General features: G+C 38.7%; 2 protein-coding genes across 2 annotated transcripts; one reads left to right on the top strand and one right to left on the bottom strand.

Moving 5' to 3' along the window:
• Nucleotides 1–4,871: 4,871 nt before the first annotated feature.
• On the top strand, nt 4,872–13,534 carry LOC143440677 (vomeronasal type-2 receptor 116-like). The gene is made up of 6 exons (XM_076927459.1): nt 4,872–5,074; nt 7,685–7,967; nt 8,328–9,134; nt 10,008–10,232; nt 11,386–11,509; nt 12,666–13,534. The coding sequence occupies exons 1-6, from the start codon at nt 4,872–4,874 to the stop codon at nt 13,532–13,534; spliced, it is 2,511 nt and encodes an 836-aa protein (XP_076783574.1).
• Nucleotides 13,535–36,691: 23,157 nt separating this feature from the next.
• LOC143440927 (uncharacterized) lies at nt 36,692–64,816 on the bottom strand. The gene is made up of 6 exons (XM_076927851.1): nt 64,682–64,816; nt 62,479–63,367; nt 47,071–47,133; nt 45,356–45,477; nt 44,435–44,561; nt 36,692–39,704 (listed from the first exon to the last, which is right to left on the bottom strand). The coding sequence occupies exons 2-6, from the start codon at nt 62,513–62,515 to the stop codon at nt 37,807–37,809; spliced, it is 2,247 nt and encodes a 748-aa protein (XP_076783966.1). The 5' UTR covers nt 62,516–63,367; nt 64,682–64,816; the 3' UTR covers nt 36,692–37,806.
• Between the last annotated feature and the right edge of the window lie 7,273 nt (nt 64,817–72,089).

The following is a 72,089-nucleotide window of genomic DNA, read 5'->3' as shown; positions in this document are numbered from 1 at the left end:
TCCCCTTACCATATTTCCCCCACCACCCAGGAACCCCTTATCCCATCCCCCCTCCTCCTGCCTCTATGAAGGTGTTTACCCACCTACTCCCAGCCCCCCTCCCCTACATATACCTCTGGAGTCTTGGGTCCCTCCCTATGTGTTCCCAGGCTGGTGGTTTAGACCCTGGGGGGCTCTGGTTGTTTGGTATTGTTGCTTTCCACCTGGGGTCAATAACCCTTTCTGCTCCTTCAGTCCTCTCACTAAGTTCTCCATTGGGAAACCCCTGATCATATCAGTGGTTAATTGTGAACATCGTCCTCTGAGTGTGTTAGTCTTTGGCTGACCTCTAAGGAGACAGTCATATCATGTTCCTCACATTATGCACTTCCAGCCATCCACAACAGTGTTTAGATTAGGTGGCTGTACATGGGGTGAATACCCAGGTGGAATGGTCTCTTGATGGCCCCTCCTTCAGTTTTTGTTCCATGTTTTGTTTCCCTATTTGCTTCCTTGAGCATTTTTGTTTCTCGTTCTTAAGTAGAACCGAGGCATCCCCTCTTTGTCTTCCTTCTTCATGAGCTTCATATGGTCTGTGGGTTGAGTCTTTGCTAATCCAAGCTTTTGGGCTAACATCCGTGGAGATATGTTTGTGTAACTATCTTCTTTTGGGGTTTTTGGAAGATTACTTTCTTGCTTTTTCTAGGTTGTAGTTTCCCTCCTTGTGTTGGAGTTTTCCACCAATTATTCTTTGAAGTGCTGGATTTGTGTTGAGATACTGTGTAAATTTGGATTTGTCATGGAATATTTTGGTTTCTCCATCAATAATGATAGACAGTTTTGCTGGGTATAGTAGTCTGGGCTGGCATTTGTGTTCTCTTAGGGTCTGTATGATATCGGTCCAGGATCTTCTGGCTTTTATGGTCTCTGGTGAGAAGTCTGGTGTAATTCTTATAGGTCTGCCTTTATATGTTATTTTGCCTTTTTCCCTTACTGCTTTTAGTATTTTTTCTTTGTTTTGTACATTTGATGTTTTGACTATTACATGGCGGGAAGTATTTCTTTTCTGGTCTAAACTATTTGGAGTTCTGTAAGCTTCTTGTATATTTATGGACATCTCTTTCTATAGGTTAGGGAAGTTTTCCTCTATAATTTTGTTGAGGATATTTACTGGTCCTTTTAGTTGGGAGTCTTCCCCCTCATCTATACCTATTATCCTTAGGTTTGGCCTTCTCATTCATTGTGTCCTGGATTTCCTGGATGTTTTGGGTTAGGAGCTTTTTATATTTTGCATTTTCTTTGACAGTTGTGTCAATGTTTTCCATGGTATCTTCTGCACATGAGATTCTCTCTTCCATCTCTTGTATTCTGTTGGTGATACTTGTGTTTATGACTCCTGATCTTTTTTTTTATGTTTTCTATCTCCAGGGTATTGTCCCTTTGTGATTTCTTTATTGTTTCTACTTCCATTTTTAGATCCTGCATGGTTCTGTTTAATTCCTTTTCCCGTTTGGTTGAATTTTCTTGCAATTCCTTAAGGGATTTTTGTGTTTCCTCTTTAAGGGTTTCTATCTGTCTACCAGTGCTCTCCTTGAGTTCTTTGAGAGTGTTATTTATGTCTTTCTTAAAGCCCTCTATCATCATCATGAGAAGTGATTTTAATTCTGATTCCTGCTTTTCTGGTGTGATGGGGTGTTCAGGGCTTGCTCTGATAGGGGAGCAATAGGGGTTCTGATGATGCCATGTAACTTTGGTTTCTGTTTTTGCTTACGTTCTTGCTCTTGCCTTTTGCCATCTGGTTAACTCTAGTGCTGCCTGTACTTGCTGTCTCTGACTGAAGCCTGTCTTTCCAGTTATCTAGCTTGTGTCTGATCTCCTAGGGGTCCAGATGTCTCTATGATCTTTTCTAGCTGCACTGATTACAGTGGTCCCTCTAGGATGCCTCAGGATATGGTGCCTCCAAGGTAGTAGTCCAGCTAGGTGTCTGCTGTTCTGGGTGCAGTGTCTCCTCTAGAATATCTCAGGATATGTTGTCTGAAGCTCTGAGTTCATTTGTTCCTCTGTGGCTCTGGATTGAGTGGACCTTCCAGTATGTCTCAGGTGGAATCCAGCTTCCACACAACAGCACACCTGGCAGAGGTCTGATCCAGGCCTCAGATCTGAGAACTAGTTTCTAAGACACTGTCCAAGTTAGAGCGCCTGGGATCCCTGCTTCTTCTGGGTTCTTGGAGGTTGGGGACAGAGCTGCCACCCAAGATCTGCTCAGTGCTCTGTCCCAGACCGGAAGGGACCAGTGTTCAGGGCCGAGAGTGACTTCCTGGGTCCTTTTGGTTCCCAGTTACTCCCTGTTTAGGGCGGGCCCTGCTGTCTGCTTACCTAAGATACTGTCTGAGTTTGAGAGCCTGGGATCCCTGCTTCTTCTGGGTTCTTGGAGGTTGGGGACAGAGCTGCCACCCAAGATCTGCTCAGTGCTCTGTCCCAGACCGGAAGGGACCAGTGTTCAGGGCCGGGAGTGACTTCCTGGGTCCTTTTAGTTCCCAGTTACTCCCTGTTTAGGGCGGGCCCTGCTGTCTGCTTACCTAAGATACTGTCTGAGTTTGAGAGCCTGGGATCCCTGCTTCTTCTGGTTCTTGGATGTTGGGGGCAGAGCTGCCACCCAAGATCTGCTCAGTGCTCTGGCCCAGACGGGAAGGAACCGCTTTCAATGCTTTGAATATATCTTGCCTTTCTGCTGTATCAAACTAAGTTTCAGGTGATTGAAGAAACAATAAACAGCATCCACCTAAGGTGAAACAAGCAAGGCAAGTTTTCCCTAATGAATGTTATCTAACATTTAATGAAAATATAACACCAATTCTTCTAATATTGTTCTTTGAACTACGAAGGGAACAGAAACTATCACATGTTCCACATAGCCCAATATTGTATCAGATATCTGATACCAACAAGAAATAAAGAAATAAGGAATCATAGGGAATCTCTAGAATAATATTTGCTAAACATCGAAGCAAATTTTTATTTTAAATATTCTTCAAGTGTTACAGTGAGTGCCTTGAAATTGCCAGCCAACAGAATAACCTATGAAGAAAAAAACCCAAAGATTTTCTTCGATACATCAGTAAGGACATTGTAGTGAGTGGTATATATTATATTCACTATGTCAAGTGAATAAGATGAGCTTTAGGCAAAGAGAGAAACAAAGTGCAAGTAACACTACTAGTGTCTGAAGGAACATGATGTATGTCCCTGTAGAAAACAACATGGAAGCTCACCTCTCAGTCTAGGCAAAAGCAAATTCAATATTATTGAAAGATGTGAATGTTTGACATATAGGCTTCTTGGATCCTAGTCCAATGTTTATGTACATCAAATGACTTCCCAAAATACTGCCTTAGCTCAGGATGTTATTTTAATAGCTGCTATAAGAGATGATGCTGTCACAATGGAGTGAAGAGTCAGCTGTCTTGGAGAGGATGCACATTCCCAATTCATTCACATGGCATTACCTTCCAGAATACAAAAAGGATAGAAAATCACAAGCATCAAGACAATTAACTCATCCTACCAGTAAGTACACAAAAGTACTAAAAAATTAAACTAACAAAGGCATAATTCAACCAATGTAAAAAACAAATTCTAATTTATAGTTCTAAGAAAATTCAATGAACTCCATAGCAGTATTCTCCTATAATCCAATGAAGTACCAACCATCCTAAGAATGTATCCAGTGATGATGGTAGATTGGGTTAAAGACTCCACTTGATTTCTAGTAGAACTATAACTTAGTGTGGCCATTATACACATCAGTAGAATGTAGTTCAAAAATTACAAATCAAATTCAATGCCCCGTATGTGTCACACATTGTATTCTAACCTACTTACATAAATTAGTATATCAGACATACATTTGTAATGTTGCAAAGTTCTATGAGTCAGTACTATATTAAAACAAATAAGAACTAGTTTTGAATGAAAAATATATGTATATATACTATCAGGAATGAAATACTCTCATTTCATTTGAGTACAATATATGAAATTATTCTCAGTCACCTTAGTGAGGTGTGAATAAACCTCAACCAAAGAAATCTTTCGTCAAAAGGCAGTCACCAACAGGGACTGAAGATTGGGCAAGAGAACAGTATTATAATGCAGATTGATAGTGAATGCATACCACATATTGATAGTGGACAGGATGAGTGTTGGACCTGTATAATTCCAGGTGCTATTGAATTTTTACATAATGACAGGTTGTCCAGATAACAAGAATCTTAGTAAGTTTGAGGAGATTTCGCAAACATGACTAGCATACAATAGTATATGAAGAACAAAACGCATTCTCAACTCCTGCCTCAATGTTGCATATGAGACTGCCCTTCCTGACACTACACAATGGAAGTCATAAAGTCCCATGATTCAAATCAAAGTCTGACTGACATGGAACCTTTATGACCTTCTCAACTCTTGTCTTACTACGAAAGTTCTGATAAAACTCATTATCATGATTGCCAATTGTGTTTACACTTACAGCGGTTCACACATGGTCTAGCCCAAGTGGCTGAGGAAAATATTGTCATTGGAACTTTTGCCGTAGATATGAATGAAGTCATGGCACCTGAGTACGGAAAACATGATCTTCACAACATGTTTTCAAAATGTGTTGATCAAGATTTTCAGACCTCAGATGCAGAGCCTGAGGCCCTAATTTTCCAGATGTATCCAGGGAGCAAGTCACAGGATGAGTGGATAGGAAATATACAGAGAATATAATTAAATGGATCTCTAGACTGTAACAGTATTAAATCAGATGCATAGGTGTATGTGTGTGTGTGTGATGTTTGTCTTCATGAGAGATACATTTCACAACTGCTCCATCTAATATCCTAGCAGACATGAAGAAGCTGTTTGCTTTCACTATTTCCTTCTTGATCCTGAAGTTTTCTCTCATCTTTTGCAGTTTGACCGAACCTGGTTGCTTTTGGCGGATAAAGAATAATGAAGACGATGATGGAGATTTGCGAAATGACTGTGGATTTGTTCTTCTAGTAGATGACCTACCCACAGAAAAATCACATTATAATAACACCATTTTTGAGTAAGTCATCAACTTAATTACCATGTTCAATGTCATGAATTAGCAATATGTAGCTGTGCATGCAAACTGTGATTTTTCTGTCCTGTTCTTCCCACAGTATCATTACTAACTACTGAAAATTAACTCTCATGTTACTTAGTGTGCTACTTTCAAATGTGTCACAGTTTAGTTTGGATTTAGTACAGTGAGCTCCAATTCACAAAGCTGGACAGTGAGAAAATATAAATTCTATAATTTGCCTTCTTGTGGATTTCATATGTTGAAAGGTGCCATTGCACAAGGTGTCTTAATCTGCTTTGAATTCACAATTGACACCACCATCATGAGCTCAATGTGAAGAGGCTGTATCACTGCCTATTTTCAATTGTCTGCCAAGGATTCCTATATCAGCATGCATTCTAAAGGCCTTCATAAAAAATATTGAATATTGGTCTCTATCATTTGGGCATACATTCATACATTGAAATATGTATGTGTGTAGTAAACATGATTAAATGTATCATATTACAAATATAATTGTGAATATACATATGGAAATCCTGCCATGTTTGAGATTCTGCTACTAGAGTATTATTTTGGTCCACTTGTGCATATGTACAATCACAGACTAGTTTATGATCAGTGTTGGATAGCTGGTCAATATTGCTATTAATTAGTAAATAAATACAACATTAGAGAAGGTCTAGAAGGAGTATTGTACTTCCTGTGGATAAGAATCTGTTCTCAATGTTTACTTAGTTCTCAGATTCCAAGCATGAGATGATATCAGTGCTGGCTGCAGATCAGAGTTATGAAGGAAGAAGTGTTGAAATAGCTCACCTAGTCACTGCGTCTAAGACTTCTTTCTTTTATGGACTGAAGCTTCCTGTGCTTTACTGTCTCTGATGCTCACTCCATCTCTTATTAATTTCCACATCTTTTGGATTTTAAGAATACATTTTCCAATTGTTAGCCACAACACACTGTGCACACTTTAATACTGATTGTTGCATCATATTACAACTATTCTTGGATGTTATTTCAGTATGAACTGTATTTCTGTCTTATCCTATGTTATCCCACACCTCATTGGTAAAATAATAGAAATCGTCATTAATGACTTTTTATAAGCAGTAATGAGGATTATAATTGAAAAATATTAACTATGTCAATCCACCTTTGTGGTTTAACATGAAAACAGGTCTAAAGACAATTGAAATATGCAAATCTGAGCAAAAGAGCCTGTTTAGTGTTCTTACTCCCCATGAGAGGAAATTGCCAATAGTAATAGATGTACTAGGAGGCTGTGATGGAACATATGAACACATTTCAAGTGGAGAAAAGATCTCAGTGCACAGACATCATGTAAAGGATGGCAGAATATTAGTAAAACTGAGGTGTTAAGAGAAATCTGATACATTTTTTAGCACATTGACATAGTAACATTGACACTAAAAGGCCACATCAAATTGATGTGTAAACAACCCCCAAAGAATAATAACATTGTTATGTGGTATTTTTTTTATCATTTTACATATTTCCAAATGGATATATAAATTTAAGTGACATGTATCATAAAGGAATTGATGAAATGAGCATTTTCTTAATATTAAACTTGAAAGAGTATTTCATATTTTCTTATTTGTAAACTTTTATTACTGATTAAACAAATTCATAGAAACACAAATTAATTGTTTAAGTAATCTGATTGTTAGACAATTTATGTAAATATAAATAAATTTTGAATACTCTATGTGAGGTAGTAATGTATTATGGCTCTTGAATATATTTCTTAATGATAAGTTAAGTACTTTATGTTCTTTTACTATGCTTCAATTCCAAAAAATATGTTGTATGCTTTGAAACATAATTTAGTACTCAGGTGTTAGAAATAGAATTCTGAGGACTACAGAGATGGCTCAGTGATTAAGAGCACTAACTGTTCTTCCCATGGTCTTGAAGTCAATCCCCCACAACCACATAGTGGCTCACAATTATCTGTAATTGGCTTTGATGCCTTTCTCTGGTATGTCAGAAAATAGTGACAGTATACACAAATATATAAAATGAATAAATCTTTAGGAAATAAATGGGATTCTGAGTTGTTGATATTGTTAAATACATGTTAATGATATTTTAGAGTAGTAAAACAATTGAAAGTTGAATCAAATATCTTAAAGTATTATTTGATTCTTGAAATACTTGTTATGATTAAGATATGCGATACTTAAAAATTTTAAATTATAAAAAATTAAGGAGAATGTGTTATAAATTAGATATATGGTTCAAGTCATAAGGTTTTGTTTCTGTGGATATAGAACTCTAAGACTATTGTATAGTATGGAGTATTACTCTATAGGAGTGTAATCTAGCTCATGGGTGATGTTCAAAGATAAAGCAAGCTCTTTATGAATTTTCATAAATATAAAAAATATCATGTCAGACAGATGTATGTTAATGAATTATTAAGTTGTTTTCAACGCCAATGATGTTTAATTTCCCAGGCATACTTCAGAAAAAGCAGAATTTAGACAGAAATTTTTATCATGTCTTGTAGTACATTTACTGCAATTGAACAGAAAATCTCATGTTTTGTACTCTCTCCTTAATCATTCCTGTGACTTCCTTTAGAATACCACCAAGAAAATATGAGTTTTTCTTGGTATTGCTTTTTGCTACCGATGAGATCAACAAAAATCCTGATCTTTTACCCAACCTGACTTTCAAATTTTCCATCATTATGGGCATGTGTGAACATACATTCAGACTTCTGGATGAAAAATATTCACCAAAAATAAAGGGATTTGAGTTTGCTAACTATGATTGTCAAGGAGGGTCTAGATGTGATATACGACTTACAGGACCATCATGGATGACAGCCTTAAAACTGGCAGTTAATAATAGGAAACCAAAGGTGAGAATGTCTGACACTGGATGAGTTAACACCTTTTTTATTCCATTCACAGGTATTTAGGGAGAAAACTTGGGCAGCATGCATTTGTGAGTGTGCTGTTATAAATATATTTCAAAGGATCAGATACTCAGATCATAGCTGTACAATGGTAAGAGGTAAAACTGTTTCCTAGAATATTTAGACTTTTCAGGAATATTATGGAATCTAATAGGAATGATAAATATTTATAAGAGAATCTTACTATGCTTAATAGAAATTCTGAAGGTATTCTGAAAGTAACATTACTCATATATAAGACCAAACTTCCTAAAAATCATATTCCTCTTGTGCATGTTTCGTTCTTTTTTCCATATCCTTTAGGTTTTTTTTGGACCATTTAATCCAAACTTGAATGACCCTGATCAATTTCCCTATGTCTCTCAGATAGCAACCAAGGACACATGTTTGTCCCCTGCCATGGTCTCCTTAATGTTTCATTTTAAATGGACTTGGATAGGAGTAGTCATCCCAAGTGATGACCAGGGTATACAGTTTCTCTCAGACTTGAGAGAAGAAATGCAAAGACATGGGATCTGTTTAGCCTTTGTGAATGTGATACCAGAAACCATGCAGCTATACTTGGCAAGGGCTACGATATATGATAAACAAATTATGACATCATCAGCAAAGGTTGTTGTCATTTATGGTCAAATGAACTCTACTCTAGAAGTCAGCTTTAGAAGGTGGGAAGATTTAGGATTATGGAGAATCTGGATCACAACTTCACAATGGGATGTCATCACATATAAAAGAGATTTCAGCCTTGATTTCTTCCATGGGACTGTTACTTTTGCACACCACCATGGTGAGATGTCTAAATTTTGGAAATTTATACAAACAATGGACACCTCCATATACCCAATAGACCGTTTTAAAACTAAACTGGAGTGGAATTATTTTAATTGTTCAACCTCCAAAAACAACAATAGCACAATTGATCATTTTAAATTTAACAACACATGGGAATGGTTAGCACAGCAGAGATTTCATATGGACCTGAGTGAAGAAGGTTACAATTTGTATAATGCTGTGTATGCTGTGGCCCACACCTACCATGAACTCATTTTTCAACAAGTAGAATCTCAGGAAAAGACAAAAATCATAGGATTATTCCTTGACTGTCCAAAGGTAAAGTTTCTTACATTTCATTATGCTTAGATTTATTAATGTGATATTTTAAATGGCCCCTGACCAATTCACATTCATTTTTTAGAGATTATTCTCTCAATAAAAATATTTCTATGCTACAAGTTCCTTAATGAATATTTCACAAGAATAACATCTAATAGGACAGAATATTTATTGTATGAAAATCAGCGACTTTTGTGAAAATTTGTCTCAACATTTTAGCAAAAAAAAAAAAAAAAAAAAAAAAAACCAAAAAACCCTCATTTTAGCAGTTGGGTTCAATACTTAAAATAGGAGCCAAGAGTTTTATCATAAAAACCTTAAATGATGACTAGACGAGAATAATTTTCTCAAGAATTGATATATGAACTCTGATTAATAGTTATCTATTTAAATATATATCTGTAGTTATAACATTTAGAGAAACATAATTGATGAGAACAGCACATTTTATTTTGTTTATGTTTATTTCACGTATGTATGCTATATGTACATTATTGATGAACCACCATTATTTTTTCCACAACTTCCAGACTTATTCTCGCATACATGATTTCAGTTTGTTAATACTTTTTGCTACACATGTGCGTGTGTGCATGCGTGCATGCTCATGTGCACATGTACACAGGCACACACACACACCATGTTCATTCTTATTTGGTAAGCATTTGTTCTATCACTTTTTACCTTGGAATATTAATATGAAGTATATTAATTTTCAATTACCAATGAGATATATTACATTTTACTACATGGACTAACTTTAGTATGTCTATCCTGTCTGTAAGTTGTTAAAAATCAGGTGACATTCTCAATTTCACATTGCCTTAATTGATATGGATATGTAATCATATAATGATGCATCTCATTTAGGTGGCTTCTGTTCTGAAGACCAGAGTATTTACGAACCCTCTTGGAGAACTGGTGAAGATGAATCATAGAGAAAGTCCATGTGCCATATATGACATTTTTGACATTTGGAATTCTCCACAAGGTTTTGGATTAAAAGTGAAAATAGGAAGCTATTTTCCATATTTCCCACAGAGCCAAAAACTTCATATTTCTGAAGATTTGGAGTGGGCCACAGGGATAACATCGGTGTGTATGTCACAATTTTCATTCTTTTCAGTATACCTAAAATTTAAATATGTGGCAATGTAGTATTAGCTCTGTGGTTAAGATCAATTGCTGCTCTTGCAGAAGGCCCATCCTCAGTCACCAGCATCAAAATTTGGTAACATACAACTTTCTATAAATCAAGGTCACAGGGATAAAAGGCCTCTGGATTACACATTCTTATTCACCCCACACCATGTAAACACATTTATGATATATATATATATATATATATATATATATATATCATAAAATTTTGTGATTTGATGTAAATATCTTGATAGCCTAATGAAGAACAGCATATACCATTTAACAGAAGTATTTCTCTACATTTAAGCTTATAAAAACCTCTGTAAGAGTTGTTTGTTTGTTTTTGTTTTGTTTTTCAAGACAAAGTTTTTCCATGTAGCCCTGGGTGTCTGTAGACCAGGCTAGCCTCGAACCCAGAAATCCAACTGCCTCTGCTTCCCAAGTGCTGGGATTAAAGGCGTGCACCACTACTGCCCGGCACTGTAAGAGTCTTATACAACATACTTTGCTCATATTCATCAAGTAAGTTTTTCCTGATCTACCCTGTTGTCTCCCCCACCAAACTCAGTATCTTTATTTTTTTATTTATAAATCATGTGAAAGAAACTGGTGCTACATAAAAATTCTTTTGTACTTAATCGGCTTTGAAAGGAATTTTTAATCTCTACAAAACAAACATTGTACATATAATATCAGATAATGTAGTAAATATTTTGTAACATTCAGAACATGACACAAATTAATAAAGAACCTGAAATTGATGTGATGTTGGATGGCAGCAGAATATGTATAGCCATATCTGTTAGTGACCATGAATATGTATATGCATATATATGTTTGTGTATATGTACTTGATGTATGTGCATATGTGTACATTGTATGTGTATATGTGTATATGCATATGATGCATAGTATATGTGATTTTTATATATATATAAAGAATATATAATTATATATACATGTATATGTATGTGTGTATATATGATATATGCACATACATGTGTATGTGTATATGTATATAATATATATATGTTTATATATATATATATATATATATATATATATATATATATATATATATATATATGTATATATACTGCCTCAGGTTCCAACCTCCACTTGTAGTGTGACGTGCACAGTTGGATTCAGAAAAATTCATCAGGAACAAACACCAGACTGCTGCTTTGAGTGTGCTCAGTGCCCAGAAAATGAGATTTCCAATGAGACAGGTAAATGTTTGCATGCAGGAAAAAAATTTCTGATTTTGAGTATCTTCTCTTTCCAAACTAGCAATGTGAAATGGCCTAGATGGAAACTTAAGGCCTTAAATCTCTGTTTAAGCATTTAATCCTTTGAATGGTTTCAACAGTTTTGGACCATGCAAATAACCTGAAATATCTTCTACAAACAACTCATTTAGCTCACAGTATCATAGTTAATGATTTTATATTTTGCAAATGACATTTAGGGAGACAGAAATCTGTAACCATTTATAAACAAAAAGGCACAGTCTATGCATATGTTCAGTCTTCCTTGACTCTATGTTCAAAGCAACTTGACTACATGATTGATTCCACGATCTTTCTCTCCTATCAGCCAGTTTGATTCCTGACAAACACCAGATGATGAGGGTAACAGCTGTTATTTAAAGAAACAGACTTTAGGAGATTAGATGGCTTAAAAGACGGAGCATTTGCTTTCAAAGAACTAGAAGAACAGTGAAGATATCAAGAATGCACACAGATGTGATAGTGCTCACCAGTAATCACAGCCTAGCTAAGGAAACAGAGATGAATGTGAATGTTTGTAAACTTCATGCCATCCAGCTTGGAAAGTGTGGTTGGGAAAAAAGAGACCTTACCACAAGAAGGGGACATAGATAGGACTCTGACTGATAGAACTTCAATAAAGAAAGTACGGCTTTATGCAAACAGCATTTGCATAAAGAATTGTATGCTCTTGTGCATATGTGAATATATAAAAGGTATAACCCATAAACCCAACAAAGTGCACAATGCATTTCATCAGTTGGCAGTGAGAACTATGTCAGCAAATCACACATATCTGTGACTGGTCAGTTCAAGTTTAGTGAAGACTATGCACACAATCATTCAGAATGCACTGAAAAAAACAAAGTGTTTTCTTTCTTTTTTAGAAAATAGGTATGTTTTTCTGCTCCATCCGCATGTAGGTCGAGTTTTCCATGACAAAACATAGGTTAATAATAGAGAGCAACCTTAAGTCAGTGTCTCTAAAGCAATAAGGAATGGAACAGATAGACGCTCAACAACAAATAATTTATCCAGTTATCCTCTGAATAACACAACACTACATTATCAAGTACATGATTATGATATCTCATGAAGGTCTGTTGTTGTTTACCAGCAGATATGGAGCAATGTGTGAGATGTCCAGATGATAAGTATGCCAATTTTGAACAAACCCATTGTCACCAAAGGACTGTGTCATTTCTGGCTTATGAAGATCCATTGGGGATGGCTCTAGGCTGCACAGCTCTGTCCTTCTCTGCCCTCACAGTTCTAGTACTAGTCACTTTTGTGAAGTACAAGACTACTCCTATTGTGAAAGCCAATAACTGCATTCTCAGCTACATCCTGCTCCTCTCTCTCATTTTATGTTTTCTCTGCTCATTGCTTTTCATTGGACATCCCAACAAGGCCACCTGCATCCTGCAGCAGACCACATTTGGAGTATTTTTCACAGTGGCTGTTTCTACTGTGTTGGCCAAAACAATAACTGTGGTCATGGCTTTCAAGCTTACTACACCAGGAATAAAGATGAGAGGGATGCTGATATCAGGGATACCTAATTTGGTCATTCCCATTTGTACCCTAATTCAACTTGTTCTCTGTGGAGCCTGGCTTCTAACATCTCCTCCCTTTATTGACAGAGATACACAGTCTGAGCATGGGAAGACCATCATTGTTTGCAATAAAGGCTCAGCCATTGCATTCCACTTTGTCCTGGGCTACTTGGGCTCCTTGGCTCTGGCGAGCTTCACTGTGGCTTTCATGGCCAGGAACCTTCCTGACAGATTCAATGAAGCCAAGTTCCTAACATTCAGCATGCTGGTGTTCTGCAGTGTCTGGATTACATTTCTTCCTGTCTACCACAGCACCAGGGGGAAGGTCATGGTGGCTGTGGAGGTCTTTTCCATCTTAGCTTCTAGTGCAGGGGTACTAGGGTGTATCTTTGTCCCAAAGTGTTACGTTATTTTAGTTAGACCAGATTAGAATTCTCTTGAAAAGTACAAAGATAAATTATTGAAACTTTAACAATTTCAAGTGTTAGATGATACTCAATACATCTTTTTGATGATACTAAAGGAGTCCTAGTAACTCATACAACAACTTTAAATAATGTCCAAAGTCAGTACTTACAACACAGGACAATACTGCCTAACATAATACCAACTACTAAGTGGGAGTTTCATTCTTGAGTACACAATCCAAAACATATTGAGATTAGAAATCCTCAACTGAGGAATGGCTTCCATTATTCTGACCCTTTTCTCCACTTGATGTCTTTCTGCTGGAAGTGGACTCTACTAGCTCCCTCTCCCTACTTGTGGACATTTCATCTAAGGCCCCTTCCTTTGAGTTCTGAGAGTCTCTTACCTCCCAGGTCTCTGTTACTTTCTAAAAGGTACCTCCAACCCCCACCCTCAAACGTGGCATATTTTCATTTATTCTCCTGGCCCTCAGGGCTTCTCTCCTGCCTTCACTTCTGTACCTGAACTTATCCCATTATCCCCTCTCCCTTCCCTCTTGAACCCAGTTCACTTCCTCCCTCTGCCTCCCATGATTGTTTTTCTCCATCCTAATTAGGACTGAAGCATCCTTCCTCACTTGGGCCCTTCTCCTTGTTAACAGTCTTTAGTTCTGTGGATTGTATCCTAGGTTTTCTGTATTTTTTTGACTAATATTCTGTGGGGCAGTTGGCTGTGAGAGGCAGCTGTGTACCTGATCGAAAACAGGCTTTAAACATGGGTGACCCCCAGGGACTGTAGGCATTTTGTTATGCTTCTGGGTCCCAGGCTCTCCTCACATAGCTACAACCCCCCCCTCACAGCTTCCTTTAGAGAGGTCCGTGGCCATCAGTCACATATTAACAGCACCTCAAGCCTTTCCACATGTACATAAGGTCTCCCCAAGCTCTCAGGCCAAGCCAATAGAAAGTATCTACTGGCAGACCCTGACCCACCCCAAAACTGTATATAAGAATCCTATCCAGAAGGAATAAAGGTGTGCAAGAATTACTCTGTCATCTGAGAGCTTTTGTCATAAGAGCTATAACTCTACTACTTTGGAAGAGGTCTGTTCTCCCAACATTCCATTAGGAGCTCCTACGCACTCCTTGCTTGCTAGTAGGCTTCTTGCTGGCTCAACTCAGCACAGAGTGAGGGGTGCAGTGTCTTGGAACAACTGAGGTGGTGACAGTGGAGAGGAAGATGGAGATGGATATAGCTGCAGCACCAGAAGAAGCAGAGGTGCTTGACTCGCCCGGCTGGCACTCTCTCCCTTTGCCTGAACCTTTGCATGGCAAGGCCAGAGATCTTTATGGAAAGCCTCCAGCACACAGGCCCACAATATCCACTTAGTGAGTACATGCCATGCATGTCCATTTGGATCTAAGTTACCTCACTCAGGATGATATTTTCTAGTTCCATGCATTTGCCTACAAAATTCAGGATGTCATTGGTCTTAATAGCTGAACAGTGTTCCACCGTTTAAATGAACCACATTTTCTGTATCCATTCTTCCATTGCGGGACATCTTGGTTGTTTCTAGTTTTTGGCTATCACAGATAAGGCCACTAGCACAGAGTGGAACATGTGCTCCTGTGGCGTGTTGGGGCATCTTTTGGGTATGTGCACAAGACTGGTAGAGCTGGGTCTTCAACTGGAGCTCTTTCCCATTTCCTGAGGAACCTCCAGAATGATTTACAGAAAGGTTTTTACCAGTTTGCAATCCCACCAACAATGGAGGAGCATTTCTCTTTTTCCACATCATCACCAACATGTGCTGTCACCTGAAGTTTCAATCTTATCCATTCTGATTGGTGGAACGTGGAATCTCAGAGTGGTTTTCATTTGCATTTCCCAGATGACTACAAACTTTCAACCTTTCTGTAAGTGGTTCTCAGACATTCAAGATTCCTATGTTGTGAATTCTGTTTAGCTTTATGCCCCATTTTTTGATTGGGTTGTTTTGTTTTTTGGAAGTTAGCTTCTTGAGTTCTTTATATATATTGTATATTAGCCCTCTATCAAAAGTGGGGTTAGTGAAGATTATTTCCCAGTCTGTAGGTTGCCAATTTCTTCTATTGACAACACCCTTTGTCTTACAGAATCTTTTCAGTTTCATGAAGTCCTATTTATTAATTCTTTGATCTTAGAGCCTGAGCCATTGGTGTTCTATTTAGAAAATTTCCACCCCCAAGCTCCACCCTGTGCCAATGAGTTCAAGGCTCTATCCCACTTTCTCTTCTATTAGATGCAGTGTATCTGGTTTTATGTTAAGGTCCTTGATTTTTTTGGACTTAAGCTTTGTGCAAGGTGGCAAATATGGATCTATTTTCATTTTTCTACAAACTGAGTGCCAGTTAGACCAGCATAATTTATTGAAGATGTTTTTGTTTTCCATTGTAAATTTTTGGCTTCTTTGTCAAAAAACAAGAGTCCTTAACTGTGAAGCTTTATTTCTGTGGCTTCACTTTTATTACATTGATCAACCTGTCTGTGTCTGTACCAATATCATTCCGTTTTTATCACTATTACTTGGTAGTACATCTTGAAGTCAGGGATGATGATTATCCCAGATGTTATTTTAGTATAAAGAGTTATTTTCAATATCCTGTTTGGTTTTTTTATGAATTTGAAAATTGCTCATTCTGTGTCTGTGAAGAATTGTGTGTGAATTTTGATGGTATTGCATTGAATCTCTAGTTTGCTTTTGGTAGAATCGCCATTTTTACTATGTTATTCTTACCAATCCATGAGCATGGGAGATCTCTGAATTTTCTGAGGTCTTCTTTCTTTACTTTCTTGAAATACTTGAGGTTCTTGTCATACAGATTTTTCACTTGTTCATTAAACTTACCTCAAGATACTTTACTTGTGGCTATTGTAAAGAATATTGATTCCCTAATGTCTTCTCAGCCTCTTTATGATTTGTATAAAGGAAAGCTATAGATTTATTTGAGTGAATTTTAAATGTCTGGCCACGTTGCTCAAGTTTTTATCAGCTGTAGAAGTTCTCCGGTATAATTTTTGGGGTCACTTTTGTATACTATCATATCATCTGCAAATAGTGATACCTTAATTTCTTTGTCAATTTGTACCTCCTTGATCTCCTTTTGTTGTCTTATGCTTTAGCAAGAAGTTTGTGTATTATATTGAATACATATGGAGAGAGTGGGCAGCCTTTTCCTATCCCTGAGTTTCATGGGAATGTTTCAAGTATCTCTTCATTTAATTTGATAATGGCTGTTGGTTTGCTGTATATTGCTTTTATTATATTTAGGTATGTACCTTGAATTCCTGATACCAACTGATGGTGGAGCAGTTTATGATTGACTAGCTGAGGCCAGAAGTTTTTTCCAGTAATTGACTTGACTGGAATTTTCCAGGTCTGGGAAATAGAAACTTAGGCCATGTTTCCTGACCTGCCAGTTTGAAGCCTGTCATAGAGTCTGCCTGTCTCAGTCATTTTGAGCTGTGTCAAGTAGAGAGCTAGTGGTCTCAACCACAAAGTTTTTAAAATAACAAGAGAAAGCTGTCTAGGGCAGAACAGAACACACAGAGAAAGAAGAATCTGGAAAGGTGTCACAGCAAAACCTAGGCCAAAACCTTGGACCCAAAATTTGACAGGCTCCCAAATACCCCTATCTCAGGAACTCCTCTCCAAGCTGAGTCTGGTCCTTGGCACACACCAAAAGTCTTACCCAAATGGGAAAGATCAGAACTTCAAAGATGAAAAGCATGCATGTTAATCCATAGGTACAATAGTGGCATGATTATTATGGGAGCAAGAACACTATGATTACATTGAAAGTACATTATTCAGGAGGAAAAACATTCCTGGTACTGCAAATGTGTATAGAAACCATAAGTGGGGAGCTCAGCGGTTTCAAGGGTGAACCTATTACTATTCTGGAGAAATGAATACCTTGTGACATTATCTTTTATTTACATGTCTCTCTACCCATAGGTTTGGGCAGCTCATAGACATTAGAAAAGGACTCTGTGCAGTCATTCCATGACAATCACAAGAGACAAAGTAGAGTGAATACTAGACTAAGGAATAATCAACCACAAGTGGAGCATCTCCATTACATCCTTCCCAGTGTGTGTGTGTGTCATCACTGAAAAGGGGATGGATGGAGAGACTACAAAAGTCAAAGGTCAGCGAAAACAATTCAAGAGACAGAACCAAAGAGAAACAGTGTCTTCTGAATATGAGAGGACCATTCTCCACATACCCTAAGAGCAGCTCTCACTGTGTACACAATGTCCAGACAAAAACCATGCTAACCTGATGTGGGAATGGCTATATGAGCCCTCACTGCATCTGAAGAACTGTGAAGACCTGATTGTTTCTGGGGAAGAGAGTTTGTTTTCTTTAAAGGTGTGGAGCCTAGGCGGCTCACCATGTTCCAGCATAAGGACAAATAGTCAAAAGTATGTGGATAACCGGACTGAACTTGAAGTCAATTTAAGTTTTCAAATGGGAAAGAAACAGATTTGGGAGGGTGTTAAAAAGGTAAGGTTAGATCTAGGCAGCGTTGAATGTCAATAGTTTAAAAATGTTTTGAGTAAAATTCTAAATAAGTTATTATTTTAAATGACATAGAAGTTAGAGGCTATAATGCTATTTTAAAAATGTGTATTATCCACGCTGGTCGGGCAAGCCTTAAATTCCAGAACTCTAAAAACAGAGAGAGCTGTTTCTTTGTGTGTTTAAAGCCAGCCTGGAATACCTAAAATGCTCCAGGCTAAAAGGGTAAAGAGTCACACCCTATCTGGAAAACAAAGAAAGTACATAGTATCTACTGATGTGATTTTGGGTGAGTAACATATCAAGTATCACAGAGTTCTATTTATTGTTACATACACATGAGAACATACATATGCCTTGATGTTAACACTTGACATTGTCATCTATATGACTAATACACAAATGCTACTATCTGCTGGCCCATAACTGTATATGTAATGGCACCTAAGCTTTCTAATTCCTGCTTCTTCATGACTCAAGGTACATAGCATTTTCTTTTGTATCTGACTCATATGCAGTTAAATATAACCCTACGTCTCGTAATTTTCCCAAGAGTTCAATGCCCATGCTGTCTTAGCTTAAATCAAAAAACACAGTTTATTTTAAGACTGAGCACAGTCCTGTGTCATATGATTATATATCCTGTTAGATGGTGCTCCATTAACCTATTTCATTTTCTTCAGTGTCAATATAAACATCAGGTGCATTGTACTTACCTGACCCAGAGTTTGTCAACAGTCACAAACACACAGTTTTCATCAGTAACAGGATAAAATGCTGCCATGGATTTACAATACTTAGAGTTACAAGCACAGGAGAGTCATGGTCAACATCAGAGGTATAAAAAATGGGCACAGCTATGCTCCCTCTTTTTTTTTTTACTTTTTAATGACTCTGTGAGCTTCCCAGCATGCAACACAACCCCACTAACCTCCCCATCCCTTTACACTAAGGCCTTGGAATTCCCCAGAAGAAGAAACAAAAACAAAACAAAAACCCATCCTGTCTTGAAAACTGTCACAGTGTGTCACAGTGTATACCATTTTGTCCACACAATTTTACTTGCAAATGTTCATTGCAATGAGCCATTGGTGTGGTTTGAGGCCTCTGGCTTCTGCTATTCTATCAATACTAGATCCTCACTGGGACTGTCCTTACATACCCTGTTGTTGCCTTATGTCATAAAGATCCTGCAGCTTTGGCTCTCCAGGAGCAGGTCCTTCACATGGTCCAGGAGTTCATAGATGAGGTAGATGTTGTGGTGGGCCAACTCAGAGGCCTGGATCTGGGCCTGGGTTTTAGTTGTGTTGGTCAGCTCACCTGCTCTCTCACACCTACACAACCAGCAATGCCCCTGCTAGCTCATTCAATGTTGCTGCCAGAAAGGGTGAAATCCAGGAAGGTACAAGGAGAAAAGGAGGCCAGACAAGTGCCTGGATGAGGTTGCAATCTCCCCAAAGCTCTTGCCCTCAGGGTGGTCTCACCAGAGAGGAGGTGGGGAGAACCATCAGTGTCAGTGCTACTGTGCTGCCCAGTATGCCTGAATTTAAAAAAAAGAAAACCAGGGCACTTTCACCTGGCACATAACTTCATGGTCCTTGCCTGTAACTATATTTAGGTGAAGTACCGTTGTTACCACTATCTGTAACATAAAAAACTCCCACTCTAGTGACAGACGTTGTAGTTCAAATTTACCAACACTAAATTTCTGAACAGAAAAAAAAGAAAAAAAAACTAAAAAAAAATTCTAAACAGAATATATCCTGTGACCTATGATGGTCCATGTCTTCAACTTAAAAGAGGCTAGCAAAAGATGATATTGATGTGATGAATAATCCGTGTTTACCTGCTTCTACCTTCTGCCCTTTACACAAAGTTGCCTGTCACGGATTTCTAGTTTAAAATCTGGAAGGGAGCTGTCATCAAAAATATGTATGGTTTTTCTCAGACCTGTTAATAGGACTGGCATGTTAGTCTGCCTTTCTTTGTCACCCAATCAGAGGCCCATGATCACAGGACCTAAGCAGTCAGTCGGACTGGGTGGAGTAGGGAAGACCTGAGCATCCATCAGTCATAGTCACTATCACTTGCTTGAATACAAACTGTGTACAGTATACAGCACCTGATATGTATCAAACTAGCTATGCTTAATGTTCAGAGTGTTGAACTCTGGATTCAAATCCCATGCCAAGGTGAGTATCACCTTCTCTGCATGCAGGATCAGGACATAAAGGTCTCAGCTATGCCTCCAGCATCATGCCTGTTTGTATGCTGCCTCAATTACTGGAAAGACAATCATGGACTATTCCTCTGAAACTGAAAGCAAGACCCCAATTAGGTGCTCTCTTTTATAAGAATATTCTTGGTCATTGTATTTCTACACTGTAATAGAAGAGGAACTAAGACACTACCCTGACACCTATGGTGAATTCATTTATGTCTTTTGGTCAATCTTTTGTTATACTGTTATATACTCCTGTATACTGACTTGCACCTAAAATTTACCCATAATTTAATACAGACATTTCTTCATAGAAAGAAAATCTAAATCTGGGTGTTCAGTTAGATCACACAGGTAGTACAAATAGAAACATAGTCAAAAAATGTTTGACTAAAGCTATATAATTGAAGTTATCTCAATTATCAAATGATCAAGAAAATGTACCATATAATTTCTGCTATATTTTCATTGCTTGAGATGCCAGCAAAAACAGTGAATAAAATCATGCAAAGGGGTTGTGGGATAGGGGTTTTCTAGGGAGGGGAAATCGGGAAAGGGATTTTCATCTGAAATGTAAATAAAATATTCAATAAAAAAGAAGCAAAACGAGGTACTTGAGGTTGAAAAAATAGAATGTTTTAATAAAGTATATTGTACACTGTCAAATTTTAAAAATTTTTTTCAATGTAAACTCTTGATGTTTTCTAAGATTTGAAGATTACTCACAGGATTTGAGAAATTTCTCGTTTTCATAATGATTTTCTAGTATGCAGCATTCGATGGTTTTTAAGAGCATAATTTGGGACTCCACTTCTGCTCCAGGGCTTTGTCCTTGTGGCTGGGGCAGACTCCTAGCTGGTCTGCTCCTGTGAAGATACCATCTCCTGAGACATCTCAGAGGAGTCACTGTACTCAGAGCAATGGGTAAGAACACTCTCCCACTAACCTACACCCTAGAGCTATAACTGGGAGCAGGGGGAGCTCAGGACACAACAGCACCCAAATCCTGCCCCTGGAGAATACCACTTCCCTTCTCCCCTTGCTTGGTCCTTGTGGCTGGGGCAGACACATAGCTGGTCTCCTCCCATGAAGACACCATATTCTGAGACTTCCTAGAGGAGTCAATGCACTTAGAGCAGAGGAGCTCCAGCTGGGAACAGGGGCCGCTCAGGACCCACTAGGCACCCAAACTCTGCTGCTGTGGAATACCACTCCCCTTACACCCCCCATGGTCCTTGTGGCTGGGGCAGACACTTAACTGATCTGCTTTCATGTAGACACAATATCCTGAGACATCCAAGAGAAGCCACTAAACTCAGAGCAGCAGACACCTAGCTGATCTGCTCCTGTGAAGACACCAGATCCTGAGACATCCTAGAGGAGACACTGCACCCAGAGCAGTGAACACTTAGCTGGTCTGCTCTTGTAGAGACACCATATCATGAGACATCCTAGAGGAGCCACTGCACTCAGAGCAGCTGGAGCTCAGAATCACAGGATCATAGAGATATCTGGACCCTGAGGAGTGCTGACACAAGCAAGATAACTGGAAAGGCAGGCTCCAGTCAGAGATAGTGAGTGCAGGTAGCACTAGAGTTAACCAGATAGCCAAAGGCAAGCCCAAGAACATAAGCAACAGAAACCAAAGTTACTTGGCATCATCAGTTCTCCCACCATAGGAAGCCCTAGACACCCCATCACACTGGAAAAGCAGGATTCAGAATAAAAATCACTTCTCATGATGATGATAGAAGACTTTAAGAAGGACATAATTAACATTCTCAAAGAAACTGAAGAGAACACAGGTAAACAGGTAGAAGCCCTTAAAGAGGAAACACAAAAATCCTTTAAAGAATTGCAAGAAAACACAAATAAACAGGTGAAGAGATTAAAAAAAACCATCCAGGGTCTAAAAATGGAAGTAGAAACAATAAAGAAATCTCAAAGGGAGACTACCCTGGAGATAGAAGACCTAGGAAAGAGATCAGGAGTCATAGGCGAAAGCATCACCAACAGAATACAAGAGATAGAAGAGAGAATCTCATGTGCAGAAGATACCATGGAAAACGTTGACACAACTGTCAAAGAAAATGCAAAATGCAAAAAGCTCCTAACCTCAAATATCCAGGAAATCCAGGACACAATGAGAAGTCCAAACCTAAAGATAATAGGTATAGATGAGAGTGAAGATTCCCAACTTAAAGGGCCAGTAAATATCTTCAACAAAATTATAGAGGAAAACTTCCCTAGCCTAAAGAAAGAGATGTCCATAAATATACAAGAAGCCTACAAAACTCCAAATAGACTAGACCAGAAAAGAAATACCTCCTGTCACATAATAATTAAAACATCAAAATCACAAAACAAAGAAAAAATACTGTAAGCAGTAAAGGGAAAAAGGTAAAGTAACATAAAAAGCAGACCTATAAGAATTACACCAGATGTGTCACCAGAGACTATAAAAGCCAGAAGATCCTTTACTGATATCATACAGACCCTAAGAGATCACAAATGTCAGCCCAGACTACTATGCCCAGCAAAATGCTCAATCACTGTTGATGGAAAAACCACAATATTCAACTACAAAACCAAATTTACACAATATCGTCCCACAAATCCAGCACTTCAAAGGATAATTGATGGAAAACTCCAACACAAGGATGGAAACTACAACCTAAAAAAAGCAAGGAAATAATCTTCCACAAATCCCAAAAGAAGATAGTTACACAAACACAATTCCACCTCTAGTAGCAAAAATAACAGGAAGCAACAATCATTTTTCCTTAATATCTCAATGTCAATGGACTCAATTCTCCAATACAAAGAAGTAGACTATCAGACTGGATAGACAAACAGGACCCAGAATACCTCACTGCATTTAGATACCCAGGATTTTCCCTTGGTTGTGTGAGACTTAAAGGTGTGTGACTTTTTATTTTTTTTTCATTTTTTATTTTATATTTTACTTACATTTCAGATGCCATTCCCTTTCCCCATTTACCCTCCCTAGAAAACCCCTATCCCATGCCCCCTTTTCCCTTTTGCTTTTATAAAAAAATTTTTAAAGGTGTTAGTCAAAGTCTTTATACATTTGGTAATGCTCAATCAGAAGTGTAACCCAATACCCAACCTAGATATATAAACTGTCTTTGACTAGTGGAAACACGTGGACATCTGCCTTCATGCCCCTCCTTTTTCTCTCTATTTCTCTCACTTTCTCTCTCTTTCTCTCTTATTACCTTGCTTCTCCTATCCTTCATCTTCTCCTCTCCTTACTCCATCTCTTCCTCTCGGTATTCCTCCCTCCTTAGCTTTTCCTACATATCACCCTTCTTGTTAAAATAACACTTTTCTCTCAAAATACAATTAGAGCATAATTATTCCTATTTGTACCAGTGAGGTACAAGATAGTCCCAATACCCAGTCCATCATTTTATTGACTAAGCAGAACCTCTGTCATCTCTCCTAACTAAAACACTTAGTTTTGAACCTGGCTTTTTTCTTGGCTTAGAATAAATGTCAGCTGAAAACCTTCCACTCAGATCTTTGCTCTCAAAGTAAATCCTTCCAGCAAGGATTGGCTATGAGACTATAGGTCTTCAACCCCGTCAGAAATCTAGAATGACTGAGTTAACTGAAATTATGGGAAGCACAAATCATAGCTTCTAAAACTTAGCCAATTAATAGAGACCGCTGAACACCTGGATATCCCCTACACTACAAAACGTTGGAGCATCGAATCTTCAGCCTTCTGGCCCAGAATCATCTGACAGACCTTAGTGATGCAGAATTATTAAGGGCTGATTACTCTGTCTAGGCAGATATAATCAGTCGACTATTCTGAAAGTGTGTCCTTTTCTGGACAGTAATTTGTAGATGGAAAGAGGCAATTCTTGCCTTGTGGCTGTCTCTGCACAACTGGAGTAACTCCAAGGATGCTCAATTTCTTCTTAGAATCCAAGACAGGAAGCTGTCAGGAGCAGACAGGTCTCTGATCAAAATGAATATTAATACAGGAATGTTTGTAACATCAATTCTGTGGACTTCTGATGTTTTGAAAACCAACTATCCATGTAAGGTAACCTGGACTGTTGTCTGTTAACTCCTCTCACCTATTTCTAAATAAAACATAGAGAACACCCTAACAATAAACTCCAGCCATGAATTTGCTATAGTCCCTTAACTTACAGGCTAACCATCTCAAATCTGTTTAAAAAGTTAAAGAAGGACTGGATCTAAGCCTTGTATTCCTAAATGTGTTATACAGACACAATGCCTATGCAAGTACCAATATTCATCTCATTTTTATATCAATAAGAAACTCGTACCAATGAAAACCTTAAATTGGAAATCAAAGTAAATTTTGTACCATTTAAGAAACTATAACTTCATCTTGATAGTAATTATACATATTTCTATCAATAGATTGTGGCTATGCAATAAATCCTAGCTAATCCTCCCTGTTCCAACAAAACGTCTACTTTTCCCTAGAAAGACAGTCCAATATTAACCACCTTAGTCCCCAAGCCCAGGGAATAGGGGCAATGACTCTCCATTAACTTCTTCAAGCTGATTATGGGCATTGAGATGTTAGAAGAGGGGTTGGGGAAAGAATAAATTGATAAGCCTCTGACACTGTGTCTTCACTGCATTCAGGTGGAATTCCAGGACATTGGAGGTTTGAGCAGATCTGCTCAGTTTGGTTAATGAGTAGATACACCGAGGCTGTGTATTCTGCAATATACAATTTTCAGAACAAGTTTTAGTATCAAGAAAAAATTTTTTTGTCCTAGAGGGCTGACATTTTTAAAAAAGATGTTGGTTCTAACAACTTTTCTTTTTTCCCTTTTTCATTGGTTATAATATATGTGTTTCAAATTCTATCCCTTTATCCAGTTCCCCCCACCACCCAGGAGCCCCTTATCCCATCCCCCCTCCCTGTGTTTCTATGAGGGTGTGATTTTCCAGCTTCTATGATGATGTTTTCATTAACAAAAACTGCCTCCTAAATTTCTAAATCCTTCCATTTGTGTTATTAAATCTCCTATTTTTCTTTTTACTTTCTTTTTTATCTTTTTTCCTTTTTCCTCATTTTTTCCTTTTTTCATCTCTTTTTAAAAAATTGGGTATTATATTTACCTTTCAGATTTTATCCCCTTACCCCACTTCCTCCCACCACCCAGAAACCTCCTATCCCATCCCCCCTCCTCATGCTTCTATGAGGCAGTGCCTACACCTACCACCCCACTACCATCTCCCCAAACTCACTTGTCCCCCCATTCTGTGTTCATTTTTTATGGCATCAAAAAATTCCTCTCCCACCTATGCCCAACAAGGCCGTCCTCCCCTACATATACCGATGGAATCCTGGGTCCCTCCCTATGTGCTCCCAGGCTGGTGGTTTAGACCCTGGGGGGCTCTGGTTGTTTGGTATTGTTGCTTTCCTCCTGGGGTCACAAACCCTTTCTGCTCCTTCAGTCTTCTCTCTAAATTCTCCATTGGGAAACCATTGATCATATCAGTGGTTAACTGTGAGCATCCTCCTCTGAATGTGTTAGTCTTTGGCAGACCTCTAAGGAGACAGCTATATCATGTTCTTGACAGCATACACTTCCAGCCATACACATCAGTTTCTACCTTAGGTGACTGTACATGGGATGAACACCCAGGTGGAATGGTCTCCTAATGGCTCCTCCTTCAGTTTCTGTCCCATGTTTTGTTTTCATATTTGCTCCCTTGAGTATTTTTGTTACTTGTTCTAAATAGAACTGAGCCATCCCCTCTTGGTCTTCTTTCGTCATGTGTTTCATTGTGTCTGTGGGTTGAGGCTCCGCTATTCCAAGCTTTTGGGCTAACATCCACTTAACAGTGAGGAAATACCATGTGTGTACTTTTGTGATTGGGTTAACTCACTCAGGATGATAATTTCCAGATCCATCCATTTGCCTATAAATTTTTCGAATTCATTATTTTTAATAGCTAAGTAATACTTCATTGTGTAGATGTACCACATTTTTTGTATCCATTCCTCTGTTGAGGGACATCTTGGTTCATCCAGCTTCTGGCTATTATAAATAAGGCTGCTATGAACATAGTGGAGCATATGTCCTTGTTATATGTTGGAGCATCTACTGGGTATATGCCCAGGAGTGGTATAGATGGGTCCTCAGGTAATACTATGTCCAGTTTTCTGAGGAACCACCAGACTGATTTCCAGAGTGGTTGTACCAGCTTGTAATCCCACCAACAATGGAGGAGTGTTCCTCTTTCTCCACATCCTCGCCAGCATCTACCATTACCTGAGTTTTTGATCTTAGCCATTCTGATTGGTGTGAGGTGGTATCTCAAGGTTGTTTTGATTTGCATTTCCCTGATGACTAAGAATGTTGACCATATCTTAAGGTGCTTCTCAGCCATTCTGGTTTCCTCTGTTGAGAATTCTTTGTTTATCTCTGTACCCCATTTTTTAATAGGGTCAGATGGTTGTCTAGAGTATAGTTTCTTGAGTTCTTTGTATATCTTGGATATTAGCCCTCTATCAGATGTAGGATTGGTTAAGATCTTTTCCCAATCTGTTGGTTGCTGTTTTGTCTTATTGAAAATGTTCTTTGCCTTACAGAAGCTTTGCAGTTGTATTAGGTCCCTTTTGTCAATTCTTGATCTTAGAGCATAAGGCATTGGTGTTCTGTTCAGGAACTTTTCCCCTGTGCCTAGGTATTCGAGGGTCTTCCCCACCTTCTCTTCTATTAGTTTCAGTGTATCTGGTTTTGTGTGAAGGTCTTTTATCCACTTGGATTTGAGCTTTGTACAAGGAGATATGAATGGATTGATTTTCATCCTTCTACATGTTGACCTCCAGTTGAACCAGCTCCATTTGTTGAAAATGATGTGTTGTTTTTCCACTGGATGGTTTTAGCTCTTTTGTCAAATATCAAGTGACCATAGGTATGTGGGCTCATTTCTGGATCTTCAATTCTATTCCATTGATCTTCTTGCCTGTCTCTGTACCAGTACCATGCAATTTTTATTACTATTGCCCTGTAGTATAGTTTGAGATCAAGGACAGTGATTCCCCCAGAAGTTCTTTTGTTGTTGAGAATAGTTCTCACTAGCCTGGGTTTTTTGTTGTTCCAAATAAATTTGCAAATTGTTCTTTCTATCTCTATGAAGAATTGATTTGGAATTTTGATGGGGATTGCATTGAATCTATAGATTGCTTTTGGCAAGATGGCCATTTTACTAAATTAATCCTGCCAATCCAGGAGCATGGGAGATATTTTCATCTTCTGAGATCCTCTTCTATTTCTTTCTTCAGAGACTTGAAGTTTTTGTCATACAGATCTTTTACTTGCTTGGTTAGATTCACTCCAAGATATTTTATATTATTTGTAACTATTGTGAAGTGTGTCATTTCCCTAATTTCTTTCTCAACCTGTTTATCTTTTGAGTATAGGAAGGCTACTGATTTGTTTGAGTTGATTTTATATCTAGCCACTTTATTGAAGTTGTTTATCAGGTTTAGGAATTCTCTGGTGGAAGTTTTAGTGTCTCTTAAGTATACTATCATATCATCTGCAAATAGTGAAATTTTGACTTCTTCCTTTCCTATTTGTATCCCTTTGACTTCCTTTTGTTGTCTAATCACTCTAGCTAGGACTTCCAGCACTATATTGAATAGGTAGGGTGAGAGAGGGCAGCCTTGTCTAGTCCCTGATCTTACTGGGATTGCTTCAAGTTTCTCTCCATTTAGTTTGATGTTGGATACTGGCTTGCTGTATATTGCTTTTACTATGTTTAGGTATGGTGTTGCAAGCAGCCCAGCTCTACCTGGCTTGAGACAAAAGACTCAAGAAGCCTGAATAGTTACTATGTTGCGGCCTGCTCTCCTCTGCCTGGTTTCAAACAGCCACTCTGGTCTTCGTGTCAGGGTCTAGAGGGAGAGAGAATGAGGATAAGGAGAAAAGACACAAGGAATGGAGACAAGGCAGAGGTTCTAATCAAGTTTCTGATCAAGTTTCTTTATTTGAAAGGAAATCTAGGGAATTTATACACTTTTGCCTTGCCCCTTGTCGGCATGTGGATATGACATAAGCCTTAGAAGCATGGCTAACATGTGGATAGCTGCTTTCTAGCCGCTTTTTGGTAAAAGTCGGCTCCCAACAGGTCCTCCTTTTACATTATTTTTTTTCAAAAGGGAAGACTGGGAACACTTATGGAAAACGTGCCTGTCGTAGGTTGGAACAAAGGACCCCAGCCTCCCTTTCCCATCCTTGGATACTCAACAGCCATTGGTTGAGCTCCTGTCTTAGGATGGTGAGTCCTCCCCTTTTAGGGGCAAGGGTCTTGATATGTTCTCTTACCCGTCATTGACTATCCAGCTTAGCATGTAAGTTAGGGGTTAATCCTCATCAGTCTTGATGACAGAGGTTTCAGAGTCCTCTACTTCCAGCTTATAATAATGGACCTGTATGGGTTTCATTTGAATAGCATCTATCTGTTGCCGTACAAAAGCCATCAGTCTGTTGAACAGCATAAACCTGAGAGACAAGAGACTTAATGCCTAAATAGTTGGTATAAAGCAACACTCTTTTTAAAGGGCAACACTCAGAAATACAGAACTGATCATAGCTTTGGTCTTAACAAAACAAGTAAGGAAATTCCCTGTCCCTGCTCAGTCAATCTCAAACCCCCAAAACAACTATAAGAACTGTGGTAATGGGTTTAAACAATGTACCCCAATATATCATAAGTCAGAGAATCAAGAGTCCAATAGAGCCACTCTGCAGATCCAGGTGGTGATGTCTCCTTCAGCATTGAGAACTTCCCAAGTCAGTTTCCTCATTGATCTGTTCCAGTTTGAAGGCAATTGTGAAGCATCTTCATGTTTCCTTCATATTTCTTGCAAAGAAAAAATATGCTTCTCAGGGGGGTTCTCCTCCCTGGATTTGTTATTGTTGTCTATTTGTTTAATCAGTCTCTCTAGCAGCCAACGTGCAGCATCTGCAGCTTGGGAATATATGCAAACAGAACCTCTTCCCCAGATAAGCACTGGATCTGGCCCATTCCAGATTCCAGCTAATGGGTCTTTTCAGAAGACTGTTGCAAAATTCTTTTTGGTATCAGGATGCCAGAATCCTCTTTTAGGATTTTTATATTTGTGATCAGTAGGGTACAATGGAAGTAACAATAGTTGAGCTATCCTCTTTCCTGTAGGAATAGTGACTATCTTCTGAATTGCCTGTGCCATTACCTTAATCTCACCTTGATAATCATTGTCTATAACTCCAGGAAAAATTTGTAGTCCCTGCATAGTAGCACTGCTTCTTCCCACTATCAGGCCAAACACATTTGGATAGAGCAGTCCAAACACTCCAGTGGGTAATGCCTGAGGTCCCATTTCTGGGGTTAATACTGTGTGGGTGACAGAACTGAGGTCCAGTCCTGCGCTTCCTGGTGTTGCTCAACTAAGTTCAAAAAGGGATTTGTGTTTGCTGGTATGACACTGACTGCTCCATAAGCCTATTTTGGCTTGCATTGGTTTGGGTCCTGGAGCTGGCCCCTGTTCCCGTTTCCCTGATTATGGGAAAGGGCGTTTCCTTGTGCATCTCTTTTGGACCTACATTCACTAGCCCAATGCCTTCCATGTTTGCAAAGTGGGCAGAGCCCAGGCTGTTTGCTGGGCTGTCTCTGGGTTAACTCATTTTCTGCCTTGCAATCTCTTGCAAAATGTCTAGGCTTGCCACATTTTAAACATGCCTTTCTGTCTCTACTTGCTAAAAAATTTGTTACTGATTGTCCTTGCATAGCAGCCTCCATAGCTAAGCCCTGTTGGTAGAAGGGACCTATGTCAGAACAGAGTTTGATATACCCTGTAAGGTCTTTCTTTTTCCTCTAGGGTCTAATGGTCACTTGGCAGGCAGAATTGGCATTTTCATATGCAAGTTGTTTCACATAATCTACACCTGCCTCTGCATTACCAAAAATCCTCCCTGCTGTTGTCATTGATGAACAAAGTCAGAAAATCGTTCATCAGGCCCTTGCCTGACTGTTGTTAAAGATGCACCAGGGTCTCCTTTTACCTTCATGGCTGCATTTTGAATTTGAGCATATAAACCTGGATCATATTGCATCTGGTTATCACTAGAAGCAAATTGCCCTTCTACTAAGGCATCAAAGGCCTGCCTGAATGTTTCTACTAGCTGTCTCTTCACAATTTTCATGATACTCTGATTTCCAAATAACATAGTCTCCACCACTAAGAACTGCTCTCACTAACATATTCCAATCACTAGGAGTCAGCCACTCCTCTGCCAGAGACTCTAAAATTACAAGAGTAGAGGGAGTGGTGGCACCATATTGAGATACACCATTTTTTTAAATTCTTTAATAATTTGAAAATTTAAACCCTGTGTGATGTCTCCAAGCAACCCCTTGAGCATCTCTGGTCTCTGATACAGGAAATGCCTTAGCATCTCCCTCCTCTGGCTGATCTGTAGCTGAACTTAAGCTAGAAGATAGGGACTGCCTTTGGACACTGGGTTGAGGAACGTGAAAATCTGGGGAATTTTCACAGTTGGCATCTTGAGACCTCTTCCCTGTCCTTAATTTTTGTAGCTGATTAATTAAGTCCTGATACTCTTTTTCTAACTCTATTAGTTGTTTCAGAATAGAAATTTTATCCTGTAACTCCTTTCTGGGATCTACAACCACTGTCTCCACAATGGGAGACTCTGGAAATGGAGGTGCACTGGGAGAGGGCCTTTCAGAGTCATAATATTTAACTGCCAATTCCTCCAGGTGGGCACAGTCTGGCTCTGACAAATTGTCATCAACCTTTGGTTGTTTTTTAGATTCTAATTTCGGATATAAATATATACTTTTCTTTTTATTTTGAACCTGAAAGACAGCATTTAAACAGTGAAACAAAAGCACACAATTAACACACGTGAGCGGCAGACAACAAAACAAAAACAGAGAGTTAAGTTCAGGCTGACTTATTTCTTGCCCCATTTTCATTATACCTTTCTTGAGGCAGCAGATTCCTGTGGCAATCAGCAGATCCTTCTAACATCCTAACAGGGTCGCTAGTTCCTAATGTCCTAACGTTCTCCTAATGTCCTTCACTAGGTCTCTGGTTCCCTCTGCCTCTTCTTGAGCACCAAAAATGTTGCAACCGGCTCCCCCTACCTGGCTTGAGACAAAAGACTTAACAAGCCTGAATAGTAACTATGTTGCAGCCTTCTCCTCTCTGCCTGGCTTCAAACTGCCACTTGGGTCTTCAGGTCAGGGTCTAGAGGGAGAGAGAGTGAGGATAAGGAGAAAAGACACAAGGAATGGAGACAAGACAGAGGTTCTGATCAAGTCTCTGATCAAGTCTCTTTATTTGAAGGGAAATCTGGGGTATTTATACACTTTTGCCTCACCCCTTGTAGGCGCATAGATATGACATAAGCCTTGGAGGCATGGCTAGCATGTGGACAGCTGCTTTCTAGCCGCTTTCTGCTAAAGGTCGGCTCCCAAAGGTATGGACCTTGAATTCCTGATCTTTCCAAGAATTTTAACATGAAGGGATGTTGAATTTTGTCAAATGCTTTCTCAGTATCTAGTGAGATGATCATGTGATTTTTTTCTTTGACTTTATATAGTGGATTACATTGATGGATTTCTGAATATTGAACCATCTCTGCATTCCTGGGATAAAGCCTACTTGACCATGATGGATGATTGCTTTGATGTGTTGTTGGATTCGGTTTGCAAGCATTTTATTAAGTATTTTTGCATCAATATTCATAAGAGAGATTGGTCTGTAGTTCTCTTTCTTTGTTGGGTCTTTGTGAGGCTTAGGTATGAGCGTAACTGTAGCTTCATAGAATGAATTGGGTATTGTTCCTTCTGTTTCTATTCTGTGGAATAGTTTGAAGAGAATTGGTATTAGCTCTTCCTGGAAGGTCTGATAGAATTCTGCACTAAAACCATCTGGCCTTGTACTTTTTTTGGTGGGGAGATTTTTAATGAATGTTTCTATTTCTTTAGGGGTTATGCGACTGTTTAGATGGTTTATCTGCTCCTCGTTTAACTTTGGTACCTGGTATCTATCTAGAAAATTGCCCATTTCATCCAGATTTGCCAATTTTGTTGAGTATAGGCCTTTGTAGTAGGATCTGACGATTTTTTAAAATTTCCTCTGTTCTTCTTGTAATCTCTCCCTTTTCAGTTCTGATTTTATTAATTTGAGTACTGTCTCTGCACCCTTTGGTTAGTCTGGCTAAGGGTTTGTCTATCTTGTTGATTTTCTCAAAGAACCAGCTCCTGGTTTTGTTGATATTTTGTATAGTTCTTTTTGTTTCAACTTGGTTGATTTCAGCCCTGAGTTTGATTATTTCCTGCCGTCTACTCCTCTTGGGTATATTAGCTTCTTTTTGTTCTAACACTTTCAGGTATTCTGTCAAGTTATTAATGTATGCTCTTTCCATTTTCTTTTTGTGGGCACTTAGAGCTATGATTTTTCCTCTTAGTACTGCTTTCAATGAGTCCCACATGTTTTGATATGATGTGTCCTCATTTTCATTTAAATCAAAACATCTTTGATTTCTTTCTTTATTTCTTCCTTGATCAAGTTATTATTGAGTAGAGTATTGTTCAGTTTCCACGTGTATGTGGGCTTTCCGTTGTTTTTGTCCATGTCAAAGATTAGTCTTAGTCCATGGTGGTCTGATAGGGTACAAAAGATTATTTCAATATTTTTGTATCTGTTGAGGCCTGTTTTGTGACCAATTATATGGTCTATTTTGGAGAAGGTACCATGAGGTGCTGAGAAAAAGGTATATTCTTTTGTTTTAGGATGAAATGTGCTATAAGTGTCAGTTAAGTCCAATTGGTTCATAACTTCTGTTAGTTTCATTGTGTCTCGGTTTAGTTTCTGTTTCCATGATCTGTCCATAGCTGAGAGTGGGGAGTTGAAATCTCCCACTATTATTGTATGAGGTGAAATGCATGCTTTAAGCTTTAATAAAGATTCTTTTATGTATGTGGGTGCCCTTGCATTTGGGGCATAGATGTTCAGAATTACAAGTTCTTCTTGGTACATTTTTTCCTTTGATGAATATGAAGTGTCCTTCTTTATCTTTTTTGAATACTTTTGGTTGAAAAACAATTTTATTTGATATTAAAATTGCTACTCCAGCTTGTTTCTTGGGGCCATTTGCTTGGAAGATTGTTTTCCAACCTTTTACTCTGAGGTAGTGTCTGTCTTTTTCACAGAGGTGCGTTTCTTGTATGCAGCAAAATGTTGGGTCCTGTTTATGTATCCAATCTGATAGTCTATGTCTTTTTATTGGAGAATTGAGTTCAATGATATTAAGAGATATTAAGGAAAAATGAATGTTGTTTCCTGTTATTTTTGTTATTGGCAGTGGAGTTTGTATAGCTACCTTCTTTTAGGGTTTTTGGAAGATTACTTTCTTGCTTTTTCTAGGTTGTAGTTTCCATCCTTGTGTTGGAGTTTTCCACCAATTATCCTTTGAAGTGCTGGGTTTGTGTTGAGATACTGTGTAAATTTGGATTTGTCATGGAATATTTTGGTTTCTCCATCAATATTGATTCAGAGTTTTGCTGGGTATAGTAGTCTGGGCTGGCATTTGTGTTCTTTTAGGGTCTCTATGATATCAGTCTAGGATCTTCTGGCTTTTATAGTCTGTGGTGAGAAGTCTGGTGTAATTCTTATAGGTCTGCCTTTATATGTTACTTTACCTTTTTCCTTTACTGCTCTTAGTATTTTTTTTTGTTTTGTTTTGTAAAATTGATGTTTTGATTATTCTGTGATGGGAGGTATTTCTTTTCTGGTCTAGTCTATTTGGGGTTCTATAGGCTTCTTGTATATTCATGGACATCTCTTTTTTTAAGGTTAGGGAAGTTTTCCTCTATAATTTTGTTGAAGATATTTACTGGCCCTTTAAGTTGGGTGTCTTCCCCCTCATCTCTACCTATTATCCTTAGGTTTGGTCTTCTCATTTTGTCTTGGATTTCCTGGATGTTTTGGGTTAGGAGGTTTTTGCATTTTGCATTTTCTTTGACAGTTGTGTCAATGTTTTCCATGGTATCTTCTGCACATGAGATTCTCTCTTCTATCTCTTGTATTCTGTTGGTAATGCTTGCATCTATGGCCTCTGGCCTTTTTCTTAGGTTTTCTATCTCCAGGGTAGTCTCCCTTTGAGATTTCTTTATTGCTTCTACTTCCATTTTTAGATCCTGGACAGTTTTGTTTAATTCCTTCACCTGTTTGGTTGTGTTTTCTTGCATTTCTTTACGGGCTTCTACCTCTTTACCTGTGTTTTCCTCAAATTCTTTGAGGGTGTTATTTATGACCTTCTTAAAGTCCTCTAACATCATCATGAGAAGTGATTTTAATTCTGTGTCCTGCTTTTCCTGTGTGATGTGGTGTTCAGGGCTTGCTATGGTTGGAGAACTGGGTTCTGGTGATGCCAAGTAACTTTGGTTTCTGTTGTTTACATTCCTGCGCTTGCCTTTTGCCATTTGGTTAACTCTAGTGTTACCCTCTGTCACTGGTTCTGACTGGGGACTGTCTTTCCAGTTATCTTGCTTGTGTCAGAACTCTTCAGGGTCCAGATGTCTCTGTGATCCTTTGATCCTGAGCTCCAGCTGCTCTGAGTGCAGTGTCTCTTCTAGGATGTCTCGGGGTAAGGTGTCTTCTTGAGAGCAGACCAACTAGGTGTTCACTGCTCTGAGTGCAGAAGTTCCTCTAGAATATCTCAGGATAAGGGGACTGCTGCTCTGGGTTCTGTGGCTCCTCTAGGATGACTCTGGGTATGGTGTCACCTGCTTTGAGGTCAGTGGCCTCTTTAGGATGTCTTAGGATACAGTTTCCACAAGAGTGCAGGCCCACTTAGTGTCTACCTCTCTGAGGACACTGACCTCTCTGGGCTGACTCCAGATGCAGTTTCCACAAGGGTATAGACCCACTGGAAGCCTGTTCCTGCCCCTGGGATCCAGAGAGGAGCAGAGGGGGAGTGGAATTTCACAAGGGCAGGGTTTGGGTACCTGGGGGGGCGTGTCCTGAGAGCTTCCTACTCCCAGCTGTGGCTCTGGTGCATAGAGTGGTGCACAACTAGCCCTACCTGACTCCCTGAGGACACTGGCCTCTCAGGGATGTCTCAGGATACAGTTTCCACAAGGGTGCAGACCCTCTGGTTGTCTGCCTCCCTGGGGACACTGGCCTCCTAGGGATGTCTCAGGATAAAGTCTCTACAAGGGTGCAGACCCTGCTGGGTGTCTGCCTAAGCTACTGGGATGGATTCAAAGAGTGGCGGAAGAGGAGTGCTAAAGGTGTGTGACTTAAGGGCATGACTTAGAGATCAGATTTAGAGACAAGACCTAAGGCCATGACTTAAAGGTGTGGCTTAGAAGTGAGACATATAAAAGGCGAGAGGCAGACAGAAGAAATTATTACTAAGTATTAGGTACTTGGAGTGGGCACTTGAGACTTGAGACAGGCATTAGTTATTAGGCACTTAGCACTTGGACAAAGGACTTGGAACTGGGAAAGAGATTAGCAAGTGGAACTAGGATTAGGTGCTAGGAACTACCGACTTGGAACTAGGGAGTTGGAGAGAAGAGAGACTGAAGAATAAACGGGATTGAATCACACTCTGTCTGGTCTCCATTTCTCGAATCCGTCCTCACTCTCTGTCTTGCAAAACCCTGACCCTCGGACCAGAGCAGCCTGGAGCAGTATGGGTTCTAATAATTTAGCCCCCAAAGCTTTTGGCAGTGCCGGTTCCAACACTGACAGAGCAGTCCAGAACATTTTTGGCTCCCAAATGTGGGGCAGAATGGTCCTCAACATTTTGGCCCTCAAGCATGGGGCAGCTTGGGCCTCTACAATTTGGCAGGCTGGAGTTGTTTTGTTGGGGGAGATGGGTTCTGAGTCCACAGAGCTCCCTGTGCCTATGGGCCTTTCAGAGAGCCCCTTAGCAGTTGCCATGTGTTCAGTAGAACTCATGGGATGCCTTCAGGCTGTGGTGTCCTCAGGGCAGCAGATCTGCAGGGTAGAACACGCCTGCTGGAAGAGCTCTACATCATTTTCATATAATTCAAAGTACTTGTTATAAAGGCAGAGTCACGAGGAGATTAATGGTATCTCTGTCCTAAGACCACTGAAAATATTTGTTCTCTTATGGTTTTAAGAAACACCTGTGATATTAGAGCAATGTTGAAAACATTGCTCTAATATTCATTTTATGTTACAAGTGTGCAGAAAATACTAATGGGTTTGGTACTTTTTTTGTGTGTATGGGAGACATTTTTCTGGGAAGATGCAACATATATATTCATCTACCCATCCCAAGTGGGAATTAAAAACAACCAAATCCAACTTGTTGAACCAATGATCTTTATTGGAGTTTCATACAGGACTCAGGAGAAAGAGTTAGTAAATGAGAGCCCAAGGGACTAATGACAATTGCTATTCTGAAATTTGAAACCATGATATGATACAGATTATAAATACTGGACTCTGGAAGCTAACTGCATATTTCTAGGAATATCTACAGGATAAAGAACATCCTATGTTTGTGGCTTAGTTTGTCAAATTCTCTTTTTACAAGTATAGTTTGTCTGAGTATCTTAATTTGAGTTAAGCAAACAGAATACTGACAATTTCATTTGCTAGTTTGAGGCAAGTATTTCCCAGCTGCTTTTTGAAATATATCATTTTGGTCTCCAGGAGACTTACACAATTCCATATTCTTCTAGCTTCTCAACTGTGTCTTCATTATGACAAAGTTGAAAGTGAACAAATAAAAACTTTTAATGAAAATTATTTCCTTCATTGTAACATTTTCAGTTTCTCCCAGCATGAACCCTGGATAGTTTCTAAGATTTGAGCATTAATTAAGCACATTCACTAACTTCTTTTATACATAATAAATAATTCTTCAGTGTGGAGCCTCAAGTGTTGGAAATGATGCAGCTTGAATAAAGCACATAGCCCATTTTTTCCAGTGGACACTTTTTTCTGACTATACATTTCCAGGTATTTTCTTTGATCAGATATTTGGATAAAGATCTTTCCTCATACATTACATGTCTAAAGTTTTTGTCCTGTATACATTCTTTGATAAAGCAACAGTAAATGGTTTGACATTTACTACATTTATAAGGACTCTCTTATATGTATTCTCTGATGAATTCAAAGATGATATTCCTTGGGAATGGTTTTTCTCATTCACTTCATTTGTTAGGTTTCTCTGCTGTATGTATTCTTTGATGAGTGCTAAGATTGTTTTTGGCTAAAGAATTCATCACATTCACTATATTTTTAAGGTTTTTCTCCTGCATGAATTCTCTGATGAATTCTAAGACTACTTTTGCAGGTAAAGTATTTGTCACATTCACTACATTTGAATGTTTTCTCTCCTGTATGAAATCTCTGATGAATAAGAAGACTGAATTTTGGGGGAAATCATATGTCACATTCATATTGTAACGTTTATTCTCCTGTATGAATTCTCTGATGTTTTCTAAGATTGCCTTTGTGAGAAAAGCATTTGTCACATTCACTACATTTGTAAGGCTTCTCTCCTGTATGAACTCTCTGATGAACATTAAGATGGCTTTTGCGGGTAAAGCATTTGCCACATTCACTACATTTGTAAGGTTTCTCTCCTGTATGAATTCTTTGATGAATAATAAGACTGCCCTTTTGGGTAAAGTATCTGGCACATTCATTACATTTGTAAGGTTTCTTATCTGTATGAATTTTCTGATGACTGCTGAGCCTGGCTTTCAGGGTAAAACATTTGTCACATTCACTACATTTATACGGTTGATTTCCGGAATGTATTCTCTGATGACTTCTAAGACAATATTTGTCAGTAAAGCATTTGTCACATTCACAGCATTTGTAAAGTTTCTCTCCTAGATGAATGCTCTGATGAATACTAAGACTGCTTTTGCGGGTAAAGCATTTGTCACATTCATTACATTTGTAGGGTTTTTCTCCTGTATGAATACTCTGATGAATAATAAGACTGCTTTTTTGAGTAAAGAATTTGTCACACTCACTACATTTATAAGGTTTCTCTCCTGTATGAATTCGCTCATGAATTCTAAGATTGCCTTTCAGGGTAAAAGATTTGTCACATTCACTACATTTGTAAGGTTTCTCTCCTGAATGTATTCTTTGATGAATTCTAAGACGATACTTCTTGGTAAAGTATTTGTCACATTCAATACATCTGTAAAGTTTTTCTCCTGTGTGAATTCTCTGATGAATAATAAGATCACTTTTAAGGGTAAAGCATTTGTCACATTCACTACATTTGTAACCTTGATCTCCTGTATGAATTATCTGATGAATGATGAGACTGCATTTTTGGGTAAAGCCTTTGTCACATTCGCTGCATTTGTAAGGTTTTTCTCCCGTATGAATACTCTGATGTCTTCTAAGATCGCCTTTGTGGGTAAAGCATTTGTCACATTGACTACATTTGTAAGGTTTCTCTCCTGTATGAATTTGCTGATGAATTCTAAGATTGCCTTTCAGGGTAAAACATTTGTCACATTCACTACATTTGTAAGGTTTTTCTCCTGTATGAATACTCTGATGTCTTTTAAGATTACTTTTGTGGGTAAAACATTTGTCACATTCACTACATTTGTAAGCTTTCTCTCCTGTGTGGATAATCTGATGACATGTAAGGCCACTTTTGTAGCTGAAGCATTTGTCACATTCACTGCATTTGTAAGGTTTTTCTCCTGTATGAATTCTCTGATGTTTTCTCAGATCACCAATTTGGGTAAAGCGTTTGTCACATTCATTACATCTGTAAGGTTTCTTTCCTGTATGATTTCTCTGATGAATAATAAGACTGTATTTTTGGGTAAAGTACTTGTCACATTCACTACATTTGTAAGGTTTCTCTCCAGTATGAACTGTCTGATGTTGTCTAAGTTTGCATTTCTTGGTGAAACATTTGGCACATTCACTACATTGGTAGGGTTTCTTTTTATTACTGGTTTGTTCCAGCATGAGCTTTTGTTTAGAGTCAAAATTTTTATCAACAAATGTACCATTGTATTCTTGCTTTCCGCTGTGGATTCCCTGAGTTAAACTAATTGTAGAACAGAAATTTAAACAGTTTACAGGGTTTTTATATTTGCAAGATTCTCTGTTGTTTCCAGTTTCAAGCCTGTTTAGGTTCGGTGATTCAACAGATGTATGCCTGAGGTTAGTTTTATAAGGAGTACTCTGGGTGGATTTATGAATGATTTTGACAAGCTCTTGACAGTTATAAGACTTCACTTGGTTATTCCCATGCTCATGGACAATATGTTGCAGGTCTTGATCTAAGATGTTTTCATATTTATGGCACATGACATGATTCTCTGAAAAAAAAAATGAAATTAGAGATGACAGGGATTAGTGGATGAGCAAGACAATATACCACCATATTCCCTGAAATTTTCTAATGTAAATTAGAGATCTCAAAGATAGAGCTCTCAAAAACTGCCTTTCCTGTTTCACATTATGACATGGATGGTTAGAACAATCTCAAATCTCATCTATATGAAATGACAGAAAATAATAATAGCCTTCTATATCTTATTTGAAAACTGTGCTTTGCAGAAGGTAAAAAGAATAGGTGGAAGTCACTCCTGGCCCGAGCACTGGTTCCTTCTGGTCTGGGGCTGAGTACTGAGCAGATCCTAGTCGGCAGCTCTGCCCCCAATCTCTAAGAACCCAGAGGAAGTGGGGTTCCCAATTGCTCTAAGCCTGGCATTATCTTAGGTAAGCAGACAGCAACACCCGCCCCATACAGGGAGTAAGTGGGATACACAAAGTCCCATGAAGTCACTCCTGGCCCAGACCACTGAGCAGATTTTGGGCCCCAGCTCTTACCCCAGTAGGAACACCCACCCAACAAAGTTCTGATAAAACCAAAATAATAGGAAAGACAGGCTCCAGTCAGATACAGTGCAGGTAGCACTAAGGAGATCAAGATGGTAAAAGGCAAGCACAAGAACATAAGCATCAGCAACCCAGGGTATTTGGCATCAGTAGAACCTAGTTCTCCCACACAAGAAAGTTTTGAATTCCCCATAGTACTAGGAAAGCAAGATTTAGATTTAAAATCACTTCTAATGATGAAGATAGAGAACTTTAAGAAAAACATAAATAACACTCTCAAAGAATTTGAGAAGAACACAGGTAGACTGGTAGAAGCACTTAAAGAGGAAATACAAAAATCCCTTAAAGAATTACAAGAGAACACAACCAAACAGGTGAATGAATTGAACAAAACCATCCAGGATCTAAAAATGGAAGTAAAAACAATAAATACATCTCAATGGGAGACTACCCTGGAGAGAGAAAACCTAGGAAAGAGATTAGGAGTCACAGACGTAAGCAACAACAACAGAATACAAGAGACAGAAGAGAGAATCTCAGGTTCAGAAGATACCATAGAAGATACTGACACAACTGTCAAAGAAAAGGCACAATGCAAAAAGTTCTTAATAAAAAACATCCAGGAAATCCAGGACACAATGAGAAGAACAAACATAAGGATAATAGGTATAGATGAGAGTGAAGACTCCCAACTTAAAGGGCCAATAAATATCTTCAACAAAATTATAGAAGAAAACTTCCCTAATCTAAAGAAAGAGATGCCCATAAACATACAAAAAGCTTATAGAATGCCAAATATAATAGACCAGAAAAGAAATACCTCCTGACACATAATAATCAAAACACCAAGTGCACAAAACAAAGAAAGAATATTAAATGCAGTAAGGAAAAAAGGCCAAGTAACATATAAAGCAGACCTATCAGAATTACACTAGACTTCTCACCAGATACTATAAAAGTTAGAAGATGCTGTACAGATGTGATACAGATCCTAAGAGAACACAAATGCCAGCCCAGGCTACTATACCCAGCAAAATTCTCAATTACCATAGATGGAGAAACCAAGATATTCCATGACATAACCAAATTTACACAATATCTTTACACAAACCCAGCATTACAAAGGATAATAGCAGGAAAGCTTCAATATAAGGAGGGAAATTATACCCTAGAAAAAGTAAGAAAGTAATCCTCTTCCAACAAATCCAAAAGAAGATAGCCACACAAAGATAATTTCACCTCTAATAATAACAAAAATAACAAGAAGCAACAATCACTGTTCCTTAACATCTGTTAATGTCCATGGACTCAGTCTGCTAATTAAAACACTTAGGCTACTGGACTGGATACATAAACAGGGCCCAGCATTTTGCTGCATACCAGAAACCCACCTCAGTGAGAAAGACAGACTCTATCTTAGAGTAAAAGGTTGGAAAACAATTATTCAAGAAAATGGCCCTAAGAAACAAGGTGGAGTAGCCATTCTAAAATCTCCAGCCCGAGAACACAAAGTGGGAGGGGGGTTATGGCTCCACCTGTATAGGTAGTTGAGGGTGGCCTTGCCAGGCATCAGTGGAAGTGGACAGCCTAGGTACCTGAAAGTTTGGATTCCCTAGTGTTGGGGAATTTCAAGAGCAGGGAGGTGGGAATGAGAGGATCGTGGGAGCTCACCCTCATAGTAATTGGAGGAGAGGGGATGGAGTAAGGGGTTAGGCATTAGTGGAAGTAGAGGACCTTGGTGCCTGAAAGTTTGGATTCCATAGTGTTGGGGAATTAAGAAGAGGGAGGTAAAAATAAGAGGATGGTGGGAGCACACCCTCATAGAAACTCCCAGAATTATATGGATTAGACATAACAGAGGCAGGCCGCCAGAAGACTACATTCCAGAATTCAAACAAAAAAAATTATCTTGACACTAAAATTTGTTTTGAGAATTTTATATTGCAGAATACACAGCCTTGGTGTATCTACTCATCAAGTGAACTGAGCAGACCTGCTCTAACCTCTGATGTCCTGGAATTGCAACTGGATGCAGTGAAGACACAGACGTCAGAGGCTTATCAATTTACTCTTCTCCCTTCCCCTCTTCTAATATCTCAACGCCCATAATCAGCTTGAAGAAGTTAATGAAGAGTCGGCGCCCCTATTCCCTAGGCTTGGGGACTGAGGTGGTTAATATTGGGCTGTCTTTCTAGGGAAAAGTAGTGGTTTTGTTAGAACAGGGAGGATTAGCTAGGATTTGTTGCATAGCCATAACCTATTGGTAGAAATATATATAACTGTTATTAAGATGAAGTTATAATTTCTTAAATGGTACAAAATTTACTTTGATTTCAAATTTAAGGTTTTCATTGGTATCAGCTTCTTATTGATATAAAAGTGAGATTAATATTGTTACTCTCAGAGGCATTGTGCCTATATAACACATTTAGGAATACAAGGCTTAGACCCAGTCCTTCTTTAACTTTTTTAACTGATTTGAGATGGTTAGCCTGTGAGTTAAGGGACTATAGCAAATTCATGGCTCTATGTTTACTATTAGGGTCCTTTCTATATTTTATTTAGCTAAGAGGAGTTAACAAACAATAGTCCAGATTTCTTACATGGATAGTTGGTTTTCAAAATGTCAGAAGTCCACAGAATTGACATTACAAATATTTCTGTATTAATGTCTATTTTGATTAGAAACCTGTCTGCTCCTGAGAGCTTCCTGTCTTGGATTCTAAGAAGAAATCAAGCATCTTTGGAGTTACTCCAGTTGTGGTGTGACAGCCACTAGGCAAGAATTGCCTCTTTTCATCTACATACAAATTACTGGCCAGAAAAGGACACACTTGCAGAACAGTCGACTGAATATATCTGCCAAGACAGAGCAATCAGCTCTTAATTATTCTGCATCACTAGGTCTGTCAGATGATCCTGGGCCAGAAGGCTGAAGATCAAATGCTCCAACTTTTTGTAGTATAGGGACTGTCGAGGAGCTCAGCGGTCTCTATAATTTGGCTAAGTATTAGAAGCTATGCTTTGAGCTTTCCATAATTTCAGTTAACTCAGTCATTCTGGATTTCTGACGGGTTGAAGACTTATAGTCTCATAGCCAATCCCGGCCATTTATTTTGAGAGAAAAGATTTCAGAGGATGGTTTTCAGCTGATATTCATTCTAAAGCCAAGAAAAAAAAAAGCCAGGTTCATAATTAAGTTTTTTAGTTTGGATGGACGACAGAGGTTCTGTTTAGTCAACAAAATGACAGACTGGGTATTAGGTCTATCTTGTATCTTACTGACACAAATTGGTATAGTTATGTTCTAATTGTATTCTAAGAGAAAAGTTTGATTTTAACAGGATGGGTGATAGGTAGGAGGATCTAAGGTGGGAGGAGTAAGGAGAGGAGGAGAAGGAGAGGAGGAGCTAGGTGACAAGGGGGGCGGGACATGGAGGTAGATGTTTTCCTGTCCCTATCAGTCAAAGATAATTGATATATCTAAGTTGGGTATTGGGTTACACTTCTGATTGATACTGAGCATTACAAAACTTATAAAGCCTTTAATAAAGATTTTCACATAAAAAAAAGAATAGGTGATGGAACAGTAAAGGACTCTGAGAAAGGTGCTCTCTGAAGGATTATGTAAAAAAAGGTTCTCTATATTCTTGTTTATGTTTTGTGACAGAGTAATACAGTTTAGCTTTGATCAGCTAGGAATTCATTATGTAATCCACATTGGCATGGAACTCATGAGATAAAAGCCATGCTGTACCAGAATTAAACATAGAAACCACAGGACAAAAACTAAATAAATAAGGAACAACAATATTCTCACAACCAACACCTCGTTTTCTATTTAGAAACTTCTGCATTTTTAAAATTCATAAACAACTGAAGACTTAAATGCAACATTATAGTTAGAATATTCCAATTATTACAGGTGTGGCAATACATTCTCTTGCTCTGAATACTCAGGTTTCTTTGAATGTTGAACTTTTGATTAAAAGCAGATACAATGTTTTTGAGAGCTTATACAGAAGACAATACTAGATCCTCTTCTAAAAAGTGGAGCAAAATGTAAAGGAAACACAATAAAGAACTTATGTTGGTATCAGGAATTTTTCTTATTCTGGGAGTCTCTAGACATGTCAGAGAGTTTATATACACACAAGAGGTAAAATCAAAGAATGAATCAGGAATTTTACAAGAAGGCTATTCTTACCCACAAAAACCAGATTGTTGTAATTCTCCAGCATCACATCCATGTACAATGCCCTCTGAGCAAGGTCAAGACTTTCCCATTCCTCCTGTGAGAAGTCCACAGCCACATCCTTGAATGTTAACTGACCCTGTAACAGAAAATTACCTGTATATCATGTGCTGCTGGAGAAAAGTGTTTTCCAAGATGAAAAAGACCTAAAGAATAAGAGTCATGTTGTGATAAATATGAGTCATGGGAAATATTCAAGGAAAAAAAAATCCAATAGAAGTGGTATAGGAATGTGTCAGAAGTTAAGCATTGCTGCTCTTATGAGACAATGCAGAGAATGACATACTATATTGAGTACATTCCTAAAGTCTCTCTCCTTCATGAATTTTCTCATGTTTTCTAAGACTTTAGCAACAGATGAATATGCTACCATCACTTCATTTGAAAATTTGTGTGCAGTTTGAATTCTGTAATCCTAAATTGTTTCCCAGCACCCACATGAACTGCAGAACACATTTTTATTTCTAATCCTTTAAAATCTGGTGCTCTCTTCTGAACTCTAAAGGCTGGAGGAATATATAGCACATATGCATACATTCGGGTAAATGCACTAACATACATAAAAGGAAGTGAAATTTAATTTTAATAAAGAATGTTACCTGTCATAGTCTTAGTCTTTATTGTAGTTTTGTTTTCTTTGAAACTGGATTACATAGTGGAATCATAAATAGAAAACTTTTAGGGAATGTAAAATCTATGCTGGAATAATAATGCTGGAATTTACCACTATGAATTATAAGGTTGTTATCAACCAGAATCAAACATCACAGATGGTCAAGTTACAATGAGTAAAACTGTGCTTCTAAATTCTACAGCTAATAGCCTTGCTCACCCATGGACATTATATCAATCCTGTCTGCAGCTGGGTCTCACCTGACTGTACTGTATCTTAGTCGACATCCTGAGGACTAGGTACAATGCTGTACCCTTTGTAGAGCAAAGAGGTAGAAAGTGAAATGTAGAATTGTTGGATGAATTAAGAACCACACTTTTTTCTTTAAACAGAAAAAGAGTATAATGTCAGTGAACACATTCAATATTCATAAGGACACACAGAATAAAGTACTTTAAAAGATGTTTTATGAGACTATATTCACAACATTACTATATATAAAAAATAGTAAAGAACATTAAATTTATTTACAGTTTTCTCAAAGTTGACATATACAATACAGATAATAACAATTTCATAAATTCCAATTGGTCTTTTACTACAGAATTAAACATGTATGTATAAATAAATGGTATGTGTGACAATGCACTCAGATGAAGTAGAATAATTTTCTTGGATCAAATTGTGTTTTTAAATTGAGAGAATTATACTAAGCCTTTTAAAGATATTATTGGTAGTGAGACTGACTTAAGTGAAAACTTGAATCTTTTCATTTTAACTTGCTTTTCTTTGCTTTCTACACACATTGAAGTTAACTACCATGCCTGACTTTAGTCCCAAGAGCCTGATGATGAACTCAGGTATTCACGGGCATAATGTGCCACTCAATACACATAAAAACATGCAGATAAACACTTAAAATCTCAAGCATGTGAAAAGAATACTATTGTAAAGAAATAGCACCACAGCCCTTCAGAGACATTCCTTTATGTAATACATAGCTTGGAAAAGAGAAAAAAACATATGAAGGAATGAACATTCTTTCCATTAAAGAAGAGAAGAGAAGAGAAGAGAAGAGAAAAGAAGAGAAGAATTAAGAGCAACATTAAGTAATGGTTGAAATTTCATGGCTTATACAAAGTACGAAGGCAATACTCTCCAGGAAAATCTTACTACTACATTCCATGTTCTGCAATAAAAATGTACACATAGCAGTGTTCATACTACTTCTAAAATGATGAAACAAAGGAGAAATAGAAAATAATCATCTGTATCTTGAGAACTTACCACACTGAGCACTGGTCAGACTCTTCAGAGACAAACAGATTTCATGTGTCAACAAATCCATGATTACTGTGTTACTCAAAATGCCAAAAAGAGATACTAGAATACTACAATCTGCATTCCCTAAAAACACATCAATATTATGGAAAGAGAGAGCCACATATTCCTTCCATCATCTGTGCCTCTACGGAGCTGATGTTAGGTATTAGGATTCAAGACAGTGAGTGTATTCTAATTCTACTTTCCCATAAACTCTTCTCTTCCATATATTTGCCTATCCAGATCCACAATCTTGTTTCTAGAAACCTAAACATTCCTGAAACAGCACCTGAGACCTCCGTTCCCCACTAATATAAAAGGGCACAAGTTCATCCAATGTAGAAATTAGCTATCAATATATTCATTGAGAATCATTTGCAGTAAATTCACTATCATACCCGAAGGTCTTCACTTTTTGGAAATTTATGTCCTCACAGTATACAATTCAGTGAAAATACAAAAGGCACAAGGCAGTTCTTGTCCCATTTGAAGTGAAAAAATCTAAAGTCTCAATTTTGATCACTGGAGAAGAACAAAGATAAATTACAGAAACGAAACACTTTAGATAACATTACCAGAGGTAGAGAACTAAAGTCTCAGATGGTTTAAAGACTAATAGGGATTTCAAAAAAAATGTGGAAAGGGCACTAACCTGAGGAGCATTTATGAGAGAAGCATTCATTCTTCTTGTTACTCTTCTCTGAAAAAGTAAAAGCTAAAATAAATACAACTCTGTTATGAACAATGCTAAACCATATAAAAACACATAAAAAGGAAAATTATACCAGTAAACTTGACAACATTCCTACAGACAGGAGAGCATGGAATGGTATATTTAATGTGGCAAGGAAATTACTACAATCTGTGGGCGTTTTCAAACCTTAGCAGGTACCAGGAACAGATATAGAGTGTATGTAAACCACCTGCAAAAACCTACTACTCAGGGCTATTACTGGGAACTTATGATTCAAGAACTAGAGTCAGAGGCAAATGGCTAGTGGGGCCCTAATGGATGCCTAGCATTAAATAAAGTTCATTAGCTATCACACTAGAACACAATATATGACCCTTTGGTCATGTTTCATTTCATTCTACCCGGCAGATACAGTACATCTCTTTTCCATGTGTGTCCTGTTGTCTTGTACAGACACAGATTCTACCTGTCAAATAGCATATTTTGCTCAAATTGATAAATCATCATCAGGTCGAGTTACAGCCATTTCCATCATCATCTAAGAAGGCTTTACATTGTTTCTGAGGTAAAATGTATCTTTTCAATTCCTCTTCCTTTCAATGAGAAATTCTTTTCTAAGTTGCATAGATACCTTTGTGTGAGAATATTAACCACTGAAATCCATGTGAACCCATTTATAAGGAGCATATTACAATTCAGGACACACCTGTCTTTAAATGTCATGTCCATGTGCGGAATGTTCTAAGCCAGTGGTTCTAGGCCTTTCTAATGCTGAGATCTTTTAATCCAGTACAAGGAACTCATGAATCAATACATGGACATGGGACAAGCCCATCTATAGACTGACAGGATGTGGCATATCAGTTCATAAAACCATCAGAAATATATGATTTATGGTAGAATTAAGTGACCCCTGTGAAAGGGTCAATTGACACTTCTCACAGGGTCAAGACCCTCAGGTTGAGAATTGTTCTAGGCAATGCAAAGCCAGAATCATTAAGAGGCAGGCATGGCAGAAACTCTCTGATGACTGCTACTCCTAAGAGGCTATGCATAGACATAAAGTAAACCATTTCAGGGTATACTCTTGGGATGATTCACACATTATGTCTGATCCATCAAAATTCTACCACTGTTGGAGTCATCTTCCTAAACATGCATATGTCTAGGTTTTGGGGTTGTTCCAGGCAGATCTCAGGTTCCAAATTATTAATAAATACTCTGCAAGTGACACCCCTCAGTTCCTAGGGGCTCTGGATTTCATTTATGATGATGACCCTGGCAATTTCACATGAAAGTAAAAATGTGTGACATGGGTCTTGTGCTATATATACCTATACATATACATTCATACACAGCCATACAAATGTATGTAAAGATATATATATATATATGTCTCAAAAATAAGAACTTACTCTGAATGTTGAAATAGTATTACTACAGAAAGTTGTCATGACCATGATAGTAGCATGTATGTAATTCTTTTTATGTATTGTATTGACCCTATGTTTCTCTCATAACAAATACTTCTCCAGACATTTAACAACCACTTAGATAATCTTTTTCTATGTCACTACCAAAATTGTTTAGTGTGATAATGGGAAATAGCAGGTGGATGTCATTGTGTGGAAAGTCATACAAAAGTAATGAGAATTGAAGAGGGAAAAGGATGATTTTTCTAGAAACAAGTGAACATCAACCTTTTATGATGTAAAATTAGGCCAGGCGATGAGCAAGTGCTAACACACTGTCTCCACTAACAATGTTTGAGGACTGGACAGATTGAGCAATGAATTCTCCAATTCTTTTAGAAAAACCTGTAATCATCTTGCACAGAGGATATTGCAGAATACTGACAGAAACAGAAAGTTAGACAGTCATCACACAAAGCTGACTTTACCTTGACTTTAAGAAAAGGAAATGAACAAAAAAATACTTATAAATAAAAAAAAGATCATAGAGCAGTTACAAGGATGTACACTGACACAGAGATTCTCTCTAACTCATACAGAAGGGGAATGAATTGATTTCATTCCAATGATTTAAGAGTGTTTCAAGACCCACAAAACAAACTGTTCGAGGCAAGAATATGTAAAATCAGTGAGGGAAGAATCCCAACCCTGTCAAAATATCCAAGAAAATCTTGGGGCAAAATGTCTCATTAGTTCACTATAAGAGCAATGAAGAAATGAGAACAGAAGGAACATACCTCAGTATAATCAAGATAGCCAACATTCTTTTTTATTGTATATTATATTTACATTTCAGATTTTATCCCCTTACCCCATTCCTCCCACCAACCAGGAACCTCCTTTCCCATCCTTCTCCTCTTGTTTCTATGAGGATGTGCCCCTACCTACCCACAACTCCCACCTCCCCACCCTAGAATTTCCCCACACTCAGTGTTTAGCCTTCATGAGACCAAGGATCTCCTCTCCCACCTATGCCTGACAAGGCCATCCTCCCCTACATTTACAGATGGAGTCATGGGTCCCTCCCTATGTGCTCCCAAGCTGGTGGTTTAGACCCTGGGGACCTCTGATTGGTTGGTATTGCTGCTCTCCTCATGGGGCCACAAACCCTTTAAGCTCCTTCAGTCTTCCCTGTAACTTCTCTATTCAGAACCCCTTGATAAGATCAGTAGTTAGCTATGAGCATCTGCCTCTGAATATGACAGACTCTGGCAGACCTCCAAGCAGACAGCTATAACAGGCTTTTGTCAACATCCACTTCCTGACAGCCACATCAGTGTCTACCTTTGGTGATTGCACCTGTAATAGATACCCAGGTGTAATAGTCTCTAGACAGCCCCTCCTTCAGTTTCTGTTCCACACTTTGTTTCCACATTGGCTCCCTTGAGTATTTTGTTGCTCCTTCTAAGTAGGACCAAGGCACCCACACTTGGTCTTCCTTCTTCATGAGCTTAATGTGGTCTGTGAGTTGAATCTTGGCTATTTCAAGCTTTTGGGCTAATATCCACTTCTCAATGAGTAAACATAATGTGTGTTCTTTTGTGATTGGGTTATCTCACTCAGGATGATATTTTCTAGTCCTATCCACTTACCTAAGAATTTCTCAAATTCATTATTTTTAATAGCTGAGTAATACTCCATTGTGTAAATGTACCACATTTTTTGTATCCATTCCTCTGTTGAAGGACATCTGGGTTCTTTCCAGCTTCTGGCTATTATAAATAAGGCTGCTATGAACATAGTGGAGCATGTGTCCTTGTTATATGTTGGAGCATCTTCTGGGTATATGCCCAGGAGTGGTATAGCTGGATCCTCAGGTAATGCTATGTCCAATTTTCTGAGGAACCGCCAGGCTGATTTCCAGAGTGGTTGTACCAGTTTGCAATCCCACCAACAATGGAGGAGTGTTCCTCTTTCTCCACATCCTCACCAGCATCTACTATCACATGAGTTTTTGAACTTAGCTATTCTTAACGGTGTAAGATGGTTATCTCAGAAGTGTTTTGATTTGCCTTTCCCTGATGACTAAGAATGTTGAGCATGTCTTAACATTCTTCTCGGCCATTCCAGTTCCATCAGTTGAGAACTCTTTGTTTAGCTCTGTACACCATTTTTAATAGGGTTGTTTGGTTGTCTGGGGTCCAATATCTTGCATTCTTTGTATATATTGGATTTTAGCCCTCTATCAGATGTAGGATTGGTAATGATCTTTTCCCAATCTGTTGGTTGCCGTTTTGTCCTATTGACAATGTCCTTTGCCTTACAAAAGCTTTGCAATTTTATGAGGTCTCATTTGTCAATTCTTGATCTTAGAGCTTAAGCCATTGGTGTTCTGTTCAGGAACTTTTCTCCTTTTTTTGTTTTTTTTATTGGATATTTTATTTATTTACATTTCAGATGTTATCCCCTCTCCGCATCCCCCTCAGAAAAACCCCTAAACCATCCCTCCTCCTCCTTTTTACTTTTTTAACATTTTAATCACATGCATGTATGAAGGTCAGTTCTAAGTTGAAGAATTTCAACAGATGCAAATAGTGGAGAACAAGCTTAACAGGATGACCAAAATATCTGAGCTTGCTTCCCTGTCCTAGCCCAAAGTCATTTTCATGCCTGAATCCTACTTCTTTGTTCTAGCCAAAGGTTTATATTCTTGCCTATAATTACTTCGTTCTAGCCTAAGATTTAGATTCCTGCCTGAATGTACTTCTTTGTTCTAGCCTAGGATTTAGATTCCTGCCTGTAATTACTTCTTTATTCTAGCCTAATATCTGATTCCTGCCTGCAGCCCATTTCCTTGTCCTTGAATAGGTGACACTTGTGCTGAGGGCTTACAAATATAAGAACATGTCAATCTGAAATAGTATATTAAAATATATTAGTAAGGTTGTGTAGAAATTCACACAGAAACACACATAGACACACACACACACATACACACATGCACACACACACTAAAGACTCAAGATATCCAATGAATCAAGGACACAGATTTGGTTCTGTGAAGAGACAAAATATCTAAGAAAAATTTTTCTCCCTACTCCAAACTAAAAAAGTAAAGCCCCTGGTAAGAGAATTAGAGATGAACAGGGGTCACTGAAATGTATGCCAGGGACAACAATGATACCTTATGTAGTGGTGTAGAAAATCAGTCACACATACACACACACACACACACACACACACACACACACACACACACACACACAGGAATTGCGAAGGAAATAAACTCTTAGAAATAAGTGAACAATTCAACCTACTAAGTTATAAACCTAAAAATGGCATTAAACAGTACTGAGACTGAAGCAGGAAGTCTTTGCCTTACCAATGTGTGAGGAATACAAAGATTCAGCCGTGGCAAGGCCTTACTCTTGGCAAACACTCAACCTGGCTTTCCTATCTACTAGTCTTTCAGCTTACCTTCCATGATTCACTTGTCAGTTCTCAGAACTTCAAACAAGGCCTCATAGCAACCCAACTTAGTAACGCTTCCTCCTGATCTCTAGATTTAGCCAACATCCTGCTAGATAGATGTTTTTAGAACCCCTGGTAATGGCAAGGCTTTCTGAGAATAACTTAGTTAGACCCCACAGCTGCAGCTAGCTTCCTCCACCTGTAAAGCCCTCTTTCCTTTCCTACCCCTCACCATATCCTGTTTTCCGAGGATATAACCTGTGTGAACAATAAAAAATTTGCCAGCTTGATCAGACTTCTTGACTTGCTGTGCCTCCTTATTTTCTCGTGCATCTCAGTCCTTTCCACAGGGTCTAAGGGTCCCACTTGATTGTCCAGCTGGCCTGGACACACACACACACACACACACACAAAGGAATTGTGAAAGAAATTACAAACTATTACAAGTAAGTGAACAAAACAACCTACCAAGTTATAAACCTAAAAATGGCATTAAGCAGTACTGAGACTGAAGAAGGAAATGTTTGCCTTACCAATGTCTGAGGAATACACAGATTCAGCACATAGTCATCCATTCTTTTAGACAAATCTCATTCTAATACCACAAGAAGAAAATAGTATCAAACACACAAAAAAAGGAACACCAGAAAGTCATCACACATACCTAGGTTTACCTCAACACAAAAAGCAGTTAAGCCCAAATACACAGAAATAAAAATCATGGACCAGTTGCCAAGGATGGACACAGATAAAGAGACTGTCTGTAAGTGACATGAGAACAAAATACAAGCTGACATAATGCCAAGAATGTAAGATTCTTTTAGCACTCATGAGTTAATAAATGTAAGACACCAAATATGTATCCTCAGAAGAAACATGACCATTTCAAGAGATCCCTAAAACACCTTCGGCTAAATAGCACATTGGCTTATTATAAAAACTCTGAAGAATGTGAGAATATGAGAAATATACATCAGGACAATGAATACAATGAGATACAAACATATGAATATACACTAGAAAGGAAATACATAAAGATACAGAGAATGAAGAGTCTTTTGACTTTGAATATAAGCCTACATTAAACAAATACACAATGCAGAGAAACCATACCAACGCTAGAAATGTGGACGAGGCTTTAAGCCACGTTCAAACATTAGTAGACATGAAGCAACTCATAGAGAAGAAGAACTTTATAAATGTACAGAATGCAGGAAGCCCTTTGGCATGTCATAACTCATGTGTAGACTTTGATGTATGTAGCTACATGCACTACATGCATCATGGGGAAGAAACCTGACAACTGTACAGAATGTGGAAATTGCTCTTATCACGCCTCAGATTTAGAAAAACAATACAGAATCCATACTGCAGAGAAACCATTACAAATATAATGATTGTGATAAATCCTTCTCCCGATGCTCAGGTATTAGAAAACATCAGAAATTCATACAGCAGAGGAAAATTCCAAGTGTAACAAATGTTCCAAAGGATATATCCAGAAACAACAACTTAGGAGACATTGGACAATCCATACAGGAGAGAAGCTTTATAAATCCCATGAATGTGAGAAATCCTTTACCATTGATTCAGCTCTTAAATTACACAAAAACATTCATATAGATGAGAACTTTACAAATGAAATGAATATGGCAACAGTTTTATGAAGCAACATCATCCTTTACCCATCTGCTCTGCTTGCATACAGGTAAGCTTCTTTTTTCTATCCAATCTTATCTATTCACTGAGCCCTCTGGGCCAAGCCAAGCTGCCCTGAGCAGCCTGTAACCTCAGGGAGACTTCTATTCTCCTCCCACTTCTTCCCCCACATTCACCAAACCTCAAAATCCTAATCCATACAGGTAAGTTACCCTTCGCCCTCCCATATTCCCTGCTTGCTGAGATCTCTGGGCATGGCCATATTGCCCAGAGTAGGCAGCTATCCCAGGAGGACATCCATTCTTCCACTACCTCTTAACCCATCTTCATCAGAACTGAGTCTCCTAAACCACACAGGAGAGGTTCCCTTCCCCCACCCATCTTCCCTGTTCTCTGAGCCATCCTGGCCATGCCAAGCTGCCCTGAGCAGACTGCTAGCACAGGGGTCCCTCAATTCTCCTGCCACCTCTCCACCCACCTTCACTGGACCTGTGGCTCCTGAACCATACAAACCTGCAGGCCCTGAAACATACAGAGAAAGGATACCCATCAGAGGCCTGACACGTCAGAACCATTGAGGTTAACTCATCCCAATATTTACTACAAGAACACCCAGAATATCTCACAAGGAGGAATAAAATAGTCATAAGAGTCAGATGGAGGGAGGGAACTGGGATGTAAGGAGAATGAGGAGGAAAATAGAGGATTCAACATCAGGTGTGAGGAAGGATAGGAGAAATGGATAGATGTAGGACCATGAAAGGACTCTGGTAGAGCACTGGCTTTGAGATTGCCGGAGACCCAACGGGTGTCCATTGCCTGTGTAGGGAAGGCACATATCTTGCTATGCCCCCGATTCCAGACTCCTGACATGTGGCCTAGGATCTCCATTTGATCTGTGCCTTGTAGTCATGTAGGGCTACAGGTAGAAGGTGTGACTACAGGCCTCAGTCTTAGAGAGATTTCCATATTAATGAGTTACCTAAAGGCCAGAGGGCATAGCTAATTAAGTTATTCCCTCCCAGATCCTTTCCTTCCCCCTATTTAAGTCAGGCCCACCCAAGCCTAAATAGGGGTGCACATCTAGACTATCTATCATACACCATGTCAATAGAGCTCCTGGAATCCCGGACTTTCTCCTGTTTCTGGTGTTGTTGTTGTGGAGGACCTCTCTGTATTCCAGCCATGGGGACCACCTCTTGAACAACTAGCCCATCCAAGCCAAGCACTTCCTGATGGGCTTGGCGCCAGAACTCTCTCCTTCTCCTTGTCTATCTCTACTTGCCCAGGCAGGCCACTTCTCACAGTGCTGCTCTTGCATGTTCCAGCCTCCACCTCCTTTCTGCTGCTGTCTCAGTGGTGTCTTGAGAGCCCTAGAATGGCGCCCAGGCCTCTGGGCCCACTGGAGCGTTCTGCCTCGCCCTGTGGAAACCAGGCTGAGTTTACTCCCCACCCTGGTGGAAGCCCCCAATGTGTCTGCTTGGCATGGTGTAAGAGGAACACAGCCAAGCTTCCCATGCTCACTGGACCTTGCTCAGGACTTTAGCTTTTCCCTCGCAGATAGATGGTCATGGAAATGAATGAAAATCTCCAACTGACAGGAGTGAAGAGGTGGGGTCATCTTCAGGATGAGACAGAGATCTGGGATAAGGGAGGCACCCAATTATCAATGGGGGTGACATCAGCTGTGAGTCACATCACTGGGGATAATGAACCTAAAGAGGCCACCTCCTGTAACCAGGCAGGATCTCCAGTGGAGCGAGAGAGACACCAAACCATCCACAAAATTTTCAACCCTAAATTCATCCTGTCCACAAGTAAGCCAGCCACTGGCGATGGAGCAGGGACCAAGGGAATGGCCAGTAACTGACCCAACTTGAGACACACCCCATAGACAAGCACCAATCCCTGACACTATTAAGGATACTCTGTTATGCTTGCAGATAGAAGCATATTGTCCTTTGAGAGGCTCCATCAAGCAGCTGACTCTGACAGATACAGACAGTCACACCCAAACAGTGGATGGACCTTGGGAACTACTTGGGAACAGGAGGAAGGATTGGTGGCCCCAAAATAAACAGAAACTCGACAGGGAGACCAAAAGAGTCAACTAAACTAAACTTTTGCTGGTTTCAGAGTCTGAACCAAAGAGCATACACAGGCTGGACCTAGGCATCCTAACTCATATGTAGCAGAAGTGTAGCTTAGTCTTGATGTGGGTCCCAAACCACTGGCACAGGCTATCCCAAAAGCTATTGCTTGTATATGGAATATACTCTTATAGATGGGTTGCTTTGTCTGATGTCAGTGGGAGAGAAAACTTCTAGCCTTGCAGAAACTTGAAGTACCATGGTAGGGAGATACCCAGTTGGGCCGTCACCTGCTCAGAAGGTGAAGGAAAAGGGGAAAAGAATTGTGGGAGAAGGTAATGGGGGAGTACAGTGAGCTGGATATAAAGTGAATACATTAAAAGATAGTAATAAATGAATAAAATTAAAAAAATTAGGAGCCATCAATTTATACAAGAGATAAACCTTATGGATGCACTGGATGTGAGAAGTCCTTTCAGTTGGTTCAGGTCTTAGAAGCCATCAGAATATTCACCCAGGAGAAACACCTAAGAAAAGTAGGGGATGTGGGAAATTGTTTACCGATCCCTCATCTATTAAAAAGATCTGATAATTAAAAGCAATAAATTCTGAGAATAAGAGTAGACCATAGAGGATTAGGCAGGGTATCTGAACAAGACTTCAAAACTAAGTTATAAGATAGATGATGATTTACTTCTTGGTAAATAAATTCCAATTGTTTGGTAAGCATAAGAAAAATACTTGCTACTATTAACTGGCTTGCTTAAACATTCTTAATCAATGACAAAAGAATTACTGTTTTGTGGTTATGATAAACTTCTGGAAAGAAAGAAATATGGAAAATGTTTAGTTAGGTATGAGCTTAAATGAAGAATAGATAGTAATTCTGTTGTAATAATTTTAATTTGCTTTCAAAGAATATGTTTGTGGTGATTGTTCTTACAGAGCATGTAACTTGTGGCAATATGAAAATCATTTTCCTAGAGATCACTGCCCTAGGTGGTTAAAAAGAATAAAAGAAAATATAAAGTTGTTACAGTCAGCACTTTAGAGTTTGCTCCATACCCCAATGTGTGCATATGCATATATGTATATGTAAAATAGGTTGAGGCAGCTTTTTAGAGCTATGATCTATCCATCCAATATGTCTGTCTGTCTGTCTGCTATGTAAAATTATTGAGCTTGTCTTGCTTCATTCACTCAATATGCATGTGTGTGTGTGTGTCTGTGTGCATGTGTGTGCATGTGTCCGTGCATCTGTGCCTGTGTGCATGCACATGTATAATTTTTAGTGTTTTTCTCTTTTCATTCTCTTCAGCCCCCAAAGATTTGCCAGTTAAAAGGGATGCCAGTGTCAGTGGTCAATCTTTATTCCCTCAGAGAAAAGTCAGCAGAGTGATCAATTGTTTACTCCACAGTCAGCACTCCTCAGTTTATCCTGTGTTCTTGAAGCTGGCTTTGGCACAAAAGTATGATAATGTGGATCAAATTTAACTTACTTTTTCAATGTCAAATAGGTCATGATGATGAACAGAAAATGGAGAATCTGAGAAATGCCCTGTTGTGTAGTAATATCCAGGAGACTGAAATATTCCATCCTGATAGGAAGCTGATTAAGATAGGTAATAAACCACTAAACATAGCTTCAACAAAATCCCTCAATCTGATAGGATTCACTATGTTTAACTCGCATGAAGAAACTCATACCAATCAAGCTGCTTAGATGTGGCTTTAAGGAACTGAGCCAGGAAGATGGGATACCCTTTAAACTATGGGTATGATTGCAGGTGAGCAATGTGCTCCAGGATTCCACTGTGCATAACCTGTATCCCATGCTACCTTAGAGTCATGATGGAAATTATATTTGAGTTACTTTTGTTCTCGAAAATGGCTTCTTCCTCATAATACTAAGAGTTTAAACTCAATAAAGCTCATTGGTTTAACAAGCTGGACTCAGTGGCATGCATATTTGGTTCTGTTAACAGTTCCATTTTTGGATGAGTAGATGCATATTCATTTTGCATCTCCCCAGAAAGTGACCCTTAAGCACCATGTAATGACCCCATTTGATTTTGCTCCAAATTTCATATACACCAGAAAATTGGTGTTAGAGAAAATATATATGTGTGTATGTGTGTCAACTAAATTAGGATAGATTGTTTATGCTCACTGTTCCAGGCTTACTCTAATATACGTTCTTGGTCCTGTTAAAGGCCAAACAAATAGAATGTACCCTTAGGAAGCCTTAGAGAGGAAGCTGGTTTCTTTGTTGCATTCAGGGAAGAGAGAGAGAGAGAGAGAGAGAGAGAGAGAGAGAGAGAGAGAGAGAGAGAGAGAGAGAGAGAAGACTGCAGGGAGATGAATGAAACTATGCTTACAAACTGTCAGTGAGAGACATCAGCCAAACTGGGCTATGTGTACACATGCCTCTGTACTAAAGCTAAGACCCATTGATGGAGTCATGCTCCTTTGAATCTCTGACCAGTGCTCCCCACTTATGATGACATTATGGCTTGTTTTCCTTCAGAAATTCCAATCTACGAGTCCCTCAAAAACGATGAAATTTTAAATGTTTTAACTTCTTTAAACAACGCTACTATTGTAACATAGCAGAAAATTCATCATGAAATAAAACTCATGCAAATGTTGTAAGAAAATTATTATCACCATAATTCCTTGTTAGTCCATCTATGCAAATATCAAGAAACCATGAAACTCAAAAGAGATAACCTATGAATACAATGTATACATGTGAATGCAGACCTTAGAACTACCCAAGAGTGTGTGTGAACATCATTTTGACATACTGATAAATGTTCAGGAAGTATTTATTCAAAAACCAAATTAGAATATTGGTACTAAAAATAGTGGGACTCGGAAATTTAAGACCTTAGACAGGGTAGTGTGGTACAGAGCATGAAATCATACCATTCTATAAAATTTTCAGGGATTTCAGTGCAAAATGACACTCATATTCAATAAATATAAAAATGTTGAACTAACCCACACATGGCAACAACTGGCTATGAAAGTGTATCACTGTGTTCTGAATTGTTAATTACTGAGCTGGGACTGACAGGCTAGCAGGATGTGTAAATGTTTGTCCATTCCTCACCTGCCCAAAAGAAAGGCAATCTGCCATGGAGGAGGAATCTCTCCAAGTATGGTAATAGCTGTTTTGTATGCAAAGTAAGTGTGGCATTACAGCAAGAAAGGCTGTAGGCTGGAGCTGGGGAAGGCAGGAGGAGGCGAAGACGGAGGGAGAGTTGGACAGGACAGAAGAGAAGAACAGGGAGGTAGAGCAGTGAGAGACACATGGAGAGATAAAATGGCAGGTTAATTTAGACAGGCTAGCTGAGGGAGTTTCCCAGCAACCAGGCAAACAGCCTTATAATATACAGATATCTCTGTTTCTTTATCACCAACTTCCAAGAGGGACCCCAAAAGCCCTGCAATAAGAAAATATCATTTACAAACAGTAAGATTTGAACACATAACAATAAGTATTAATTGCTGCCGAAGCAAAGATAATGAACCTGAGACAGGAAACAGTGGAAACTTAGGTCTCTGGACTGCACCTTAAGAATCTGGAGATTGTAACCCACTGGACAGACTCCTGGGATGACAATTTCAGGTGTTCCATGAATCAAGGCTCCTCTGCTTGATGACCTTGATATGACTTTCTTAATTATTCATAAACATCCACAAAGTTGTTGACATTAACAATGAAACGACAGCTCACACCGTACCCTTTATACACTATTACCATATACAATTCTGGTCTATGATGGCAACGGGCATAAGAAGTCTGCAGAGCAAGTCCATGTCAGCCTGACAGCTGGAGCTGTGGAAAGCAGCCTGTGAATGTGAGATTGATGAGTATCAGTGGGACAGGGACAAGCACTTTATCAGAATAAGGATGGAGAAATGCAGCAGAGCCTATGCAGGCTTAGAAAATTCAGCAGCATGTCCAGACATGATGACTCAAAGATAACTTCCATCATGAAACTGTAAGCTAGCATTAGATATAGGTTATGCATAGTGGAATCCTGAAGCACACTGCTCACCTGATATCATACCCACAGGATAAAGCGTATCCTATCTCCATGGCTCGGTTCCTTCAAGCCACATCTAAGCAGGAGCCAGGGTACCTGAACTAAGTGTAGTGGAATGAATATGCTTGGCCCAGAAAGAAGATAAGAGACCTGAAGAGAACAAGCAGAATATAACACTGGTCCTACTTCCAGACAACTCCAAAACAACAGAAAGAAAGGATTCTGGTAGGACTATGTTGATAACCAGGAATTCCCTCATTTCTGGGAAGCTTTAGACATTACAGAGAGTATGTATATGTATATGTATACACACACAAAGCAGGTAAATACAAAGGATGTATCAGGCATTCTATAAGAATATCCTTACATACAAAAAATCATTACTGTATTTCTCCAACATCACATCTGTGTACAATGTCCTCTGAGCACAGCCTAAACCTTCCCATTCTCCCTGTGAACATTCCACAACCCATGCCTGAATATTAAAAAAACTACAATTGACAACTATTCCTTTATTATAAGCTGTATCACAAAATGCTTTCTGATGTAAAAAGAGATCTAAGATATTAGAGATAGTTTTGTGGTATAGGTGAGGTATGACATTATTTCAAAGATCAAAGTTTTCTAGAAGTGCTAAATAGAATTCCCAGGAGTTAAGCTCTGCTGTCTGCGATAAACAATGTATAGAATTACTACACTGTGTACATTCAGAAAGTCTTTCTTCACAATGAGTTTTCTCAGCAGCAGAAAAAGGATTTGATACCATCACTACAATTTTAGTTTTCTTTTTAGTTCAGAGTCTGTAATGTCTTTTAAAATGCAATTGAGTCTGAAAAGATGGTTCAGTGGTTAAAAGCACTGTCTGGTTTTCCAGAGATCATGAGTTCAATTACAAGCAACTACACAGTACATCATAACCATGCACAATGTGATCTGAAGTCCTCATCTGGCAGGCACATATGCAGACGTACATTCAGAAAGAGTAGTCATACTATAAATAAATCTACATAAAATAAATAAATCTATTGTGAAAAAGTAAAAATACAAATAGAATTTTAACAGATATTTTGAGGGTTATACAGCAATTAATGAAATTGACTTAAGGGAATACAATGGTTCAATATAACAGACTTGTCTCTCAGCAGAGATTAATGTACTAACAAAGGAATGTTCACCTCCTCGAAACTAAAGCAGAGACTCTCTGTATTAGAACTAGACCGAAAGGGGGACACTGCACGTATGACAAGGACATCAGTGTTATCTTATTCAGTGCTAAACAAAGTCATACAAAAGTGAATCAGAATTGAAGAGTTCCTATAAATAAAGGAATAAATCAACCTCATAAAATATAAAATGACAACAGGCATCAAGCGAATGTACAGACTGAACCAGGAAGCTTTACCTCTAACAGTGTCTGAGGACTGGACAGATTAGCAGGGAACTCTCCTTTATTTAGACAAAGCCTATACTAAAGGCAAACATAGAATATTGTCATGAACACAAAGAAGAGGAACATTAGAAAGTCATTATGCAAAACTGGTGTCACCTGGACACACAGAAGGTGAGCCCAAATGAACATATGGAGAGAAAAATCACAAACCAGTTGCCATGATTTACAGACACAGAGACTGTTCTAAATTACACTGAAATAGAAGGAAAGCTGAGTTCACACCAAAAATGCAAGACTGTTTCAATACTTACAAACTAATCAATGTCAGACAACAAGTAAGTAGACTCAGTGAGAGAAGAAAAACTACTATGTCAATAGATACATGAAAGCCCTGAGCTAAACTATAGCATTTGCACAGTACAAAAGCTTTCAAGAATGTGAGGACAGAAGGAACATAGCTCAGAATAATAAAGGCAAAGAGATAGAAAAGTAAAGCAAACAGTACAAAACAAGGAAACTAATTAATCCACTCTAACCAGGACTCACTCAACACAGTGCATCAGTTAGTTAGTACACATATCAAGGACAGAGAAAACTTATTCAAAAAGCAAGTGACACTTCTTGAGAAAAATAAAATAACAACTCAGACCAGACAACTCACCCTGACAACAAACACCTAGGACACCCTGTTTGGAGCATTCACAGTTTCAAAAAACTGCTATGTAGACCTGAAGCAGGGGGTAGAGGTATCAATGGCCATACCCAGACTTGGATCCTGTGTGCTACAATCACAATATGGAAGGCCTACTCATTGTTGTAATAGTGGTGTCACAGATTATTCTGTGTATAACAGAAGGTTTTCTGGTGCAATCTGAGGGCAGTTGCACAGAAAAAAGACAAAGACTATGGCCTATACTGGAAACCAGGCCAAAAGCCAACAATAAGGAGTACCATAGACCTTACAAGGGAATCCACTACTGACATTTGGTGGTACATGTTCAAATGTCTCCGTTGACAACCACAGCCTGGTGCTGCTTTCAGTCTGGGTCAAAGAAACTGTTTAATGGGCAACAGTCATTCCCAAGCCTCAAAACTAACCAAATACTGAGAATACCTGACTGCTTACTGTACAACCTATAACCAGAAATCCATATTACCACACATAAAATTGTTATTCTCAGTGAAAATTTCTAGAATCATTAATTAAAGAGAAACTGGAAAAATCCAATTTCAAATCCACTTTCTATTATCACTTCAGCCTCCCCTCTTGCTGTATTCCTCTAACATACCTGGCTCCTTGGCTAGAGTCTCCTCTGTCTTCACCATCCAGGGCTCTTAGTTCTGATTCACAGGTGAGCAGATCTGGCTGAGTGGGAAACCCTCATATGGGAAAAGGATTGTGCAGAAAGCACCTGAGCTTTTCATAAAACAAAAATGAAAGAAGCTCACGTATGCCAAAAGAATAAACACAATGGAAAGAGAAAAATACCATGATAAATGTTACTGCAAGCAAGTGAAAGACTTGTATAATAAACACTTCAATTCTTTGAAGAAACTGAAGACAAAATTAAAGGAGAGAAAGATCCATGCTCATGGAGCAAGAGGATTAAGATCTTAAAAAAATAGCCATCCTGCCAAGAGCATTCAGATTCAAGGCATTCCTCATGCAAATTCCAACACAAGTCTTCATGGTTTTCAATTGGCCATTGCACTTTCTTACATAAATGAAAGGTGTACTATAGCTAAAACAATCCTGAACAATAAAACAACTTCTAGAGTTCTCTCAACATCCCCAATTTCAAGTTTTCTACAAAAACTACAGGATTAAAAACCTCAAAAAATATTGGCAGAAAAAGACACACTGATCAATGAATATGAATTGAAGACCAAGATATAAATATATTTGGCCATCTGATTTTTGATAAAAAAAAAAAAACAGAAATACAAACTGAAAAAAGATAACATCTTCAAAAGTGGTGCTGGTCTAACTGTCTGCATGTAGAAGAATGCAAATGGATCCATACTTACTGTTATGCCCAGATATCACCAGGAATCCAACTCCTAACAAAACCAAAGCAGCTTTATTTAAGCTGGAGCTTGGACCCTCCAACCTCTCCAGTGCAGTAGATGGGTGGTGAAGCCTTGCCTTGTTGTCACCCCTACAGCAGTATTTCCAACCTGACAGGTACATGATTGATTGACATTTGAAAATTGCAGCTTGACACATTTCTATTGGCTAGTAATGATTTCACTTGCTATAAACAGTGGTTGCTTGCTTAAGCAATCTCTTTTGAGACATCTGGACGTCTTGGTACTTTTCTCCTGAGAGCTAATTGGCTATCACTGGGGAAGGAGTGGGGGATGCTATGGATGTCTCAGTTCCTGGAAAAGTTGAGGGTTTTTCAGTAACTAAGTTCAATCTAAGGGCAGGTTAAACATAACATGGAATCTAAAAGTAGCATGGGGTTTGTGCAGCTAAGCAGAGCCATTCACTTATAACTCAGCACAAACCTGGAGTGCAAGCAGGTCAAAGGCCTCAGTATAAAACCAAACAGATTGATTCTTTGTGTAAGCCTCCAGAGGTGACCTGGGAAGACAGTTCGCTATGCTCTTGTCACAGAAAGTCCCCACAAAATCATGCAAATCAAGAGGTTCAAACCTTCCTGTTCACTTTAAGAACACCTGGGAAATTGCCCAAGCCATCAAGGGTATGCATATCCACAAAGTGTATCTGAAGGATGTCACTTTAAAGAAGCAATGGACACCATTCCATCAGTATAATGGTAGGTAGTAGGTGTGACCAGACCAATATCGGGTCTGGACACAGGGACGGGGGCCTAAAAAGAGTGCTGAATTATTGCTGCACATGCTTAAAGACACAGAGAGTAATTCTGAACTTAAGGGTTTGGACTTAGATCCTCTAGTCATTTAACATATCCAGTGAACAAGGCACCTGAGATGCGCAGGTGAACCTACAGAGCGACTCTAATGAAAAATTTCATGGTCACTAAAAAGTATACTTAATAACTATTAGTGTTTACACCCATAATTGTAGCTAGCGCTCGATAAAGTATATTTTTGGGTTCGACAAATCTGCACTGGTTCCTCCTAAAATATTACATACAAAGCTCTCTGGGGGGTGCCTATTAAGCAGGCTCCAAAGGCATTTTCTTGAATAAGCAATTAGTAAAACAAGGCAGTGAGAAAGCAAGACGGAATTTACTTTCCACTCTCTTTGTAATTGCCACATTAGGAAATAGAAGATAGTGCAACTGCTCCTTTATGAGGTTCCTTTATGATTGCTGGTAACTGTAGGATAAATTTAAAAAAAAAAAAAAAAAGCGCGATAAACCCAAGTTCATAGGATCTCAAGTTTCTGACAACTGCTAAGACATCCACAACAAAATTGTGAGAGCACCTCCTAAGAGCAGCTGCGGAAAACACCCCCCTGCTCCGCTCCCGCCCGTTTCCCAGCCCCGCAGCTCCTCTGACCTGGGAGGTTCCAGGGTCCCCAGGCTGCGGTTCCCGCCGCTGCGCTGCCGACTGCTGACTCTCCCAGGCCCGCGGTCGGGAAACTGCATCTGAAGAGACTTTTCCGGGGTCCAAAGAGAACTGGGAGGCGGAAACCGGAAGATAGCAAGATGATTGGGCAAAGTTCCTGTCACTCTGGCCTAGATCATTCAAAATGCTCTCCTAGACCCGCCCACTAAAACATGGATGCGGTCACGTGATTCGCCTGAGCCTTTTACCCACAAGAGCTTTCTCTTTCTTTATTACTATTGTAGACCCCTCCCTTCTTTTTCCCTGTTGTTGTCAATGTCCTGCTCCTGCCAGTAGCCCTGCCCCAGGGATTCCGTTCCGTCCCTCTCAGTCTTAGGCAGCCTGCCACACAGCTCCAGCTGTTAGGCTTTCCTGGACCTGCTCTGCACAGCCTCCCTACATGCTTGCTGACAGCCTAGACAAGAACTGGTTCTGGTAGGACTCTGCACCCCGATATCTGACAGTGAGTTCTGAAACCCTCAGATGATAGATAGGCAGCCTAACTTCTTAGATTGGAATAAAAGCCTCCTGGGCTACAAATGCACAACAAAATATAACCGACAGCCTGAATTCTGATTTCTTATGTTGCATTCACAAACACAATACTAAAAATGAGTCACAAAGTTTGTCTCCCTTTCAAAACAAGTGTTAAAACATACATGAAGTACCAGAAGGACCACTGAGATGAAAATGTGCATAAAGACAAATGGGACTGAGAATGATGAGAGGGTGCTCTGTGAGCTCTCTGGGGAGCCCCAGGGACTCGGGTCACTCTGTAGAAACAGCAAACAGTACAACAGGGCAGTTGGAAAGCCTGGATAAAGTTAAATTCCGAGAGAGATTTGTCCTGGCCACAATAGCGAGGAAAATAGATAATGTAAATACTTTGCATGAATATTTTCCTGTAAATAGTCTGACAACCATAACATGAATGAAAAATCACCATAAGCCCCAGTGCATGTAAGAGAAGATATAATGATAGCAAAACAGAATTTTGATAGCCAGAAAAAGTAAAATACTGTCGTGAGTTTATAGAACTTAAAATTTTATGTACGCAGGATTTATGGAGAAGATCAGGATGGCAAGAAAAATGGATCTAGCAATATTTGAATTTTCAAGGGAAAGGCCATTTGTGCCTGGCACATCACTTTATCACTCTGGTCTGTAACATACAAGCTGGAATTTGGATAAGGAATGCATTGAAGATGAATATTTCTTTTGGTAGGGTAGCCAGTTTTACTATGTTGTTCCTTCTCATCCATGAACATGGCAGTTCTTTCCATGTTCTAGTATCATCTTCAATTTCTTCCTTCAAAAACTTGAATTTTTAAAAATGCAATTCTTTCACTTCCTTGCAATGTGTTGAGGAGAATATTTCATTCCAACTGTTGTTTCTACCCAGCTTTTGATTATTCATTTCCAAGGTAACAGACACACAGTCTTTATAATACACCTTTATCAGTGCTAAACCTGTGAAGCTACCTATCATCTATGCTATTATCATGTCTGTTTCCCAGCTATTAATCCCATGATATTTTGCCACATTTTATCTGGGCTGCTTATAACTCCAAATAGCCAGCCAACATGGCCATTATTCTGAGACTCAGACCATGGTGGCTTTCTCTGCCTCCACCTTCTTCATTCTCCCCATGATTCTTCTCTTACACGCTCCCCCCACCCTATTTCTTTTCTGCACATCTATTAGCTGTAGGCATCTCTATTCACCAGTAAGTGAAACTTGGAGAGCAAGGTTACAGAGCATCACCAGGGTACCTGCAGAATCTCTGATACCTAGCAGGCAACCAGGCCTTGAGGACACTATTTAGCATTACAGTGTAAGCAAAAGACAAAACATCAACACCATTATAGAGTTAGCACCAACATACTTTATGTTTTTTGAGGCCATTGTAAAAGGTGTTGTTTTCCTGATTTTTTCCTTATTTGGTTTGTCATTTGTATATTGGAAGGCTGTTGATTTTTTGTGCATTAATATTGTATTCAGCTATTTGGGGGAAAGTGTTTATGAGTTATAGAAGTTCCCTGGTGGAAATTCTTGTTTCACTTATGTATGCTATCATATCATTTGCACATAGGGTATGTTTACTTCTTTACTTGCCAGGCAAATTGTACCTTCTGGATCTTCAGCTGTCACAGTACTCTAGCTCAGACTTCAAGTACTATATTGAAGAGAGAGAGAGAGAGAGAGAGAGAGAGAGAGAGAGAGAGAGAGAGAGAGAGAGAGGATATCCTCGGCTTGCTCATGACTTAACTGCAGTTGTTTGAGTTTCTTTGCATCTAATTTGACCCTGGTTCAAGGCTTGCTGTAAGCTGATTTTATTATGTTCAGTTATGTCCCTCAAATCTTCTGTCTCTACAGGACATTTATGATGAAATGGTGTTTGATTTTGTCAAAGGCCATTTCTGCATGTGATGAAATCATCGTGTCTTTTTTTTTTTCAGGAGTTCTTTTAGTTTGATGGATTACATTTATTGATTTTGTATATTGAATTATCCCTTCCTCTCTGAGACAAAGCCTGCTTGATCGTCTTCAGTAATATTTTTATTTGTTCTTGGAAGTATTTTATGGGTATTTTTGCATGTATATTCATAAGGTTCTCTAATTCTCTTTGTGCTTTTGTATCTGGGTAACTGGACCCTCATAAAGTGAATTTGGTGACGTTCTTTCAGTTCATGTTTTGTGGGATAATTTGAGGAATATTAATTTTAACTATTCTATGAAAGTTATAGAATTCTGTGCTGAAATTATTCGGCCCTGGGTTTCTGTGGTTTGGAGACTTTTAATGACTGCTTTTATTTCACTGTGGGTTAGTTAAATAGGTCTCTTTGTTTATCTGATGTTGGTTTCACTTTGGAACCGGGTACCTAAGATTAAAATCATCTGTCTCCTTTTGATTTTACCAACTTGTTGGAGTAGAAGTTTTAACATATGTCTTGTGATTCTCCAAATTTTCTCAATGTCTGTTATTATGTCTGCATTTTTGTTTCTGGTTGTATTAATTTGGGTACTTTCTCTCCACCTTTTAATTAGTTTGGATAAGGGTTTGTCTGGCTTGTTGAATTTGTCAAAGAACCAACTCTTTGTTTCAATGATTGATTGTGTTACTCACTATGTTTCTATTTTATTATTATTCAGTCAAGAGTTTGATTCTCTCGCACTGTCTACTCCTTTTGGATGTGATTACTTTTTCACATGTGAGAGTTTTAGTTGTGCTGATCAGTTGTTTTATGACATCTCTTCAGTTTTAGGTTGTTTTTATACTTCTCTCTTGACCCATTTTTAAATCAATACAGAGATGTTCTCTTTGTACGTATTAATGAGCATGATGTAACTGAATTCTTTATGCTTTAAGTTGGGATCAATGGACTGACAGCCCACTGGCTTCATGAGACAGCTAAATCCTTTCCAAATCATAAGTTTCTGAAACGTCTTCCCTCATGTCAATATTGCTAACAGTGTAATGCTACATATTTGACTTGTAATCATGGAAGTTTGTGAGGGAAAAATAAAGAGTTTTTATAGTGTCACTTAATTTGCATAGTGTAGAAAATGACTTTATTCACCTTCCCACTAAATCTCTCCAGAGTGACTTACTATGTCAGAAGTTTGAAATATTTCATATGTGTATACCATGCAGAATGAATTGCACTTTTACTTTAACTAGTGTTACTTGCATGGGGCATTTTATTTTACTTCATTAATTTCTTTGTTTGTTCACTTTACATTCTGATCTCAGCCTTCTTACTCTTCTATTACCAGTCCCCTCCCCACCACCTCTCCGACCCAGGTCCCCCTTTCCATCAATTTTCTCTATCTATTTTCTTTACTCTGCTGAGTTAGATGCAAGCATCCTCTCTTGGGCCCTCCTTGTAACTCAGCTTTCATTCTGTAGATTGTGCCATGGTTATCCTCTACTTTATGGCTAATATCCATGTATAAGTGAGAACATATCATGTGTGTCCTTCTGAGTCTGGGAAACCTCATTCAGGATGATATTTTCTAGTTCCATTCATTTGCCTGCAAATTTCATGATGTTCTTGGTTTTAATAGCTCAAAAGTATTTCATCTTGTAAATGCAACACATTTTCTTTATCCATTCTACAGTTGAGGGAAATCTGACTTGTTTTCAGTGTCTGTCTATTACAACTAAAGCCGATGTGAAATAGTTGAGCAAGAATTTTTATGGCATGGCATAGCATCTTTTGGATAAATACCCAGAGTGGTATAGCTAGGTATTGGTTAGAGGTATTCCCAGTTTTCTGAGAAACCATCAAATTGATTTCCAAAGTGGTTGTACAACTTTTCCCTTCCACCTTCAAAAAAGGAATGTTTCCCTTGCTCCACATCTTCACCAGCATATGATGTCACTTGAGCTTTAGATTTTAGCTGTTCCCACTTGTATAATATGGAATATCTGGCTTGTCTTCATTTGTATTTCCCTGAAGACTAAGAATGGTGAACATTTCTTTAAGTGCTTCTTGATCATTAGAGATTTGTTTGTTGAGAACTTCTGTGTTCAGCTTTGTATCCATTTTTTAATTGGTTATTTAGTTTCTTGGTGTTCAATTTGTTGAGTTCTTTATATATTTTGAATATTAGCCCTCTGTCAGATGCAGGGTTGGTAAAGATTTTTTCCTAGTTGGTTGGCTGCCATTTTGTCCTATTGACAGTGTCCTTTGCCTCACAGAAAATTTTTTAGGTTCATGAGGTCACATTTAGTAATTATTCATCTTAGCATTTGCAATTTGTCCAGGAAGTTTTTATATTATTTATGGGTATTGTGAAGATTGTTGTTTCCCTAATTTCTTACTGAACCTGATTGTCATTTGTATAAAGAAATGCTACAACTGTTTTTGGAATTAATTTTGTATCCTGCTACACTGCTAACAGGGCTATTTTATTTAATACAAAAGCTCTCTAGAGATGCTACAGAGATGGTTCAGAAGGAAAGAGCACTAGATGATCTTCCATGGGACTGACACTTGGTTCCCAGCACCTACATCATGCTACAAAAAAATTCTACCTTCAGTTCTATCAGACTTAATGCTCTCTACTTAATTCTGAATTAATTAATTCTAATTAATTCGTGAATACAGTAATGCAAGTATAGTCTTACACTTAAAATAAAAAGAAAGTTAATTTTAATAAGGATTATGTTGAGCAGGGCAAAGTGGCACATGACTTTAATCCCAGCACATGTTAGGCATAGACAGGCAAATTTCTGTGAGTTCCAGGCCAGCCTAGTCTACAGAGAAAGTTCCAAAGCAGCCAGAGCTACACACACACACACACACACACACACACACACACAAACACACACACAGTCTCCAAATAAATCAAATAAATAGGGGCTAGAGAGATGGTTCAGCAAAGATCACTTAATGTTCTTCCCGAGGTCCTGATTTCAAGTTCCAGCAACTACATGGTGGCTTACAACCATAATGGCAAATGATTCCCTCTTCTGGTGTGTCAGAGGAGAGCAGCAGTCTACTCACATACGTAAAATATTTTTTTTTTTAGAAGATCAATTGAATAAGTCAAAAGAATACTATCCAGAACAGTCATGCTTTATCTTGTATTTCCTATCTCTGTGAAAATAGGATGATTGTGATGATAGTCTCACAATCAGCAAGCTTGTAATGAATATAAAATACACATTTGAAGTCTGCATGTAGAAATGTAACTCTATAAAGGCTGTATTGGTATCAAACACAGTGTCTCCTCTCAGATGGAGAAATTATAATGAGAAAAACTGTACTTCCAAATTCTATAACTGTCGATCCTGTTGAAATATGGACTCTAGATCAATCCTGTCTGCAGTTGGGTCCCAAATGACTGTATTCTAAAATGCTCAGTTCAGATGCTAAGGCCTATATGCAGAGCCACACCCTTCCTTAAAAAATGGAATGCAGAATACATGTACGAGTCAAAATTCATGGATAGGTGGAATTTGGCGTGCTGGGGTTTTGGGGGGCTAATGGGTTCTGAGTCCCCTGGGTTCCCCATGGATGTGGGCCTTTAGGAGGGTCCCTTACCAGTTACCCTGTGTTCATTAGAACTCATGGGATGCCTTCAGGCTGTGGTGTCCTCAGGGCAGCAGATCTGCAGGGTAGAACACGCCTGCTGGAAGAGCTCTACATCATTTTCATAGAATTCAAAGTACTTGTTATGAAGGCAGAGTAACCAGGAGACAAAATAATGGTATCTCAGTCCTAAGACCAATGAAAATATGTGTGTTCTTATGGTTTTTAGCAACCCCTGTGAGAGGTTCATTCCATCCTCAGTGCTGTTGCTACCCACATCTTAGTAAACATTGCTCTAATATTCATTTTATGTTACAAGTTTGCAGAAAATATTAATGGCTTTCGAACATTTTTTTGTGGGAGACATTTTCTGGGGAGATACAACATATATATCCATCTACCCATCCCAAGTAGAAATTGAAAACAATCAAGTCCAACTTGTTGAACCAATTATCTTTATTGGAGTTTTATACAGGACTCAGGGGAAAGAGTCAGTAAGTGAGAGCCTGAGGGACTAAAAGACAATTGCTATCCTGAAATTTAAAACCATCATATGATACAAGTTATAAATACCGGATACTAGGAGAAAACTGCATATCCATAGGCATATCTACAGGATAGAGAGCATCCTATATTTGAGGCTCAGTTTGTTAAATCCACTTTAAGAAGTATAATTGGTCTATGTATCTTAATTTGAGTTAAGCACACAAGTGCTGTCAGTTTTACTCTAGTTTGAGACATGTATTTCCCAGCTGCTCTTTGAAATAGATCATTTCAGTCTCCGGGAACCTTTATACAATTCCATGTTCTTCTAGCTTCACCATCGTGTCTTTATTATGACATAGTTGAAAGTGAACAAGTAAAAACTTTAATGAAATATTTCCTTCATTGTCACATTTTCAGTTTCTCTCAGCATAAACCCTGGGTAGATTCTAAGATTTGAGCATTAATTACACACTTTCACAAGTTTCTCACATACATAATAAACAATTCTTTAGTGTGGAGCCTCAAGTGTTGCAAAGGATACAGCTTGGATAAAGCACACACCACATTTTTCCCCCCAGTGGACACTTGTTTTCTGACTAAAAATTTCCAGGTATTTTCTTAGTTCTGAGATTTGGGTTGTCTGAGGTTTTTCTCCTGTCTGCATTCTTTGATGATCCAACAGTAATTGGTCTGTGTGTTTATAAGTACTCTCAAATATGTGTTTTCTGATGAATTCTAAGATGACGTTCCTTGGGCATGGTTTTTCTCATTGATTTCACTTGTGAAGTTTTTCTACTGTAAGCATTCTCTGATGAGTGCTAAGACTGTTTCT

This window comes from Arvicanthis niloticus, chromosome 30 (assembly GCF_011762505.2).
Source record: "Arvicanthis niloticus isolate mArvNil1 chromosome 30, mArvNil1.pat.X, whole genome shotgun sequence".
Lineage (NCBI taxonomy): Eukaryota > Metazoa > Chordata > Mammalia > Rodentia > Muridae > Arvicanthis > Arvicanthis niloticus.
The sequence above is the reverse complement of the archived record's forward strand: the minus strand, read 5'-3'. Positions and strand labels throughout refer to the sequence as shown.

What these genes read in the sequence shown, in the direction of transcription:
- LOC143440927 (XM_076927851.1), bottom strand. Translation starts at nt 62,515, where the DNA reads ATGGTGAAGACAGAGGAGACTCTAGCCAAGGAGCCAG. An exon ending in GACTCTAGCCAAGGAGCCAG is followed by an intron (nt 47,134 to 62,478) that starts GTATGTTAGAGG and finishes TATTTATTTTAG; the next exon opens with CTTTTACTTTTTCAGAGAAG. An exon ending in CTAAGATACAGTACAGTCAG is followed by an intron (nt 44,562 to 45,355) that starts GTGAGACCCAGC and finishes TTTCTGTTACAG; the next exon opens with GGTCAGTTAACATTCAAGGA.
- LOC143440677 (XM_076927459.1), top strand. Translation starts at nt 4,872, where the DNA reads ATGAAGAAGCTGTTTGCTTTCACTATTTCCTTCTTGATCCTGAAGTTT. An exon ending in TATAATAACACCATTTTTGA is followed by an intron (nt 5,075 to 7,684) that starts GTAAGTCATCAA and finishes GACTTCCTTTAG; the next exon opens with AATACCACCAAGAAAATATG. An exon ending in TGAGATTTCCAATGAGACAG is followed by an intron (nt 11,510 to 12,665) that starts GTAAATGTTTGC and finishes GTTGTTTACCAG; the next exon opens with CAGATATGGAGCAATGTGTG.